At 38.0% G+C, this 72,089-nt stretch overlaps 5 protein-coding genes across 6 annotated transcripts in view; 2 read left to right on the top strand and 3 right to left on the bottom strand.

Annotated features, from left to right (window-relative positions):
- Nucleotides 1-17,261, bottom strand: part of LOC136832183 (matrix metalloproteinase-25-like) — a 584,911-nt gene extending 567,650 nt beyond the window's left edge. Inside the window, 1 exon segment of the mRNA XM_067092945.1 lies at nucleotides 16,301-17,261. Coding sequence (XP_066949046.1) covers nucleotides 16,301-16,669 — 369 coding nt within the window. The 5' untranslated portion in view covers nucleotides 16,670-17,261.
- A 9,955-nt stretch (nucleotides 17,262-27,216) lies between these two features.
- Snapin (SNAP associated protein) lies at nucleotides 27,217-51,775 on the top strand. The gene is made up of 3 exons (XM_067092941.1): nucleotides 27,217-27,400; nucleotides 34,634-34,799; nucleotides 50,500-51,775. The coding sequence occupies exons 1-3, from the start codon at nucleotides 27,255-27,257 to the stop codon at nucleotides 50,611-50,613; spliced, it is 426 nt and encodes a 141-aa protein (XP_066949042.1). The 5' UTR covers nucleotides 27,217-27,254; the 3' UTR covers nucleotides 50,614-51,775.
- On the top strand, nucleotides 50,959-51,775 carry HemK2 (HemK methyltransferase 2). The gene has a single exon (XM_067092939.1). The coding sequence runs from the start codon at nucleotides 50,959-50,961 to the stop codon at nucleotides 51,622-51,624; it is 666 nt and encodes a 221-aa protein (XP_066949040.1). The 3' UTR covers nucleotides 51,625-51,775.
- A 7-nt stretch (nucleotides 51,776-51,782) lies between these two features.
- Nucleotides 51,783-69,925, bottom strand: Smug (Single-strand-selective monofunctional uracil-DNA glycosylase). Of its 2 annotated transcripts, none has more exons than XM_067092937.1 (6): nucleotides 69,821-69,925; nucleotides 65,317-65,658; nucleotides 63,396-63,515; nucleotides 58,179-58,322; nucleotides 57,666-57,818; nucleotides 51,783-52,851 (listed from the first exon to the last, which is right to left on the bottom strand). In XM_067092937.1, exons 2-6 carry the CDS (start codon nucleotides 65,620-65,622, stop codon nucleotides 52,732-52,734), a joined length of 843 nt encoding a protein of 280 aa, XP_066949038.1. In that variant the 5' UTR covers nucleotides 65,623-65,658; nucleotides 69,821-69,925; the 3' UTR covers nucleotides 51,783-52,731. The 2 variants fall into 2 exon arrangements, with proteins under 2 accessions (XP_066949038.1, XP_066949039.1); XM_067092938.1 differs by lacking the exon at nucleotides 69,821-69,925 and adding an exon at nucleotides 69,785-69,813.
- Nucleotides 51,945-52,457, bottom strand: LOC136832350 (tRNA-specific adenosine deaminase 2). Its single transcript, XM_067093260.1, has one exon. The coding sequence runs from the start codon at nucleotides 52,455-52,457 to the stop codon at nucleotides 51,945-51,947; it is 513 nt and encodes a 170-aa protein (XP_066949361.1).
- Nucleotides 69,926-72,089: the final 2,164 nt, after the last annotated feature.

Genomic DNA, 72,089 nt, shown 5'->3' with positions numbered 1-72,089 from the left:
ACTGCATGGGAGCACGCGATATACCCTACTCCGTGCGCTGCCGCCTCCGCCTCCTCCTCCTCCTCCGTCTCCTCCTCCTCCTCCTCCTCCTCAGCCATAACTCATCCCCATGCTCTCACGAGATTTAAGTAACTTGAAAATCAGGCAGTTAGTTAAGTACGGTGGGTCATAACCAGGATGAGAAAGGCAACTGCATCCTACAAAAACTGCTAAGGACCGGAAAACTAACTCCCTAAACTCATTGCATGCTCATGTAAAAGTCGTTAATAATAATAATAATATTATTATTATTATTAATAATAATAATGTTAATATAATAATAATAATAATAATAATAATTATTATTATTATTATTATTATTATTATTATTATTATTATTATTATTATTATTATTATTATTATTATTAGTTTAGCGAGACCAGGTGGTCACATGTCTTCTGGAGCTTACTTGAAGGATTTGTTCTTGAATATAAGGTGAAAATTAGGAGGGGAAAATTAAAGGCGTTGGACAGTCAACTGAAAGGAAAACAATGGATGTACTGGTGTAACAGTCTCATTCCAATGCTACAGTGAAAATCTTTAAAAAAGTTACTCTGCGTCTTTTTATTTTGTATTTCTAGATTCCTCTAACAGAACAAATCCACAAATACCTACATGCAGCACTACGGCTACTTTCGTTAATAACATTAATATAATAATAATAACCATAATAACAATAATAATAATAACTGCTGTCCCACTGTGCACGTTCGTATTAATAATAACCATCAATACGATATACGTCTCATCAACTGGAACAATGGAAGAATCTCATTAAGCTTTCAAGATAGCAAAACGGGGGCCTGGAAGAACAAGTCATATAACGCTCCACCAGTGTAACAAGAAAGGATAAATATATGCAGCGCCATAGAATCCCTATATAGTCTTTGCGCTGTGACACTAAATTTTTGTTTTCATGAAACCTTTGAGCTTAAGATTAGCTGAAAAGCGTCAACTTACACGACGCCAGTCGGTCAGAGGTATGGAAATGAAAAGAACCTCTGGCCTAGTAGAGCGACAACGTGGTGATGTAACAGTAAACTTAAAAACAGGAATTATTAATCTTTCTTGCATTAGCAGTTACACAAGACAGACGACAACAGTAGCCAAAATCAATCAACACTAGATCAATCATCTTCAAAAAACTAAAACGAACAAGCATTAATGAAAGGAAGTTTTTCGATTGGCCACTGGACCTTCAATTAGTATTCTTACTGAAACCAATCAGTCACCGCGTTAATTAACTTCTTGCCTATCATAACGACCGCACTGTCCCTGGTAATTGCTTCCTTATGACACCACTTCCTGCGGGACACCCTAATCCTGTCGTGATCCCACGCGAGTCCAAAGACCCATCTGAAATCGACCCATTTCCGGCACTTTATTAGGAAAAAACGCAATTTTTTTTTTTTTTTTTTTTTTAGCTCCCATTCCTCAATTCCGGTGGTTCTTTGCGAAGAACAGGGCTCCAAAGATTAGGTGCATTAGCGGAATGAATCTCTAATCACTGAGGTGGACACCGAATGTGAGGTCTGCAGGATACGTTATGTCCCGTAGGGAAAATAAACCTTGAAACCTTCAGGTGGCTACCTACTGAGCGACTATGATGGGTGCAGCAATCTACAAAATAAATCAGATTATCAAATGGGAAAAATTATCTGTAACATAGAGGCCTAAAAAAAGTGGAGTGCTACGACTGAATGTAACCTGCTAAACATTTTTTTCAGTAACAAGTTCTTCATGTGGGATAAATGTCAATTAGACATGTTTTTAAATGTCTACAAACATCCACAAAATTAGTATTGCCTGAAAAAAACTTATTTAAATAAGCCTTTTCACTGTGGAAAACTTTTCACAAATTCCTGTTGGGAAAAAATACTTTTATTGTAAATTTAGCACCTTAATATGATCAAGCAAAGCGCCATAAGACTTTATATTATATCGGTATCGCAGTTCCCTCTAAATGTGTGTTCATTTTTTTGTCATCAGTCCGGCGATAATTTTCTTATTAGTACCGTCAATGGAATCTTTCATAATTAACCAATTCGATCTCTTTCTTTATGTGGACACATACTATATTATATATGAACATATGTACATATTTGACTTTAAATCACGAAAAAGGTAAAAACGTGATGAATATACGAACAAAATTACAGCCTCGAAGGAAAAATGAAACAACGAGATGCCAAGTACTTTCGTCTTATTGGTAATAAGACGAAATTCCCTTTTCCTTCGTGGCTTCATATTAAGCTATTCTCTCTTCTCTGATTTGCTTATTGGTTAAACTAACAATCAATCGTGCATAACAATTTTCCAAAACAATAACATTTCCTTGGGCATGAATATAATAGCAACAATGCTGATACTATTCCTCCTACTGAAACAACTGATAGTTGAAGATGGCCATCCCTATAAGTAAAACGCAAATAAAAATAAAATCAACCAAAAATAAATCAGTGGAATTTAAGTGATATGTACAACTGAACTGATTGGTGCGAAGCCTTTAAGGACCATTATTAAGCACTGGTCATTCCTGTTTAAAACATTATTTAAATTTCATTTGGATATATTCCTGGGCAAAAGGCATCGCCCCATTTATAAATAACTCATCGCCTACTCAATAGTCATCTTGAGCGTTTTAGCAGCTTTATAGTCTGGCCAACTGTGAATCATACTCAGTAACGTTAGCTAAAATCATCACTACTATGTAGCCTATACCAAACGTATTATCATTATTAATACAACTATAAGTATTAGTGAATCTGTTACAATTCTTTTTATTTTTTGCTAATGTATTTTATCCTGTATTTTGTAAATGCATTCTTTTTTTTTTGCATTTGACCATGGACCATGAAACAAAGTACTAAATTATTATTATTATTATTATTATTATTATTAGTAGTAGTATTATTAGTAGTAGTAGTAGTAGTAGTAGTAGTAGTAGTAGTAGTAGTAGTAGTAGTGAGGCTAGAAAACGAAAAGAGTACAGTAATGGTAGGAGATAGTAGGGGCCAAACAATGTCAAATAGACTACAAATAAAAACCAAACAGGTAATTGGCGAGATCATATGGAGGTCGTGGGGTTTGGGGAGGGGGGGAGAGGGGGGAACAAGGAAGAGAAGAAAGAAAGAAAGTGAAGGTGAATAAGGCGAGCGCCCTGCTCTCGTGCTTAGCCTTCACCCAATGAAGTCACCCATCTTCCCTTTCTCTCGCCCTACCCCAAATAGAGGCAGTTCACCCACACAATTCACCCACACCCTTCCCTCACCTGAACCCATTGAACTTTTCTCTCTCTCTCTCTCTCTCTCTCTCTCTCTCTCTCTCATTTACAGGTTTCCTAATTTCGATAACATACATTCCATGACAATAGGACAGGGTCAATTAATCATGCATAAAACAAAACAACGTTCAGCAGTATAATATAATTGCTTATTTATACGGCTTCATTCAGTCTCAAATATAACTCAGGTATCTCCCATATATAATACAAATTATGGCTATATATATATATATATATATATATATATATATATATATATATATACATATTTATAAATGTATATACGTATAAATATTAAAAGATTATTGATGATCTTTCCATTTTTTCTTTCTTTAGAGCCGCCCTTGATACGGGAAACAACTTATCATAAATTACATTATATATATATATATATATATATATATATATATATATATATATATATATATATATATATATATATATATATAAAGCCACAAATATCGTTTAATATCGAATTTGCTATACCATGGAAATAATTTCCATCCAGTGTTTCTAAATCTAAGGCCTAGGTTCGCATCCCGGTCTGCTCAGAAGTACTCTTATAATTCTCTATGGGTGTAAGTTATTCCCAAGGTGAGTTGAATTCGATATTAAACGATATTTGTGGCTTAGTAACTGTAAATATAAAATAATCACTAGTGTACATAACAAAAACCATACACTCACATTTTCATGTATATATATATATATATATATATATATATATATATATATATATATATATATATACACAGGCATATACTATATATATATATATATATATATATATATATATATATATATATATATATATATATATATATATATATATATATATATATATATATATATATCACCTCCAATGCTCTGACACATGGGGTTTATGTGAAATTCGGCTGTTCATGTATAGCCTATATATCACACACACACACACACACACACACACATATATATATATATATATATATATATATATATATATATATATATATATTATATATTATATTATAGTTATTTTATTGCCTTTGTTTTCTCATTCAGGAGTGGGCTTTATGGAAGCTTATTTTACAAGTTAATGACATTTTTGGGCATGTTCCATATAGGCCTAAGTGTCTGTTACTACTGAATATACATAATAATTTGATCACACACATCCATAAGTAGACAAGAGTAGCAAAACAGCTAACCTGACATACTGGCAGACATTCGTAATTAATGCTGAGAGAGAGAGAGAGAGAGAGAGAGAGAGAGAGAGAGAGAGAGAGAGAGACAGAGACAGGTACCCTTCCTAACAATTTCTTTATTGTGTTTCCTTCCCCTCTGCATCGCTGGCTGCCAACAACCAAGAGGGAGGGAGAAACGTAAACCGTGCAAGAGAGGAAAGAGAGGAGTGTGTAGGGGAGAAATATTCTTGGCAGTGAACTAAAAGCAAGGATCTCATAATGAAAAAACGACAAGTAATAAGCGAAAGAGGATTCGAGGTATCATGACAAAGGACACACAGGCCTAAACGAATGAATGAGGAATGGTTCCTTCAAGCATTACTGCCCATTGCGTGCACGCAACTTGGTTGCCAGAGCAGGATCGAATTGCTGTTATTGGCTCCCTTCCAAATCAACGACTATCACACTGGGATCTTTGGAAACTGTAGTTGGCATGTACCCTCAAACAAACAAAAGGAGTTATTATTATTATTATTCAGAAGTACCCTATTCTTATGGAACAAGCACACTGGGCTCACTAACTTGAAATTCAAGCTTCCAAAGAGTATTATGGTGTTCATTTGAAAGGAGTACCAAAATGTAATAGGAAATAAAAAAAAAATCAGTTATTACACAAGAAAAAATAAATATACAAATTAATAAATAAATAGATAAAATTGTAAGTAAATTATTAAAATATAAGAAAAATGTTTTAGGGTATTAATGCGCTGCATCTTCGCTTGAACTTACGAAGTTCCAATTACACATCCTCAGGGAGACAGGTCCACAGTCCAACGGTGTGTGGAATAAAGGACCCCTGGACCTGAGAAGTTTAACAGCGAGACACATTTACTGCTGTAAACATCCGATTTATGATTGTTATTGCCTCCAAAGTATGCTGTGCAGCGATACTTACATAAGATAAGGAAGCGCATCCTATCATTTCAGAAGTCCTATAAGTAAAGCAATAACAGCTTTGAAACCTGGGCATTCCAAAACTCCGAAAACAGAAGAAAGAAGTCTTTATTCTCAAAGAATTGCAATGATCAATTATGTAGATTCCCTCTCTAAACTTTCAGAGGGCAAAACATAGCGTGCGTTAAGAAAAATAATGAGTTGCATGATACCTACACATAGGGATGATAAAGAACTTCTCTGGCTACAATGAAGCAGTAATACCGCACTTTTGTTAATAAATCTTTTATAATATTCTTCAGTAAACATAATGGCCGATATGAACCCTTTCATAAAAAAAATTCTTTTAAATGGAAAAAGGAGAGACAGGAAATTAACGCCTTTGAAAGTCGGCAGAGTGCAACTTTATGGAAGCTTATTTTACAAGTTAATGACATTTTTGGGCATGTTCCATATAAGTGTCTGTTAATACTAAACATACATAATAATTTGATCCTGCACATTCATAGACAGACAAGCAACAAAACAGCTAACCTGACAAACTGGCAGGCATTCGTAATTAATGCTGAGAGAGAGAGAGAGAGAGAGAGAATTTTCCCATCCCATCCTTGCAGCTGATAGCCACTGACATAACAGTAGTTTTTCCCAGCTTTACGACGAAAGGTCAGCGGTATCACCTCAGGGGGACGACCCTCGGGAGAACCATAACACCGTAACATACAAGATGATCTACAATACAAAGGAGCTTGTTCAAGACGCGAATGTATGGTCCAAACTACCTTGTTTTGATGACGGAAGGGAGATATTTCTCACAGTAGATCCCACACCCGCCAAGTAAATGGCCATATCTTGGAATTTATTATTCAGTCTTGTGGTGAAGAAGGCGAGGCAAGAATGAGGAAGATGCGTTAAAAGGCTGTGGATTTACATTTAAATCAAATGGACTGCTTTGATTTTTCTAATCCTAACCTGTGTGTGATTTAACTCATTTTGTTAAACTGCATAAAAAATATCTGAGAGAGAGAGAGAGAGAGAGAGAGAGAGAGAGAGAGAGAGAGAGAGAGAGAGAGAGAGAGACTACCATGCCAGAATTCGCAAAAACTTTGTAAAAATAATTTAACGTGCGGAATTAACATACTTGAATTGGCTAGTCTCCAGAAACCAATTCTAATACATTATTTTACAGACCGTTAATACACGTCACTACTCATCTCCTCTAGGCTAAGTCGATTTCTGGAGTGACTAACATTGGCAGCCATGAAATTCGAGTATGAAACACAACGTAGGATTTTGTACTATACAGAAACCCCAAGTGAGGCATGAATCATTACTTGTACTTCTAAATTTCAGGTTAATTTCATCTTCGACGACAATTTAGATTTAGACACTTGGACAACCAGAAATGTAAGGGAAGGAATCTACTTGTCACTTCCATCAGTGCAGTAATTTTTAATTGCCACTTCGCTATTTTCTAACAAACTAGATACGCTTCCCCTTAAGGAAATGAATGTTGAGTCTTCTCATATGAGATTGAAATCCATGGTCGGGAAGAAAACTGAAGGTCGAGGCTTTCAGCGATTTCGATGTTACAAAATTGCGAGGTTAGAGATTGTGGCCATTATATTATCCTGTATGTTTTTACTTGTTTTTAATGCTCAGTAAAAGATGCAATCATCACACAAAAGCACAAAATAATGCTTGAAAATGACAATAATAATTCTGGGAATGCCAATTATGACAAATGGGCCTATATAAATAATCATGGCGTTACAAAGTAAAAACAAAATAATAAAAAACTAGGTTGTTTCTCGCCATTTCTCCTATGATCTTTATCAATTCGGCCCCCACTCCACATTCAGCTGACAAACCTCACTCACTTTTACAAACTTACACCTACGTCATTTTGCTCTTCCTCTAAAATTAGTCTCCATCACGTCTACGTAATTATTAAACAGCCAAAGGAACTAGTTTCACATCACACCTATGTAATTATTAAGCAGCCACAGGAACTAGTCTCACATCACATCTATGTAGTTATTAAACAGCCAAACGAACTAGTCTCACATCACATCTATGTAATTATTAAACAGCCAAAGGAACTAGTCCCACATCACATCTACGTAAATATTAAACAACCAAAGGAACTATTCTCACATCACATCCCTGTAGTTATTAAACAGCCAAGCCCTTTGTTGGCCGAGTCGGTTGAGCTTCAGACTGTCACTCGATGGGCCGGAGTTCAATTCCCGCGGCCGGCTGATGAAGAGTTAGAGGAATTTATTTCTGGTGATAGAAATTCACTTCTCGCTATAATGTGGTTCGGATTCCACAATAAGCTGTAGGTTCCGTTGCTAAGTAACCAATTGGTTCTTAGCCACGTAAAATAAGTCTAATCCTTCGGGCCAGCCCTAGGAGAGCTGTTAATCAGCTCAGTGGTCTGGTAAAACTAAGGTATACTTTATTAAACAGCCAAAGGAACTATATTCACAGCACATCTATGTAATTACTAAACAGCCAAAGAAACTAGGTTTACATCATATCTATGTAATTATAAAACAGCCAAAGGAACTGGTCTCACATCACATTTATGTAATTATTAAACAGCCAAAGGAACTAGTTTCACATCACATCTATGTAGCCTAATTATTAAACAGCCTCCTTTAAAGGAACTAGTTTCTCATCACATCTATCTATGTAACTATTAAACAGCCAAAGGACAAGAACACAACCTTAACGATCCCTACTTTTACTCTAAGATTCTCTCTCACCTGCATATTTCACACTGATTCCAATCTCAGCATAAAACATTGAATCTCCCCTAAGAAACCCATTCAATTCTAAACCTTTTACTTCAAGAACCTTCACATCACACCTCCGTCAGTTAACCACAGCTCCGTATTCCATACAAAGTCCTCTGATTATATATATTAGACGATACTAGCACGGAAAAGAGGTCTGGCAAACGGGAGAGTGAGAGATCTAAATAAACAAGGAACTCCCGAAAGATAAATGTAAACAAACTGCAAACCCACTTCCGGCATTCTGAGAAAACATCAGCTCTGGGTTTATCACTACATTTAACTCAGAGGAAACTAAAAAAAAAAAAAAAAAAAAAAATACCAAACATCATTTTAAAAGTTCTAAAATCGAACTTTCCTTGAGCCTTGCTTTTTCTAATCTTAGGAACATTTCACAAGAACTCGGCAAATAATATCCTGTTCACATATTACCAAGTAAGTATAAATATTACGCAGTATCATTTACCATATATATTTTATATATATATATATATATATATATATATATATATATATATATATATATATATATATATATATACTTGATTTGATAGGATATATTTTGTCAATGGGTTAATTATTCTAGCCTTACACTTTTCCACTTCCTCAGCTACGACCCACTATGGTTGACTGAAAACCAGTACATGACCAGCCTAATTTGCTCCTCATATCAACAGAGAAGCAAGGGCAACTAATGAAACTCGCGCCAATATCGTGCCAGCGAGAGAAAGAGATTATATCAATACTGGGTTTAAAATGTAACAGCATTACCTCCACCGAGAAAGAATGACTCATCTGTTGTGTTGTTTACGTCTGGAAGACCATGGGGTCATCAACTCTTACTCCACCCCCTTCTCCTTCCTGACCCCCCAAACCTTCATTACGTCTGGAATAATGACACAACTCCCCTCTCCCAACTCCCACCCTCTCTCAAGCCCTAACCCCGTTCACCTGGTACTTCCTACACCCCCTAGGTACCCAGGGACCTCAACACAAAGACATCCACACTTCTTGTCTCTCCTCCTCTTATTTTCAAACTCAAGTGATCAGTTTAATGAGTTTAATCGCATACAAAGAACACGATGAAAATCGAGAAGTTGATAGTTTTTCTAATACCAGGTAAATTTTCATATCTGGATTTATATTTAAAGTGCAACTCCAAGCACACCGGAAGACACTCTTAAGAGTAATGGAAACTATAATTTAAAAATAACCGAGTCCTAAATTTAATTTAGCATTAATGATATAATCAACTCGAAAGAGAGGGAGATGGAACAAATTAATGTCTATTTCACGCACGCATGAACTTGCATCCTTTCCGGGACATTCGTCCCGGCAAAAAAAAGGAAAAAAAGGCAAGAATCTCAAGGCCACAAGTATCCTTCTGTTCCTCTAAAGAATCCAACACCTCATTCTGTCGTGACAACTTTTGAAGTCTCCTAACCTTCACCTTTCCAGTTACGGCAAACCACATTTCATTATAACAGTATCAATTACAACACCATCTACACAAATGACTACACCTCATCTCTGTTCTATAAAAGATCTTTACAATACCGGTAGTCTTGTGATCAGCAGAAATGAGTAACACACGGTTTGGTCATTATTTGAAAGGGTGACCAACAAGGCACTCCAGACGAATCAACCCACAATAAAGGGGAGTAACACCTTCGTGGGTCGCCCAATATATATATGTATGTATGTAGCCTATATATGTATGTATATATATACACATAAACATATATATATATAATAGATATATATTATATATATAATATATGTGTGTGTGTTAAGTCATAGAATACATAGGATGGAAAGTAAATAAAGTAATTGTAAAACATACTACTAAGGGAAGAATAGGCTAATTATACAAGAATGATAATGGCAGATGAAAAATATCAATCAGAAGAATAGAGCAACAAAAGGCAAAGTAATTTACTAACAATTAGCGGTATTATCATATAGAAAAATAACAGAGAAGAAAGTGGCAATGTTGATTAATATATACATTAGTATAGGGACCAGGCCTCTAAACAAATACACACACACGTAGACATATACGCATATGCATATATGTGTGTGTGCTTGAAATCTCCGTAACACAAGCTTTAAATATGCACGTGCACCACAGGGAAAAATGGGAAACTGGGTACAAATCCTGCCAGTTTTCGCTTGTAATTAAGACAACTCCACAGTGGTAGAAATTTACGCTGTGTGTGTTCGTTTGAAATGTCACCCTACCCACCGATTTGTACATTTTTACCATCATTTATCCACCCAGTCAAAGGCGAAACCAGTCCGGATTTAAAGATTGTGCCTTATTCTTCCTCGTTGCACATACATACATACATAGCCTACATAAATACATACATAGCCTATACAGTAGATATTAGTCTTCTGTTTCTTGGGGTGATCTTGCTGGCCCTACGCCTTTTTTTTCTAAGCCCAGCAGATGCTAGAACCGATTTACAGTAGGATGGGTTAGTCAGCAGTAGGTCGGCAGCGAACCACGAACCATGGAAACAAGAGCTTAGTACTGCTGTGTTTTCCAAAGATTGCATAGTGATCGCCACATCCATATTATTTCTTTGCATTTAAATAAGCTAGGAAAATATAATTCAGTACTATAGGCTGCATGTAGGCTATAGCCATAAGTAAACGACCATAGCTGAGCAGGTTCTGTAAGAACTGGCATGAAAATTCGCGTAGTAGGAAAAAAAATTCAACTAAACGACTATTGAACAGTATCTACAAAAAAAAAAGATAAGCAGTTAAATTCTTAATGACAAAATCAAATTAAAGACCACTGGATAATGTCTGCAAACGGCTGACAAGAGTACATATAAATTTATAAACTCAAGTCAACAATCTCAGATGAAAGTCCTCAGCTGAACATTCGTTAAAACCTGTCACAGATCTTCACTGACCTTTCGGAAAGGGTTGGTCAAGGGCCAAGCGCATTTTATATTTTGGCAGTGTTGTAAACTTTAACAGATTATAGTCTTTGGCCAAATGGTGACGTCCCTAAAAAGCATCATAAAACTCCCTGGCGATGTTTTTGCGGATCTCTTTGAAACAAGAAACACAGCAGGCGAAAACAACCCCATACTCCAAAGTCATAACATTCTCGATGTTTCTGTCTACAAAAATAGCGTAACGATAGCATCACCTGGCTCTCATTATCAGAGGAAACCCCCACAATGAACACAACAGTTCCCAGACCGAGAAATCAGCTTAACTCCATATCACAAATAGTAACAGACGCATGAAAAAAATCATTCGGGCGAAATATGAAGTCTAATTTGATCAGTCAATATAGAAACGCCGCGGTACTTTTCGTGGCGTGGCGAGAGATTTCTTTGCTCAAAATAAACAAATTACTTAGGATGGAAAATCTTACATCATTTTCTCAATTAGACATACGTAGTAAAGAGGAAAAGATGAAAATATAAAGGAAAGAAAAAAAGGGCCATGAATAATATTGCATATATTAAAGAATTACGACCTATCTAAGAAATAACGTCATACGGAGTAACGCCGTCAAAAATACTGAATAATGAATGCAAGCTGATTGGACTTCACATTAAAAGGCGAGTTGCAAAAGCCTTTTAATATGACTCAACCTTTCCCACTAAACATATTCACATTCACAATATCTTCGTGAGCTTTTTCAAGCAGGAAAGACGGTAGGGGAACAGGAAAAGTAATGTAGGCCATATCACTTCACCAAATGCCTGTCAATACCGAAACATAATTCACTTATAAGTTTAATCCACCTAAGACCAACTTTGACATCTTATAGGAGGCCAGCCTTATTCAAATTGATTTTAAGTACTAAAACTTTATCAGAAAAGCATTATCTATAAACATCCAGACTTTTTCTTACGAACATCCAGACTTTTTCTTACGAACTCGAAGCTAACATATCTGTTGTTCCACAGTTTAGAATCCTCGAGCCAATGGTTATTTTTTCTCTTTTGGTTTTTGCTACTGACTGAGTCTTGACCATAAAAATAAAACAGAACAATATGCTACACACATAACGTAACTTCTGTTGCTCTTATTAGTTCTCCCTAGATGCAAAATGAGTTAGCTGCAAACCTCAAGGGTGATCTGATTACATTCAATAAATCCCGAAGCTTTGGTCTTCATTCTGTGCGCAAATAGAAACCTTTTTGCATAAAACTAAGGACCAATCTTCTAGAGATATAGGATCGTTGACACTCGTGGATTATAAGAGAGGCTGCAATTATACTACCGTTTTTTCATTTCTTTTGGCTAAAAGACTGCAGAAATGACGCAGAGTATTTAGCTAGTAATGATAATTGGTTCCATAAATTTGTGAAAGAATTGTAAATGAAGAGTATTCGTAACTATGCCTATGCCAGCTACCTGGCAGTGTCTTACAATATCTGACTTCTTACTTTATATATATATATTATATATATATATATATATATATATATATATATATATATATATATATATATATATATATATATATATATATACAGTATATACATATATATATATATGGTATATATTTGCATGCTAAGAATATTTACAATGTGATGATGATAACTTACAACATCCCAGCAAGGTTAGAGGATCTGAAAATGCCGATTACTCTTCCCAAATAACCCACTTGCCAATATCCAAAATGAACTTCCGAATTACAAAGAACACATTCTGTCTGAGATTCCTTTTCAGCTTTCCCATAAAATTTCGTTATGGCACAACGAGTATCCCTGGTAGAATATGCAGAAGGTAAATTCCTGGTCCCCATCCACACCACCCCCCCACCAAAAAAAAAAGACGTAAACGCTGCTGGAATAGGCCCTCTTATGTGAGACATGAAGATGTTTTAAGAACTGCACAAGGACTGGGTGAATGCTACTTCATGGAATGTGATCACGTTTTCATCCAAACTGTGTATGATCAAATAGCCTACATAGCCTATGTATGAAGTCGCTAAAAAAAAAAAAGTTGCAACGACACCTACATGAACCAATCAGTCAAACAATAAATTTTCCCAGTAAAATATCAAATACTGATTAATTACTCCTTACATTATTGCAATGGCAAATTTCGAAAAGATTTTTTATCTTCACCAAGTCACTGGAATAACAGATTACAAATCATTCAAGGAAATTCTTTATCATTTAAAGTACTAAAATAGTCTGATCATTTCTGAACTATCTAAGTCCAGCAACGCTCAGGCCATTAAAATGCTTTAAATGATCCAAAAAAGTTCCTTGCATAACTGCTAATCTGTTATTCCAGCTAACTGATGAAAATAGAAAATCTTTTCGACAAAGATACATTTAAGAAAAAACTAATAACGGCTACGGTGCTATAAACTTATAGATATATATACAGACATTCGTACATATATACATAGCCTATATATAACATACATATAGCCTATATAGGTTAAGTAAGAAGCCTGGTACTGTAAAACCCTTTGGGTTTTAGTTATTCCCAAGGTATGATGAATTCGACATTAAAAAATATTTGTGGCTTAGTATTTGTGAATATAAAAAAGTCACGCGTGTATAAGTGATAAAAATTCATAATTAGCTAAGTGTTACAAACTTGCCAGTCAGCTATCATGGTGGAGATAGGTTGATATCGATTCTAAATGCATAGCCTGAATTCAACAAGAATATGTACAGCAGAGTTGATATCAACTTAGCCTATACCTCTCTTGATAGCCGAGTGGTTAAAATTCCTGTTTATCGTAATTTCTAAACCTGGCCATGATTCGAATCCTGGTCGACGCAAAAGCCCTTATCAAGGCACGATTTCCTTTGGGGGTAAGCTATCCCCAAGATATATCGAATCCGGTATTAATCCATAGTTTTTGCTTAATATTTGATACACACACACACACACACACACACACACACACATGTATATATATGTATATATATATATATATATATATATATATATATATATAATATATATATATATATATATATATATATTATATGTACGCATGTATGTAAATAGTGGATAGTAGCTCAGTGGTAAAGAACTGGGCTCGCATTTGCAAGAACCTTGGTTCGATCCCAAGCGACTCAGTTGTGAATGGGACAATGTCAGCTGGGATCAAGAAATAATCACAGGTCTAGTCAGCAACATCATACCTAAAGAATCGAAAGGATCTGATTCTTTTCCTCTTCTGACGTCTAACAGTCTAGAATAATTTTAACGAAATACAGTAAATTTAAGAAAAACCCAAAACATGCAGAAAACGACAGACGCCCAAACGTAACCAAAGAAACGGGGTGAGTGGGGCATGGTCTGTCTCCCCCTACCCTTCACTATGCTACAGCCAAGAGATTGAATGGGGGAACTGTGAGCTGAATCGCTGAGGGGGGTGGAAGGGAATCACCACCCTCTATCGGGTCAAGGACCTGAATGAAAAGCCAAGGGGAAGACCGTCCTAAGAAACCTAGGATACTAATTCAGAGTTTGGCGTCATGAGTAAAATAAATGTATTCCTTCCTCGTTCGTATTGCTTGGCTACATTGAGTACCAATGCTCATTATGTGACCACAACTTAGTTTTCTCATCAGGTTCGGTTGGCATTTATGGCATCAAAAACAACGACCAACACACAGGATCTAGACTAGATGATAATAATAATAATAAAAATAATAATAATAATAATTAACAGAAACCAAACTGCAACGCTAGCTGGGAAAGTTTGATACTACAAGCACAAGGATTGCAATTGGGATAGCAGCCAAATATGAATGGGAAAGAAAAAAAATAAACCATGAAAGAGAAATAACAAAGAAAAACAAATGACAAAATAAGTCATTAATTACACGATTTTACTGTATTTATTTTCTTGTTTTGCATATACGCTATAAACCCATATTACAAGTGTTTACATACAAGGAATTACCTAACGCCACACAATGCTCTGAATGTGCTCTGTATAATAACAAGGCAATAAGAGGAAGCCGAAGTAAAATCACAAGAATAATAATTAATTAACTTGGAGCACTGAACAGCCACGGTGCTCCCTGGAGCCACACAGACCTAGCTGCACTCGCATTGTATATAATTTATGATTGAGAATTTACCAACAAATTCTTCTATAAAACTTTGAACCCTTACAGTGACACCACCCTTGGAGGTATGGTTTAAAAAAACTGTCATCTATTCTACATGAAGATGACTGCATAATAATTTGACAAACTGCAGCCCTATTGTTCTTGAGAAGAAAGTTTTTAAGAATTTTTTTCTTTATATATCTACCTAAAACCAAGGACCACCATTGTGGCCCCACCGGCCATGGTTTGACCAAACATGCATATCGAATTTTCACGTGAAGTCTTGTCATTTCTAGTCCAGTAGTTCTTGATATTATAAAATGACCCACCTAACTTTCACCATTTCTAACTTATCTCCTCTTAGGAGACGTGACCGCCCTTAGAACAAACTGAATTCCCTTAACATAAGGATCCAGTTGTTCTCGGGAATTCGAAAACGTAAAAAGTTTATTCCAGACACACATACTTATGACACTACGACGGACAAACTTCCATCGAAAAAGCTTACCAGGTCTGAGAGTAGTCGAGAAATTAGGTCTATGCAAACGTGCTAAAACAAGTTAAGGAATATATATATATATAATATATATATATATATATATATATATATATATATATATATATATATATATATATATATATATATATATATATATATATATATATATATATACATATACATATATATACATATATATATATATATACATATATATATATATATATATATATATATATATATATATATATATATATATATATATATATATATATATGCGCCTAGGCTGCAATGGTACTTATTCATATAATTTTGGGACAAGTGTACTTATCGCAAGATTAATTAAAAACATACAAACACATACACGCATACACACTCACAGACATGGGTACATTATTGATATTCATAAACAACCAAATCTGGCTGAGTTGGTGCTGACGAGAGGAGAGGGGCAAGGTCACTGGCAATAAGGAGACGGACACATGAAGACATACCGTTTCATCGTTGATGAGTTCTCTGCGTTGTCTGGGTACCCATCTCTTCCAAATCTCATCACGACTTATGGTGGGATGGCACCACGCCCCCGGGACCATCACAACCAGCGTCAACGCCACCAGCAGGAGTGACTTCAGAGTAGGTCCCTGCCTACATGCTACGAGGAGCGGCAGCTGTCGACACGTGTTGGCTACGCCCTTGCAGTAGGAGGAGGAGGGGAGGAAGCAGGGGTTGTGGGGTTTGTTTTGGTTGTGTGGTGGTGGGTGGTGGTGGCACTGGATGTCTGGTCTTGGCACTCTCAGGGTGCCTCCCGTGGCCGTAGGGCCCCATGCCAAAGACCCCAACTCCCCATGTACTGTCTGGCACATCACGCCGTTTCTTATCCGTACAACACTGACAACACAACTAATCAATGAATTCTTCCCCTGACGTAGGCGGTGTTGCTGTCATGAGGCTGGGCTGGGATGAACGCCCTGCTACTTTTCACTTTTACAATTCTTCTAATAATGTGATCGTACTTTCGCTATCGTCTGCTACTGCTAAGGCGAGCCACTTACAATTTGCATGCAGCCTCTAAACGCTCATTACGTATTGTACTAACAAGAGGAAATTGTCGTCACGATGTGATATCATCATCATCTCACCATTAATTTTCCTTGCATTCGTATGCCTTTCACTATTCGTCTACACCATCTTCCCCTTTTGTATTCAGCATAAGCAAAAATGCAACACAGAAGTATCTGTAGCCTTGGCTAGCATAACATATAAACGTGATCGAAAGAAATATTTAACTTATAATCGTCTTTGGGAATCAGAGGTCACAGCTGCACATTATATCAACACACTTTCACTTTCATCACACGTAGTTTCAGCGTCATCAAATCAAAACACTACGACACCAGTGTTAGTGTTCCCAGAACAGTTGTGGTGCGTACCCTTTACAACCGACCGTAGGACACTGGCCTGCCGCGAGTCGGCGACCCGTCTAACTAGACTCACAGCTAACAGAGTTACAGGCTGCGAGATAGTTGCCAGTTGTGTCACAGTCTGAGTCGCCGAACTTAACATTATTAAACATATTTATACGTGTTTGTGTTTGCTGAAAGATTTGCCCGTAGATCATTCACTTGAATGAGTTGACCTGTCATACAAACTAGAAGGTGGTAGTCAACTGTCATTATTTTAAACACAGGAAAAAGGGATTGATGTTGTCATACGATCAACGAATGTGCGCGGCAAAACTGATGAGTTGCCTGACGCATCGATGCACGTTACGATCCTTATAACAAGTAAACGTTTTATACAACCAATACACCTTCTTCATGCGTTGTCAGTGCAAACGTTTACGGTAGTGAAATTACGATTACATTACACATTTCCAATGGTATAATCGCTTTGACCTTCTCTTGCACACACACCCTCACCCCTTCCCTCTCTCTCTCTCTCTCTCTCTCTCTCTCTCTCTCTCTCTCTCTCTCTCTCTCTCGTAATATATATATATATATATATATATATATATATATATATATATATATATATATATATATATATATATGTGTGTGTGTGTGTGTGTGTGTGTGTGTGTGTGTGTGTGTGTGTGTGTGTGTGTTCGTTAATTGTCATAACCGCATGCCCCTAACTTCTCGAATTCTTCACACTTTTTTATATGCTTGTCATTACAGAGCCTGAGATCCAAATGCATGAATGTGAAGAAATTCGTGAAGTTAAGTGGACATTGTGGTTATTACAATTACAGACGTATCTGGTGAATAGTAACCAGGTGTATATATAAATCTATATACATCTGTATACATATATGTATAAATATATATATATATATATATATATATATATATATATATATATATATATATATATATATATATATGTGTGTGTGTGTGTGTGTGTGTGTGTGTGCAATCTCTCTCTCTCTCTCTCTCTCTCTCTCTCTCTCTCTCTCTCTCTATATATATATATATATATATATATATATATATATATATTAATGTTTCTGAGTTTTTATTTTAAGTCCATAGCTTTCATTATAATGAAAATACAACCCGCGTTGCCACAGCCGAGGATGGACACGTGTAAGGGACAAACAAGGCAAGACGCACCTTTGCTGATCGGCTCAGAGGTTCAATTTTTACGTTAAGTCATAATGGTGACCCTTTCTCCTTATTATTATCGGAAGTCAAGCCCCTTTCGACAGAAAACTGAAGCACTTTAAGTTCAGTCATTCTGTGGGACCAAATGTGATTTTGATTCCGTTATTGTCTGAGCGTGAGTGTAATGAGGTTTAATTTCTAGAATTCATGACTTTTGCCTTTGTGGTTAATTACAGAAACATCGTGTGGAACTTTCGTTTCATTGTGAGTTAATGTTTTTGTTGCGATAGTCTCAATTCCTTTTCATTCGTTCTTTTTACTTTATTTATTTATTTATTTATTCATTTATTTATTTATTTGTTTATTTATTTATTTATTTATTTATTTATTTATTTTTGCACATTTCTTATTGTTATTTCTTGTTATTTTTGTAAGATGTATTCCTGTTTGTGTGAAAACTATAGCAGTATCATTAAAAGCCACTGACTGATACAGGAATACTAAGTAGCTCTGCGGATATTCTTAATAGGAACCCCGTCGACTTGGGACCACCTTAACGTGGTGAGGGGGTTCTTGAACCCCTGGAATTCGTTCCCGTGTTCGAGTCCAGAAGTCCTATCTATTATTAATTATGAATTTGGGTTAAGTCTTGTGGAATTTACAATTCTGATAAAAACTTATATGACCTGATCAATAGGAAAAGGTAACATAGCTGGGACTGGGGTTTATAACTGAAGCCAGTAGTAGGAACTGTGGTAGGTTTATCAACTACCCAATAATGTCTGGGTCTTGAGATATCAATGTTATCGCATTGATAGCTCAAGGGAGGAACTATTCTGCAGAGGTGAGCCAAGGATTCCAGGGGCGATATGGTTCTGTGGATAGGACTCTCGGCATTCTGTCCGGTGTGCCAATAATATGATCAGGGTGGGGATGATTGTATTCTTGTAACACTCTCATTCCCAACAAGCGGGTCTGACTTACATTTGAGCCGCCCTAGCTATGTTGTGCCATCCCCCGTTGGGTAGGGTAGAGAATGGACATGGGCTGTTATTGGTGCCACTGATAGAAGGAAAAACTCCTTGATAGGCTAATGATATCTTTTTAAGATTTTCAGGTTTATTTACTCATTTTTCATCTCTAACTTCGATTTTTATGAATAGCAATATAGAATCGAGTACCCCTGGACCCTTTGATGATACCCTTTTGGCACGACGACGACCTCTGCAGCCCCCTCTGACAACCAGTGTTTGGACGTGGCTACGAAACCTCCTGGAGTAATTACACTGGAATCCTATGCTCCAGCACAGAGCAAAGGGAAATTGACCAGAAATGTGTGTGAAATAGGAACAGGGATATTTGAAACCTCTTGTGGTAAGTATTTGACCTTCAGTCTGGAATATTCTAACTGTGACATTTTTAATGTGTATAGAGAAATTGTGGATGCTGTGACCGAGAGAGCCTAAGATATCATCTGAAGGTTGAGGAAAAATGACGGTAGAATCGGCCTCAGCAAAGGAAGTGAGCAATTAAAAGCACTATCGCATCTTGGAAGAATTAAAGTAGACTGTTCGGTACACGCTTTTCGTAATCACTCCAAGGGAATGATATCTGCAGACCAACTAATGAAGTATTCAGAAGAGAAACTTGCAGAAGAACTAAAAGGTGTGATTAGAACTGAATTAATGAAGACCAATGGGGCCTTCGTTCTAGAGCCTCGGTGGCTCAGTCGGTTACAGCAGCAGCTTCGGACTTCGTAGAGGTCTGTGGCGCGGGTTCAAAACCCGCAGCCGACTGGTCAGAGAGGCAGACACTTTGCTATTCGTGTAGACATCCCGGGATTATATATGTAATCAACGGATAGGGTTGCTTAAAAAGCAAATGGATGTTACAGACTAAATACACAAACAAAACAAAGCCACTACACCTTCTAAAAACATAACAAACATCTCACACGTCTCGAACTCTCGCCATACCCGCGCAATAACTTCTCGCTGCTGGGAAGAAAGGGCGTTGGGTCGGGTATGATACATGAAACATACGTACCGGGGTCTAAGCGATGTCAGGTAGGGCAGCCGATCGAGACCACAGGTCTACCCCAAAGCCAAATCAAAAAGTCCTTCAAAAGAAGGCATCGTGCTTACCCCATACAAAAATGGGAATAAAAGCACGTTAAAAGAAGAAGAAGAAGAAGAAGAAGTATGGAGCCTTCGTTCTACTCGCAAATGTAATTATTACACTTAATAATTCTACTCGCTTACCTAATGTAATGAAAAGCAGCATGGTGACGTTTTAAGGTCAAGCAATACATGCCAAGAACGAGATGTTTTTATTGTCAAGAATATGGTCATTTGTTAGGATCATGCAGGCGGAAGATACAAGGCAAGCCTGCCACTTGTGCTAAGTGTATAGTGAACCAGAGCAAGGTGTATGTTACAAAGAAGCAAAATGTATACATTGTGGAGAGAATCATCCATCCTTTTCACAAAATTGTGATGTGGACATCTTGAAAAAAGAAATATAGACCTTGAGGTTAACTAAACGCATCACATTTACAGAGGCTGAACAGAAAGTGTGAGCCAGTAGGTTAGCCCAGGAAGATCCTTCTCTAGTATTGCTGCTAACCGAAGAAGAATAAACGCTATGAGAAGAGCTTCCTTTTCATAATGGAAAGGGAACATCATTGGCGACCTGTACTCCTATGTCTTTGGAGGCTGCACCAGTAATTTCTGGAACTCCTGCCTCTTCGGAGGCTGCACCAGTGATTTCTGGCGCTCCTGCCTCTTCAGAGGCTGCACTAGTGATGTCTGGCGGTCCTACTTAGCCGACCTTGTAACAGTACGGGACCTTATATCAGTACGGTCAGCTCTGACGTCGAAAATTATCCCCTGCCTGGTTCAACCACAATTTACGTGCGTGTGAGTAGAACCTCTAAACTCTGTCCAACCAACAAACACGGTGCGTATGCCTCCGTATAAACTTCGTCTTGTATGCTTCTTATTGTTATTGAAGAGCTTTAGACGATATTAACGTAGAGCTGCACACTTTCATCACCTTCATTGTAAACTAGCGTTCCTCGCCTTTCACGTTTCCAGATTTTAATTGATCAAGCTCTTAATGGCAAATGGAAGACAAGAGTGTCGGAAGGCTCTTCTCCTTCAGTGAACGGCGTGTTTCCCATGACGGTATCGGTCATGAACATCCACTTTGATGTACAGTACTCCTGCCATCTGTTTCAGTTCTGTCACTCTTCTTATCTCATCCTTCTACAACTCTCTCTCTCTCTCTCTCTCTCTCTCTCTCTCTCTCTCTCCTTCCCTCAATTTTTCCTGGAAAACATGAATTCTCCAAACCTTTCCTTCTTAAAATGAACACCCTCCCCTCCCATCTTATCACACCTCCACGATATTGAAGTTGCCACCTAATTGCGGGAAAGATTTTCCTTTTCTGTGTCACTCTTTTAGAAAATCTCCCATTTGTTACTCCCTTCATCTATGGCATAAAAAATTCTCAACATCCACAGTTCTGCTTTGCCCGCTCAGCTGAAGGACCGACGACAGAAAATCATTAAAGAAACCATAATCTAACTTTATCCTCACGGGAGATGAAGATGCTAACTGATCTTAAGCAGATGCTGATACTGCAATGGTGCCACTTGGAGTTTCACAACGTGCTTCTTGTAATGATAATGAGAATCGATAACCGATTTCGTCTGATCGTTACCAGGATCATCTTCGGAGGGTATCACTTGCAACTTATTTTAGCCTGCCGTTTCCTTCTTCAGGGTTCATTTGGTACAGAAATGTCTGCTTTTGGCAATTACAAATATTTTACATAGGCGGACTTCAAACGAAAATAAATCCTCATGTACTGAACTAAAATGGCTTTCTGTTTAGCCTTATTTGTGCGCAATGGCTAAATTCGAGCAATGCGTTAGCCCCTTAATTTTCCAGAATGTTAACGCTATACTTACATTACATTACATTATTGCTTGTTGCTGATGATTGCCTTTTTCATAACACATAACACAGAGATTACATTACAGAGATAGATTTATTGATTTTGCAAAGGGGAAAAGACTTAGGTCTGTTACTGCATTTAATCGAATTCCGTCAGTGAAGATATGCAGATCATGAAAAATAAAGAAGGCCTCTCTTAAAATCGTAACACATGCTATATAATCCTACAGGAAGCTGAATTTTTATCGATCACTAGAAAAACAAAGTTACTGTGGCATCGATATTAAATAAAAATAACCATTCAATTCGTCAATATATTAAAGACTTAGACAGACACGAGTGCCCTCTAATGCGTCGTTTATATCTCAGTAATATCACTACTGAAACTGTGCAAGAAGAAGTAGAAAATATCGCCACTAGAAAATACGAACTGAATTATTTAAAATACTTGTGACAGATACGCGCGTTTCTCTTGTAGCTTAGAATGTTCTTTTGACCACTTCAGAGTCATACTTTATACTATATTCTTTTAATATTTCTCATTCTTAGAGAATTTATATGCAATTCATCCCAACTAATCCTTTTTCTTTCATTCTTTCTGAAACAGCAATCTATTTAATATTCTAAGGCTGGAAAGTTAGTGAATAGTGGAACAGTATAATGTATTTCGTTCGGTAGTTTCAAGATGCAGCTAAAATCTCGAAATATATAGCTTTAGTAAGAGCGTGTGGGTGATAATTTACTGAATTGTTTCATCAGTAAGAAAAAGGTCGGATGTTTGACACTGAACGTTCAAAATACACTTCGTAAATGCAGATTCTTGTAATGAATTAAGTACTTATTCTCACCACCAACTCAAACATCGATAGCCGATGAGACATTTCACGTCCTAACTCTTAGTTCTCATGCACAGTAAGATGGTCAACTAGACACAGTGCCTGATCAACCCATTGTGATATCATGTAACATATCTTACTCTGCTGAAAATAGCAACCAAGATTTCAGTTGTATTCGTTATTCACCTTTAGTCGAAGGTGCATTTCTATCTAGTATTTTTCTTTAGTAAATAACTAAAAAAAAAGTCCCAACCAGAATCCTTTCATGCCAGAATGGAGTCTTTATTTTTACATTCCTTTTAGAATCGTGGCTAAGCCTCCCTCACAGAGCCCCCGGCGATTATTTACACTGGCGGGAAAGAAGTGGAAAGGTTAAAAGAAGGGACAGGAAAAAAGATTGCCTCGGAGATTAACATTTTGGAAACGTATTATGGCTGATCCCTAAACCAAGCTTTTCTTTGGACCTTGCCCTAAACCTCTCTCTCTCTCTCTCTCTCTCTCTCTCTCTCTCTCTCTCTCTCTCTCTCTCTCTCACCTTTATTTTTATTTTCATATGCTTGATTTTTTTGTCTTAAATTCTATATTGTTAAGTCAGTCTGACTAGAGTTCTTTGGTCGAAAGAAATCTGTAAATTAAATCGTGAATGCAAAAATCGGATTTTAGAATAATTAGACGTAATAACCCTAAGATCTCTTGAAGAATGCAGAATAAGAAATTAATTGATTAATAACAGGGCAGATCTCCTAAAACCTAATCCAGTACAGGTAAAACAGGTTCCAATAGTTAACGGATGGACACAGGCCAATATGCTAAATGACCTAACTAAATTAGGCCTCACTCAAACTTGGTTATCCTACACCTTTACACCTACATCTGATTTCCTTTCTCAGACAACTTGCACCTCTCCATCCATGGGCATATCAAGTATTACATTGTCATGGAGACATAACACACTTTTGTCTCAGATCCACTTTTATACCAAACCAGACACTCCCATAGACTTATCCTAACATACGCTGCACCTTCATCATAAAAAGTTTTAGCCTCAAAAAAAAATTTCTTTCAATATCATGCATGTCAGTAACCCTCTGCATTTCATCTCAGGAAGATTTTCTCATGAGTTTTTCAAGGCCCAGGTATGTAATATATAGCTTTATCCCTTTACTTTTACACTTATCACAACTGTTTTATGATGAATGCTTGATCCGCATTCAAACTTCGTTTGCTTTATGCTTCGAAACCAATTTTATAGCTATCTGTTTGTCTTCCACACCTTTTACCTCTATAATTATGTTTATACATATTAAGCCTATCATATCTATCACAATTTTCGGCTTAGAAATAAACAGTATTTTGAAAACATTGCTGTCTTAGCTAAATATGCTTCTAGAAAACTCTGCGTGCATTTTAAGTGTGCTGCGTTTCTCTGCTCAAAGAAGTTCCTACAGATTTAGGTACTGGGTGTTATGCTCACATCTGAGGAGGATCTTCACACATACGCATTATCCCTCTTGGGACTCTTAACTCCATCGGTAGGTCTCCTCCTTCTTCTTGCTTTACAGGTATTGAATTTGACACTGCTCTCGTGAGCTTCCTCCACTCATTCATCGTCGTTGCACACATTAGGTTTCACAATCCTTCGGATACTGTCTGGAAAGAAAGTCACAAAATCAAGAGGCAACCACTTTGATTAATCTTGCATCCCATTTCCCATCAGAATAATAAACTTGATGCTTTTCTCGGTATTTCATGAATGACCTCAGGGGTTAAGTCCAAGGCCTTATTTCGGACATCCTTCCCAGCCTCGGTCTCCACCCCAGTAAACCTCAGTGGTAAAAACTCAATCGTCATCCGAAGATAAGTGAAACAAAAAAAAAAACAGCCTGGATTTATTAATAAGCAAAATATTCATCAGAATAATCTTGAAAAGGCGAATAATGCGTTGTCCAAAAAGTTATTCCTGTTTCACTTTAACAGGATGAACGCGAGGAGTGGATGGAGCCCCGCCCAGATGGCCGCCAAACCTCTGGCAATTTGATATACTGTATAAACGGCTTCTTCTATCCCCGTGGGCGGACCCGGAGCAGGTGGATATGGGTGGGGTGTACAAAAGAACAGCCCTTCTGACCCTTATTGTACACTTAATAAGGATGGGACTCGAAAAGGAAAATAATATATTGCATTGTTTGCTTCCAGCAGCATGGACGGGGGTCTCGCGCGGTTGTTCGGGTCTCGTAGAAGAGACGATCTATCTCGTGAAAGACTGGGGTTAGTCTCGTAAAAGAGGAAAATTAATCTCGTAAAGGAATAAGATCGTTGAGTAAACGACTAGAGGACGAAAGTCAGACACGAAAGAGAGAGAGAGAGAGAGGGTATGAACTAACAAAGGATGACTGAGCAGACAGCTGAATTTTGAGAATATAGTAAGGGAGTAGTGGAGAAGAATAAACGAATGAATAGATGTAACTAAAGCATGGCTGTCTTCAGTGAGTTTCCGTTAAATACTTTAAAAAAGCTATAAACAGCTTTTGTCTTTGACGTTTGTGTGGACGTGAAGTCATTAATCAAGTTGTACTTTATATCATAGCATAAGCTCGCGCACGCGCACCTACACGGACACACTAATTCCCCTTAAAATCAAAATGACCATTCGGAGTTTTGGTGGCATACTAATTTTCACTCAGATAATCATAGTCATAAAACTGCCTTACTTTGACACAGCTCAGTTAATTATATGGATTATGCTGAGATTTTTTTATTTCATGCACTTAATCCGTTCATGTTTGGAGTCTCTCCTCTTGGTCTGCTCGGTCCATCAGGCGACTCCTTTTTGTTTGTTAGTTATAACCTACAACCTCAGTTTGGTTTCTTTACCGTCTATCTCATAATATATTCAGCAACGCCTAGTTACACTTACTATGGTAGACATCCTTCGAGGAAGTCCCTTTAAGGTTTTTGTTTCATACTCTGTCGCAATATAGATCAAGACGTATAACATAGTATATATATTCTATTTTCGTCTTATTACATAACCAGTAAATTTCCATTAGCATAGATTTAGACCTGATGCCCTATCACGAGGGGATTTATTCATTATTAATTTAGTAGCTTTTTAAACAAGTTTCGTTTCGTCAGATCTAATTTGGTGCCCATTACAAATACATAGCTGTAGCGCTTCATCTTTGTAATAAGGTTGTGTACATGCATTTGAACGCATTTTTTTAAAATGACCATTCCTAATCTAGTAGTCTCGATTTCTGCTAGATTTAGTACCTGATCATCCTTGTTAAGGTGTTCATCAGTTAATACTCCTGAGGTTTCTGTTTTTTTTTTTTTTTTATGCGATATCTTCCTCTGTATAAAATTTTTTTACAGATCTGACTTTTCTTGGTTTCATACTGATCCTATTAACCCGCATTCAGTTTTGCCCTTGTGTAGTTCCGTCTTTATCTGTCCATCACTCTTCCTTATCCTTTCTTTTATTTTTGACATTTCCAGTTGTCTCTACAACCAGGTGTAATTACCGACACCTGGAAATGATCTACAATTTACTTCATGTTTTTGTATAATTAGTGATAGTGCGACAGCGTTTGTACTTAAAAAAAAAAAAGGTAGGTCCAAAATATTGACTTGTGGCAATCCTGTTTTTTTTTTTTTTTTTTTGCAGATTTACAATTTTCTAACTGCACTTTGAAAAAAATGCAAGTAAAATTACTCTTAGAGCAGCCTGTTATTTACTTATTTGTTTGTTTGTTTGTTTATTTATTTTTACAATAGCCCAGGTCAGTAGCAAATAAAGCTTACGCCCTCAACTACAGTGCCATATGCTCACATTTTTTGCTTACAGTTGTTTGATAATTTTTAATTCTCTTATTGTGGAAAAAGAGAGGTGCCTAATGTAGGAAAAGAGAGGTGCCTGAGAATGGCAATTTTTCATTTCGGTATCAAATCTTTTAATTATAAAAAGATTAAATTGTACTGAAGATAACGCGCCAAAGAAAAAGAATAATCTATAGAGAACGAAACCATGGTGCGCGAATGTAAACAAAGATGGCGGACACAGAGAGCACTTGTACTAGTGTTGACGATAGAACAGAGGATCTAGTTTCACCTACACGAGATGCATTAGTTGACGGAATCGTGGGATTGTTAAAGCCGTGTTTAGATCAATTAGATGAGAGAGTCCGTGCTACTAGGTAAGTCTCCTACGACCAAAATTTTATTGATGACCGTGAGGGGAGGCTTTGCACAGCCTAGACTACTCTAGATTCCTGCCGTTCCTTCGGCCTGTCAAGCTTAACTTAATGTAGAATAACTTAGGAAACCTCAGCGTATAAGTCTTATTAGGGACGCATATCTGTTGAGCATTTTTTTAGGATTTGGCCTGTATACTTAGCTTTTTACACTAATACAGGCATAGCTTAGATCTAGGCATATCCCGGACCATTGCCCTGTATCATGGCCTGTGTCATAGGCTAGGCTTAGTAGGATAGACTTTTTTGATGGTATGACAGGCTAGGGTCTCTTATCTTTAGCCAGCATTTCTGTTTTAGTCTTCTTGAATCTATTTTTTGGCTTAGGAATTTCATGTTACTGGTTGAATATATTTTGACAGCAAGGCTGCTCCTAGGTTTGGTAAATGTTAGCCTAAGGAGAAGGCTTTGCGGTTTTTCTAGTGTTTGACAACGAAAAACGGGGTTATTTTTCGTTAGACTCCAGCCACCTCCCGCTTTATAATTTATATTTTTCTTGGGTAAATCACATCAAAACAAAAAATTTCTTCTCAATACATAACCTTCGCAAATGCCTAATAGCAGAGAAAAATAAGGACTTGTAAGGTACGACAATACCAGCCCCCTCCATAACTAATACGGCAAAATTGTAACCAGTAAACACCCCTAGTTTACGTTAGGTTGGTATTTTTAGGTTCTTTTACTACCTTATCATTTCCTGGCCATTTTTGCATGAAAAATCCAAAATGGTTTTTCATGCAAAAATGGCTAGCTGGCACCTTTGGAAATGGCTGGCTGGAGTCTTCCGAAAAATTACCAAAAACGGCAAGAAGAGGACTGAATTATGCAGTAGCATGCATAAAAATGTGAGGAAACCCTTAAAATTTGACCTAGGCAAACACTCAGGCTGTGACACACTGCGTAATTCCTCCGTTGTTTGGACACTTCCCGAAGATGCATTTGAATGTGCCCCCATCAGTATCAGTGAGACTTTTGCCCCCTCTACACAACATGCCGAGAACTCTACGTTCCCATCAAAGTAACTGTTTTCTCCTTAGTTACAAAATAATGGCATATTTCCAATTAACCAGAGGTTCATTAAGATTTAGCCATGCACGGTGCTAACTTACTGGCCATGACGCTCTTGAAACTTTAACTCAAAGCACTGTAAAAGTGGACGAGTGGCGCCATCTCGATACTTGCCGAGTCACTTGTGTAAACAATCTGCCCATTCTTGCGTTAAATCTGCAGAATATTTGTATCCATAGACGTTGACACCGTTTCCTTGACACCAGTGGTAAACGCTGGCGCCTATGGGACTTGGATGGGGAACTCTAGCAAATTTTCGGGACACCAGAGCACTAGATAATATTTAAGTAACTAGGTAGCTAAACACCAGAATAAGGTTATAAATTAAGTAAATGTATTACATGTTCATTATAATTCATTTGAAGATATTTGTTGTCGGAGTAAGCCAGATTTCTGAGACAAATTTCAGCGCTTTTGCTGTGAACATTACAATGTAGCTATTTTTTGCGTTTTCGTATTGTTTTTTTATTTATTAATATATATTACATACAGTGTAATATACTGTATATATTACATACACAGTGTAAGTTTTGTGAAATATAATGGTGTTTTAAGTAATAATTTTGGATTTAAAACCTTTATTTCAGTCCTGTATTTGGACGTCATGGCATCTTGACTCTCGTACCAATTCTAGATAAATTGTCATACACAACTTTCTTGCATTTTTCCCAGTGGTAACATTCATATGTACACATTACATGCCTCAGAAGTATACATAGTAATATGGACTTAAATAAATGAAAAGTCCTAACAACAAAATACTAAATTTCTATCGTAAACAGTTCACTAATGCGTCGTCCGCTCTCAGATGTTTGTGGCAGCCAGATGTACAATAAGGCTGGAAAATTGTTCCTGCCACAGTTTTGCAACTTTGATGGAGTAAAGTACTGTAAACAAACATTCTCACATATTTGAAGTGGTATTGTAAGTGAATTAAGAACAAAATGTGTATAATTACAATCAAATAAGGACTGTGGAGCTTCAGTTGTGATGTCAGTAAGGATAAAACAACGGATTAAAGGTAAAAATGCATTTAATTTCAACCACATGACAAACGGGAATTCCATGTTTCATACTTTCACTAGTATGGGCAAAAAAATTTTGTTTTATCGTGCTGATTACAACTAAAATCGTGAGTAATATCGATAAACATTACATATATATGCAATTAGTGTTCAGTACACTGTTAAATGAGCGCTGGGAAGGAAGTGTCCAATCGCCATTCAGGTTGCATCAGCAATTGGGGGGTTGCCATATTGGATTCAAAATTGCCTTCAACACTTATTTTACGAAGACTTCATATGTTCATTTTAGTTTGTATGGCAGTTTCCTGTAGCTCATTATTTTAGTTCATATGGCAGTTTCCTATAGCTCATTTTGTTAATGAAGCTTCATCTTTTGAAAGGTTTTCATAAAGGTTTAATTTTTTTTTTATTTCTCCAATTAAATATTGAGTGAAAAGTGAAAATTCAGCCACCGATGTGTGTCATGCCCAATCTTTTACCCTATGGCTAGGCTACTTGATGTTACATGACTGTCTAAGTACTATAACCTCTCCTAAAACTTATTATTATTATTATGAGGGACCACACTGGGAAACTAGAGTTTTTGAGTGGCGAACACCGACTCAGTCTTGGAGGCCACTAGCTGACCTAAAGAATCCTGCCAAACTTGACCTATGGTGCTGTATCTATGCCTAACTCACCAACATTATAAAAGTCTGCCATTCTCAGATCAAACTTCCCTTAAATTGAAGGTTGGTAGAGGTGAGCTGCTGCTTGCAGGAAAGCAGGAAGAATGTGCAGGTTCCTTAAGATATATGTAATTTGAAATTATGTAATTTGAAATAGGAAAAGACCAAGCAACCAACGAAATGTGCCTTCTTTCTGCCTTATTCCAGCACTAACTTTTTTATATCATGCCTCTTCCTCTCCACATTATTAGTATGTGTATGTGTGTCAGGATCAAAGAAATTGACACTGTGGTTGACCGTCAAATGCTGGGATCCTTCCTGTCTCAGACAGTCGTATGCACGCTGTAAGTTGGAAATAGTTGTTGTGCCAGGCTCAATATTTTGTTTGGTAACAACCAAAAGTGTGCTGCGACCCTGGGTTTCCACAGGAATTGTGAAGAATTCCCTAGACTCCCGATAAGTGCCACCAGGTACCCATTGCTCTTCTATGACCTGGCCAACATTGTATTTCTGTTTGCCAAACTTGGATTCAGTGACTTCAACAACTTTTTTGTTGCCACCAATTTTCTTGTTGCAACGAAGAACCTGTGGTTGCGACAAAGAACCCAAGCAATGATAGCTTCCCAGCAAATGGAAGACCAATTGCTGATTGTCTGCTTGCATAATTTTAGTTCAGGAATTGTTAATTTATATTAGACCCAATCCTGAATCCGTAGCACCGTGAACTTTAAATTTGTTTCAATATGTAATTTCACCTTGGAAAACCATATACCCACAAAAATGGACACTTTAGATGAGCCGCAAAGTTTTGTCTGCGCCTATGTGTAGGGTACAGTTTGTTACACCTGAAAGCTAATTTCCTTATGTCTATTCGACACTTCACCACATGTAGGGCACATTCTCTCATTTAAAATTAAACTTTGTCTTTGGCACAAATCAGCTAGTTTTTCTGTGTTCCCAATATACACAATACAAAATTCACCATAACTTAGGAAAAAATTCTCACATGGCAGTGGAACATCAGCATCTAGATTGTCACCCTGCAATTGCTTGGAACAACTGGCCACAGCCATATCTACCAAGAACTTAAGGTCAGGACACATGAAATGTATACAGTAGTTCCATTGAAAATTTGCACCATTGGAAAAAAGTGGTATTGTCACAAAAATGGAACTGTGATTAGCCAAACATACATGACATTAGTGTTCTACTTTCTACTGCAGAATGGAGTTATGAGGCTCATTTGAGTAAAGATATTACACTGAACACAAACACTTGGGAAAAACTGTGAATGCTGTTATAGAAGTGATTTTTGAAAAAACTGTGAATGTTGTTAGAGAGGTGAGTTTTGATAGCTGATATTTCAAGTTTTATTTTATTTAACAAAATTATCTCACTTATATGCCATTGTTTACATACATTCCAATACTGTGTGTAAACAATGGCATTCACATATTATTGTATGTATATGTATATCATTAATATCTTTGTGCGGCTGTCTCCTGTACATTTATTATAGGCCTATTTGTGTTTGCTAGCAGCCACCCAATGCTGACAAGGAATGGATATGGGTGAGGATTGAAAGTGTATGACAGGGAGACATTAGGCTGTCCGGCAAGAGTGAGCTGTGGTTATGTTTGGCTTCAGTCAAACATTAGGCTAGATATTTCAAACCAGGCTTAGGCTACACTGGGAATTCTAAAATTAACCGAGATATTATTTTTCTGAGAGTTTTTATGTGGTTCTGACAAGTTTTTTTTTTATTATTTGTGAGCTGAAATGCATGGTTAGACTACACATTATACCAGTCCTTCCATAATTATTGGTACTCTAAAGAATAAAAACAAGTGAAAACAGGGATATAAAATGCTCTAAGGTATTATTTGATTTTACTGTTTTATTGTGTGCTCTTAATGTTTTGAAGTTCATTTCCTAAGCAGATGAGTAGTTGTTGAGATACAGGACCTCCATATATCTCACATTTCAAAGGTGGGGAAATAGGGGTATTGGGTTGGAAAACTCAGAACTAGTAAAGTATAAGGATGGGTTAAACCTAATCTAGTTGGGGGATCTTCATATGTTATATTAGGTTGCAACCCTATTATTTTAATTTACATTGTACTAAAGAAGTCAGGTAGGGAGTCAAGGGTGCCAAAAAACCCCCAGCTAGGTAGCCTAAGTGCCTGGTGCTCTAGGTTAGGTTAGGTTGCAACTATATTATTTTTTATTACCCTAAGCTAGGTTAGGTTGGGGTTCCAATGGGCAAAGTCCCCCCTTCCCAGGCTAAGTAAGGCCCCGGCATCCTAGGTTAGATTGGGGGCCGGTACAGGGAGGTTGAAACTCCCAACTAGGTGAGGGCCTAGGCTCCTTAGGTTAGGTTAGGTTGGGGCATCTAGGGGGCGCATCCTGATTAGGTAAGGACTGGTCCCCTAGGTTAGGTTAGGTCACATCCATCCTTGTATTTCACCCATTTTGTGGTTCCCTTCACCCAAAAACCCTACTTTCCCACTGTGGTTCACTGAATTGCATGGTACGAGGTGAAGGTCTAGCATCATTTGCTAGCTAAATGAAGCTCAGAAATGTTCAGAGCACGCATGAAAGGATAGGAAACACATTTTCAACTCTGGAATGCAGGTTTAAAGTATAATTACCCATACTTGACTTTCCTATCCTACATAAATTAGGATAACAGGCCATCCGTCCTAATCTTACTTGAAAGGTATAGGTTTTAACCAGGGGGATGGCTAACCAAGAATTTCCAATAAAATTGAATATCAGACTCATGAAAAGCACTAAAAAAACTATTTGACAAACCAGATTTCATGACCCATACAAATCTCAGTGATCTTGGAAAAAGTAACTCACTTCATGACATTGAGTATGTTGTTTCAGAGCTATAGGTACCAGAAGTTGATGAGAACTTTTTCAGACACCTGATTGAACTCATACAAAACAGTGGCTGAGCAGCAAAACTGGAAGAAATCTTCTGGAAGTCCTTTGACATCACTATTGCTTGGGCATAGTACTCTTGATAATGTGAAAGAATGAACAGTATTACTGTACTTAGTAATTCTATATATCATGATGTCAATTTGCCCGTTGCATCTGGATCCTGACAATAATTGCACCAGATCTTATTGATGGGAAGATCCATCAGTACAGACAAGATGGGAACTGATGAAGTATGGTGTCACAATCCAAACAAATTGAAGGTAATATTAAACTACCGTACTTGTAAAAAAAAATCTCAAATTTGATGGAAGATTCATTTAAATTTAAATGTTGGTTGAGTATCATAATACTCTATCATTTATTTCTTCGTTGTGTTTGTGGTTTTGGTGAAACTTGAGTTTAGGAGAGCATGGACACTTTTCATTTTAAAAACAGAAAAAATATGGAAAATGATGTTTGCATAATTCTTTTTATATATTTGAAGTTGAAGTTAAAATATTTCAGTGTATTCAGAACAAATTATCATACCATTTATATTCAGTAGAAGGCAGTGTCATGGGCACTTAGATAAATAAAATGGGTACATAACTTATTTACCATTGTTATTTCTTTTTCAACTGTTGGAATTCTGAGAGTATAATTGAATAGTTAAACATTCTGTAGAAAAGGTACATACAACAATTCATTCTAGTTATTTAATAATAGATAAGCAACACAAATACTTGATATTAATTTTAACATTTTCAAAATAGTTCCTGGGCAGTTCACCTTGATCTTTTATGTAGGTACAGTATACACAAAATTTCTTCTGTCAGTTTTACACAAAACCAGTCCTTGAATCGAAGCTGAAACACAGAATTCACAGTACAGAGCAGTATGGAACAAACACCTTCATACTCTTGGTTTGTGCACCATTTTAATATGAGGTTACGGTTGGGGGAAATATAACTTGTCTACAAATTTAAGTACTGTATTGTACTACAACACTATCTGTTCTTGCAGACGTGATACAAAAAGAATCCTGTCATGATGAACAGAAAGAAGTTATTTGTGCATAATATACAAAAATAATTCACAGAACTAATAGGAAAAATTTTTTAAATGTCTCATGTATACAAACTACTGTACTCCACTGTAAAGTGGGTTTTTACTAAAACTTAAGATTTTTGCATAAAAAAGATGTTACAAAGTTTCCATTGCAAAAGAAATCATTATCTTACTTAGTGAATTTTTATGGACACCTGGAAATTGCTTAATATCAGAATAAGCAATAATGTCAGATTTTGCATGCCGTAGAGGCAGTTTATTTGACAGTACTGTACAGTACCTGTACCATATTTAAGTCTTTATTTGTGTTTCACTATTGCAGAAATTAAATATTTATTTTCTCTTTTATTCAGCTATGTAGTCACTACTGAATTTGAAATTTTTGCCTTAATTTTATATGAAAAATTTAATTTCAGGTTAAGTCAGAGTGAGTTACATCAGCAGTTAGAAGGACTTGCAGCTGAATTGGCACGGGTACAAGAACAGTGTCAGTGCCCTTTGCAACTTGATTCATACATCAAAAAGCTCCAGAATGCTAAGAGGAAGGTGGTTGTAGTTAACAATATTCTTCAGAATACGCAGGTAGTTCTCGAGATTGTCACAGTTGTGAGTCATTAATCGATCCATGTTTAGTGGGTCCTCTTAGGACTTTTTGCTCATGTAAAAATCACACAGATTCAGATCTATTACAAAAGAGGGTTTAATACTGCACGATAGCTTGTTTTCATAATCATACTTAATACATCTTTCAAAACAGTCATCATCATTGCCTCCAATGCTGCGCGATGCAAAGGCCTTTGTCCTATGTGAAATTCTGCCACTCATGTCTTTAATATTCTTTAGTTTCCACAAATCCCCAGCCCCCATTCTCATAGTTCTGATCCAAGTAGATGTGGTTCTTCCTACCTCTTGTAGTGCCCACGGGACCCCCTGCTGACACTATCACGTGCTATTTCCCTTGGACATGTCGAAGTCATGTCCAATGACTTGATATTCTTATAATTTTTTCTCAAATCTACAAAACCATTTAGATACAGTTTCTTTTACATTCTCTTTAGGACTGCACGCATACTAGACTTAAGTATAATCTTATCTCTGTATGCAATGTGTTTGATTTGAGAATCTTACTCAGCCTGATTTGCCTTGTCAGATCTTTAACTATAACTAAATTCCAACTCTAGAGAATCTGTACTAGATAATATTATTCCTAAGTAACTGAAACATTCAGCCTTATTAATCCTTTCTCCATCTAAAGATATTTTGTCTTTATAACTTATGTTTTTCAACAGATTTATTTTGAGTCCCATTTCTTTAGATATATGAGTAGGATAATATGATTGATATAACAGAAGCTGATGAAGACCAGAATTGTTATTAATGAATTCACAGTTGTTCCTTCGGACATGCAGACCATCACCTTTTATATAAGAGTATCCTTCAGCTTCACTTGCTCTCTACCACATGTGATCGTTGAATGATTAGATGAGTAGCCTTCTACCGTTTCTTGTTCTGTATTTTTGTCGAGTTTGTGTTTATCTGTTCTTGTATTTTGCTAAGAAGAAAAATATTATTGCTGTTCTGAGGGGGTGGGCATCCTTGTGGGTGCTTCATGTCTCCTGCAATGATAGCCCTTCATAAGTATTGTACTTGTAATCGTTGGTCTCCTCGGCAGTAGGAGAGATTTGGCAGGTGGTGGAAGGACAAGAAGCAATTGTTGGCTTTTTTGGGGTGGAATCCTTCTAGCTCTTTTTTCCCCTCTAGATCCTACTGCCTAGTAGTGCAACCCCTTTTAGTAGTGCTACCCCTTCTCATGTTGATGAGAAGTCTGTCCATGCTGTCTCCTCAGAGGAAATAGTAGCGCCTGGCAGAGTTACTCCTTCAGCAGCTGCTTTGCCCTCATACTCCTTAGACTGTGATGTTACAAGTATCAGAAAGATATCAGCGTAAGAGTACCTGCCAAAGATATGGCCTATGCTGAACATCCCAAATAGTCCATCTTTTGTGGCATTCTTTGATAACCTGGTGGAGCATTCTTTGATAACCTGGTTGAGGGGGAGTTGACACCAGAGTCTTCTTCACTTGTTGTGTCTACAGCTATCCCAGCTTCTTTGTCTGCTGCAAAGAAGGGGAATCCTTCTGTTAAAGTAGTTCTCCCAGCCAAGAGTACCTGCCAAAGATATGGCCTTTGCTGAACATCCAAGGTAGTCCATCTTTTGTGACATCCTTTGGTAACCTGGTGGAGGAGTTGCCATCTGAGCCTTCTTCACCTATTGTGTCTGCAGCTACCACATTCTGCTGCACAGAAGGGGACTCCCATTGCAGTAGTTCTCCCAGCAGCAGAGCCTTAACTGGGTGTTTCATTGTCTTCAGTTCTGACTGACCATCCCTTCAGTGTAGAAGGCAAGAAGAAAGGGAAGAAATATTCTGGGCATTTTCCTCCTCTTATTGTCTCTTCCGCCTCTTGTGTGTGGTTCGCTGCGCAGGCATGAGGCATATTGGTTAAGTGGTGAATATGCTCGTTCTTTCCCTTCTGTCCACAAGCTTGGTAGCTATGAAGTATAGGAACTTGGTCAAAGTCCGAATCCCAATCTGACAGCAGCTATGCTGGATCTAACATGCTTTTTCCAGCAAGAGGCTCCTCAGACATCAATTTCTCTGGAGTTTAGATGCAGTTCTAAATTTCATCTGCAAAACCTTTTGAGCCTCTGGAATGAGTTCCATTAAAGTATTTATTGAAGTATTTATTATGAAACTTTTAGGTAGTACTATCAGCAGTTAAAAGAGCAAATTTATTGCAAGCACTCTTACTTAAGGCTGTTGCACAAGGGAATGCTATTTTATCTTTTTGCCTTGAGCGGAGAATAACGTTAAGGCTAAGTTCTTCCGAGAATTGTAAAATTCCAGTTTACCCTTTTTGGGGAAGAAGAGGGAATACTTCTCTGTCCTGTTAGGGCAGTTAAAACTTTCTTAGATAGGTTAAGCCTGGAAGAGGCAAAGTTAACCTTTTGTTTTGTGATTTTAGAAAACCTAGAACATCTTTGTCAAAGGTGAAGCCTCAATAGGCAAAGTTAACGTTTTGTTTGCAGTTTTAGAAAACCTAGTGTGCCATTGTCAAAGATTAAGCCTGGAAGAGTCAAAGTTAACCTTTCATTTTGTGGTTTTAGACACCTAACACATCTTTGTCATAGGTTAAGCCTGGAGTAGGCAGAGTTAACCTTTTGTTTTGTAGTTTTAGAAAACCTAAAATGTCTTAGTCAAAGGTTAAGTCTGGGAGATGCAAAGTTAACGTTTTGTTTTGTGGTTTTAGAAACCCAGAATCTCATTGTTAAATAACACAAGGTGTTCTATGGCGTATTTGATTAGGCTAGCACATGAGAACTAGCTCCATACCTTTTACCTTTACTGAAGGTAAATATTGATAATGAGACAGCAGTTGCAGCTTCATTTAGTTATATGACATTTGTTGCTTGAGGATGGGATTAATGCAGCACAGTGCAAGCGCAATTTGGTTTGCTGCTCACTACCTTAAGTATGCAGAATCATGTCTGAAAACAGTAAACTCCGTAGGCTGCTACTTGTAGGAGGTAAAGTCTTTTCCTGAACCGAAGAAAGGGCAATCTTTGAGGCTCTTTACTTTAAATCCCAGCTTTTGATATTTTGGGGAGCATGCAGGTATATGTGTTGTATAAGAGCATACCTGTATATCATAAAGGTATTTATTTTTAGTCGACTCGTTTTATAGGGCTTTTGGACCCAGGCACAGGGGCCCCCTCATGCCACTTTTGTTTAATTTTGGCTGCATTGAAGCAGTTTTCTCTGCAAGGCTGCTCCTTGCTGCACACGTTTGAGAGCCTTGCTCCCTGAATGGAATCCAACTTCTGGCAGCAGTAAGATCCAGAAAGGATTCTAGATCAGGTAAGAATGTTGTGGGTTTCATGCAAGAAACCTTTAGCTCGATTGACTGAGCGAATTTTGTTTAGCTGCACTACCCAGCATCCTCTTCTATATGTGGGAATCTGCCCCATCCTCTTCCCAATGTGGGAATCAGCCACCATCCTCTTCTCAATGTGGGAATCAGCTATCTTTAACAGTAGGTAAGATGCATCCCATATAATATAAACTTTCATAATAAAATTTATTATTGGATACTTGCCTACTGTTAAAGTAGACCCCACCCAGCCTCCCCACACTTACTGGGCTGCCAAGGAGAAATCTGACAAGAGCTAAAACATTCAAAACACACCTGTTGGAGAACAGGTGTACTAGACAGTCATTTGGGCAACCATTCGATCCTTTTTTTGAATGCCGACTTGCTTATCGGCACAGATATATAAGCTGTCTGTAACAGCAGGTAAGTATCCAAATAAATTTTATTATGAAAATTTGTTTTGTTCATGAAACTTACCTGTCAGATATATATATAGCTGTATTCTCTGTTAGTCCGACAGAATTTCAAAACTTACGACACACGCAGTGGGAGATCAGGTGGTTAGTACCCATTCCCGCCGCTGGGAGGCGGGTATCAGGAACCATTCCCATTTTCTATTCAGATTTTCTCTGTCGCCGGTACTGTCAACACTTGTTTTCAGTACCTCCGTCTTGGATTTCGGATAAAACTTGAATGTCACTTGAGTATTGGTTTGATTTTTGGTTTTTGACTTGGACTTGTGGCTAGGCATACGCTATTGTGGATTGTTTTGGATTTGGCTTTGTTTTTTTCCTGGGAGTAAGATGTCTGAATCTAGTTCTTCTAGTTATCGAGTTTGCCGTGTGCAAGACTGTAAGGTGAGGCTACCGAAAATTTGGTAGATCCTCACACTGTATGCTCGGGTTGTAGAGGACATGTTTGTTTGTTGAATGACCGATGCAAGGAGTGTGAATCTTTGTCTGATGCTAGTTGGAGGACTTATGATTCTTATGTGAGAAAGCTAGAGCGAGATAGGCTCAGGAGGTCTTCCTCCAGAAGTGGTAGGAGTCAGGGGTAGTGTGCTTTCACCTGTTAACCCTCCTGTAGACGTAGCTCTTCCTAACCCTGTGGTGTTGCCCCTAACCCTGGGGTTGTGTCTGCGGATGGTGATGCCCTGGCCATTATTATGTCTTCCATTCGTACCTTGGAAGCTAATATGCTCGCTCTTCAAAGTGCTGTGAAGTGCAGTGATAGTGTCCGTCCCCCTAGTGTTGTGGGGGGCGCCAGATCGGCCGTATAACGCCTCTAGGTCAGACCTCTGTCGGACTCCCAGGACTCAGGGAGTGGGCAAGTCGAAAGCCGCAAGAGGGTTACGCGGACCCCCACCGATCTGGCGTCCCTTCGCATGTCCTGATGACGCTTCCCAGGCTGCCAAGGATCGTGCACGGGCACGAATCCTTAATGATTGCTTCTCTTCCCCGATTCCTCCTCCCGCCGGGAATGGAAATCTCGGGATTCTCGCCCTTTGAAGAGAAGCTTCAAAGAAGGGGACGCTTCACGTCCTTTTTTTCGGGGACGCCACGTCCCTTTTCTCGTGACGCTCCGCTCTTCTCCGGAGGATTTTGACGCCATCCCACCGCAGAAGAGGACCAGGACGTCATCGGACGATGACGCTTTGAGCGCCCGCCGCTCCAGAAAGAAGGCTGTTGCTTCCCTGTGAGAAGCAAGAAGGCGTCCCCTCGCCCCTCTTCTTCTCATAGGATCAGTCCTTCTCCTGAAGTAGAATCTTCTCCTACTCGTAAGCTGCTCCTTGGCATGCAGGAGCAATTGGCTTTAATGGCCCAGAAGGAGACCGATGCGTGTCGCCGTCGAAAGGATTCCCGCTGCCGATCAAGAGGCCTAAACCTTCCCCTTCTCCTTCTCCTCGTTCGTCGTCGTCTCATGCTTCGCCGCCCGCTAGAAGTCCTGTTGCTCAGCGTTTTACTGGTCTTGGCAGGGATCGCAATCTCCCGCTTTCTGATACGCTTCACGCTGCCAGGCTTGACGCCTCGCTCGACGACCCTCTTGTTTCTCGTCATGACGCTTCTCACGCTGCCAAGCGTGGCGCTTCTCATGCTGCTAAGCGTGGCGCTTCTCATGCTGCTAAGCGTGACGCTTCTCATGCTGCTCGGCAGGACGCCTCCCTTGCTGCTCGACATGACGCCCCCTTGCTGCTCGTCATGACGCCTCCTGGCTGCTCGTCAGGACGCCCCTTGCAGTTCGTCAAGACGCCTCCCTTGCTGCTCGGCACGACGCCTTTCTTGCTGCGAGGCATGACGCCTCCCTCGCTGCTCGCACTCACCAGGACTCTCGTCGGATCGATCGTCAAGAATCTCGTCAGGAAGGGGAGACCTCCGCTCGTCGTGACTCTCATTTTGATTCTTCTGCTCGTGACTTTCGTGACTCCTCTCGGACTTCTTCCAAGCAGAAGTCCCTTTTGCATGTTGGTCTGCAAGGACTTCGTCCTTCCGGTTCTTCTCCTGCCCCTTCCGTTGCTCCTGTGGAAGAAGGAGAGCTTTCTTGCGCTTCGGATCCTGCAGTTGAGGATCAGACATCTTCTTCTTCAGCTTCTGCAGACTACCAAGTCTTAACTAGGCTGCTGAAAGACTTGTTTGGGGACAAGTTTCAACCCTCTGCTCCTCGCCCTCCCCCCTCGCAGCTTACCTCGTCTAAGTCACAAAAGTCTTCTGGTTTTGTGAAGATGGCTACGTCTCTCTCTACGAAGAGGGCCTTTAGCAAGGTTCAAGAGTGGATGGACTCCAGGAAGGCTCAGTGCAAGACTTCTTTCGCCCTACCTCCATCAAGATTGAGTGGAAAAGCAGGAATTTGGTACGAGACAGGAGAGGAGGTTGGTTGAGAGTTCCTTCCTCTTCCCAAGGGGATTTTGCCAGCCTTGTGGACGCTCCCAGAAGGTCTCTCCTTTCTTCAGCTAAGGTGTCCTGGTCTTTATCTGAGATTGATCACCATCTGAAAGGCCTTTTCAGGTCCTTAGAAGTTTTTAACTTTTTGGACTGGTGCCTGGGAGTCTTGGATTTGCAGGCTCGTAGCCCTGACTCCATTAGCCTGGGAGACTTGTTTAGTGTCCTATCCTGTATGGACAAGGCGGTTAGGGATGGCTCAAGAACTGGCTGCCCATTTCTGTGCGGGCCTTTTAAAGAAGAGAGCCATTTACTGCAACTTCACGGTAAGTCGGTCTCTCCTACTCAGAAGGCAGAATTGTTGTTCGCTCCGCTTTCTAGCCATCTTTTCCCCAACCCTTAGTCAAGGATATGGCCTCCACATTGCAAGAGAAGGCTACTCAGGACCTCCTGGCCCAGTCTTCTAGACGTCCTGCAGCCCCTTCGACTTCTTCCCTTGGACAGACTTCCAAGATTCAGAAGCCCTTTCGTGGAAGATCTTCCTCTAGATCGTCCTTTCGAGGCAGAGGTCCCTCAAGAGGTAGAGAGCCCTTCTAAGACCAGGGCAAGAAATGACTCCTTAAACCTTCAGACACCGGTAGGAGCCAGGCTCCTTTCTTTTGCAAAAGCCTGAGAGAGGAGGGACGGACAGCTGGTCCCTCCAAGTCATCGAAAAGGGATACAAGATCCCATTCCTCGTATTGCCTCCATTGACTACGATTCCCATAGATCTGTCGCCATCCTATCATCAGGAGAAACAGCAAATTCTCTTCAACCTGCTCGATCAAATGCTCGAGAAGAGAGCTGTGGAGCAAGTCTCGGATTTACAATCCCGGGCTTTTACAACAGGCTGTTTCTGGTTCCGAAGCAGTCAGGGGTTGAGACCAGTTCTGACGTCAGCAAGTTGAACCATTTCGTTCTGAAGGAAAAGTTAGTAATGGAGACGTCCCAGTCGGTCATGGGAGCCCTAAGACCAGGCGACTGGATGGTTTCTCTCGATCTCCAGGACGCCTATTTTCACGTTCCTATACATCCTCTATCGAGGAAATACCTGAGATTTGTCCTGCGGGGACAGGTATTCCAGTTCAGGGCCCTTTGCTTCGGGCTCAGCACAGCTCCTATGGTTTTCACGATCTTGATGAGGAATGTTGCAAGATGGCTTCGCCTTGGAGGAATAAGAATCTCCCTTTATTTGGACGATTGGCTCATTCGAGCCCCGTCAATGACAAGGTGTCTGGAGGATCTTCACACGACTTTGACCTTGACGAAGTCCCTGGGACTTCTGGTGAATTTCGAAAAGTCCCATCTGACCCCGACTCAGTCCATCGTTTATCTGGGGATTCAGATGGATTCAGTGGCTTTTCGAGCATTTCCGTCTCAAGAAAGACAACTTCAGTGTTTAGAAAAAGTTTCAGCCTTCCTGAGGAAAGAAACATGCTCGGTGAGGGAATGGATGAGTCTGCTGGGGACCATTTCATCACTGGAGAAGTTTGTTTCCCTGGGAGACTGCACCTCAGACCGCTTCAATTCTTCCTTGCAGAGAACTGGCACGACAAGGAGAATCTGGAAGCTTCTCTGAGTATCTCGCCAAAGGTAAAGAATCACCTTCGGTGGTGGCTCGATCCTTCGAAGTTGGCAGAAGGCTTTTCTCTTCAACTTCAGAACCCCGACCTAGTGTTGTTTTCCGGACGCGTCCATTTCGGGGGTGGGGAGCAACACTGGGGAGGGAAGAAGTGTCGGGCACCTGGAGAGGGGAACAGGTGTCCTGGCACATAAACCTCAAAGAATTGGGGGCGATTCAGTTGGCCCTTCTTTTCTTCGAGGAGCGAGTCTCGAACCGAGTTGTCCAGATCAACTCGGACAACACCACGGCCCTTTCATACCTCAAGAAACAGGGGGGAACTCACTCTCGGTCCCTGTTCGCCTTAGCAAAGGACATTCTTCTGTGGGCACAGGCCCGACAGATTACGATCCTCACGAGGTTTGTTGCAGGCGTGAGACGCGTCCGATGCGGATCTTCTAAGTCGGCAGCGACAACTGCTCCCGACCGAATGGATCCTACACCAAGAGGTGTGTCAAGGACTGTGGAAGCTTTGGGGACGCCCCTTGGTAGATCTCTTCGCAACCTCCAAGACGAAGAGACTTCCTCTTTACTGCTCCCCTGTTCTCGACCCAGGAGCTCTCTCAGTGGACGCTCTTCTTTGGGATTGGTCGGGATGGACGTGTATGCCTTTCCTCCGCACAAAATCATCGGAGAAGTCATCAGAAAGTTTTGCGTCGTCGGAAGGGACGAGGATGACGTTGATCGCCCCATTTTGGCCTTCGAGGGAATGGTTCACAGAGGTCATGTCCTTCCTAGTAGACTTTCCGAGATCTCTGCCCATGAGAGTCGATCTACTCAGACAACCCCACTTCGAGAGGTACCACAAAAACCTCCCGCTCTGTGTCTGACTGCATTCAGACTATCGAGAAGCTGGCCAGAGCGAGAGGTTTTTCTAGACCAGTGGCGAAAGCTATTGCCAGGGCGAGAAGACTCTCTTCCAGCAATTTGTACCAATCGAAGTGGACCGTTTTTAGGAGATGGTGTAGAAAGAAGGGCATTTCCTCCACCACGACCTCTGTGAGCCAGATAGCAGACTTCCTCTTATTTCTGAGGAGTGATGTGAAACTTGCAGTCTCGACTATAAAGGGGTATAGAAGCATGCTTTCATCTGTTTTTAGGCATAGAGACTTGGATCTGTCTAACAACAGAGACCTTCACGATCTCTTCAGATCCTTTGAAACCTCGAGAAGGTGCCTCGGCTAAGGACTCCTTCTTGGAATTTGGATGTTGTGCTTCGGTTCCTCATGTCCAGTTCGTTTGAGCCTCTTTGTTTCTCGTCGCCATTGAGGAACATTACTAGAAGACTATTTTTCTAACCGCTCTAGCAACGGCAAAGAGGGTTAGTGAACTGCAAGCCTTTAGTAGGCATATAGGCTTTAAAGGGCATAACGCGGTTTGTTCCTTAAGCCCTTCCTTTTTAGCGAAAAATGAAAGCCCGTCTAACCCTTGGCCCAAGAGTTTGAAATCAAGGGTATGGCTGAAATCCTTATTCAAGAGCCAGAGAGAGTCCTTTGCCCTGTTAGGGCTCTCAAAGTCTACTTAGACAAGACGAGAAGGAAAGTCGAGGTCCCTCAGATAGTTTATGGTGTTCCGTAAAGAGACCGGACTTACCTATGTCAAAGAATGCTCTGGCTTTCTTTCTGAGAGATACGATTAAAGAAGCCCATTCATCCTGTCAAGACTCTGATTTGAAACTTCTGAAAGTCAATGCTCACGAGGTGAGGGCGGTTTGCGACTTCAGTGGCTTTTCAGAAAAATATGTCACTCAGCAACATTCTGGGTGCCACATTTTGTGAGCAACTCTGTGTTCGCTTCACACTACCTGAGAGATGTGAAGGCGACATATGAGAACTGCTTCTCGCTAGGACCATACGTTTCGCAGATACTTTCCTGGGGCAGGGGATGACACTCATCCTATCCTATAGAAAATGGTTGGATAGTGTTTTTTTATGGTTGTTGGGTCGACTGCCTGTGGCGGACTTCCCAATCGTTAGCTTTAGTTGCGTTATCCTAACTTAGTTAGGCTTGGTCAGGTGGTTGGTTTTTGCCCGTTTGCCCTCATTGTATGGTCAATATGGTCTTGTCACACTGTGGTCACGTCCCCGTTGACAGATCATCTAGAACTCACCAGCTATACAGGTCACACCCTTGCTGGAGACTCTAGTTAAGCAGAAGCGGACTTGGGTGACAGTAATCACGAAGTCAGCTATGCTAACAGGTAAGGAACCAAAATATCTTTCACCTACTTGTAGTGTGTTTTTTTCCAAATCCTATTCTGTCTGTACCCACACTCCAATGGTGGTATTCAGCTATATATATATCTGACAGGTAAGTTTCATGAACAAAATGATATTTTAATGATAAAATAAAGTTTGTTCATACTTACCTGGCAGATATATATATTCATAGTGCCCGCCCACCTCCCCTCAGGAGACAGTGGCACTAGAAAATCTGAATAGAAAATGGGAATGGTTCCTGATACCGCCTCCCAGCGGCGGGAATGGGTACTAACCACCTGATCTCCCACTGCGTGTGTCGTAAGTTTTGAAATTCTGTCGGACTAACAGAGAATACAGCTATATATATATCTGCCAGGTAAGTATGAACAAACTTTATTTTATCATTAAAATATCATTTTTCTTAGGTATACAAAAACCAGAGCCTTTTTTAAGTTGAACCCACCTCAGCTAACCCCACTTTGCCCCTCTGGCCAGAGGAAAAAGTGATTAGTGATATAACAAATGAGGGGTGCTCCCTCACTCACCCCAGTCTTCCCTAGTCAGCTACCTTGTTATCAAGTTCAGCGACTGCCTCAGCTCACACTGAAAGATACTCCTATATTAAATGCTCTGGTTTGTGTACCTATGAAAAATACAATTTACTTGAAGAATTTGTAAATTTGTGAAGATCAATATACAGAAACACGGTTGGGAATGAGAGGTCATAGATAATGAACCGAAGACAAGTGACCTGGCAATGTGGTAACTATAGAGACCCTGCACTTATGTTCTTTGTAATGAAAATATTCTTTAGTCCTATTTTTAACAGGCAGGAGAAAAAATTTTTTGAGACTTAAAGTTAAACAAACTGGTTTAGAAAAGTAGGAATTTTACAGATCAAAATGCTCCTGTTAAGACATATTGTGCATCAGTGTATGAAATTTAAAAATCTTCTGATGGTTTTCATTGATTATAAGAAGGGCTTTGATTGCATCCACAAACCAATTTGTGGCATTTCCATGAGATATGTAAAGCTTAATTGAAGTATTCATGAGCAAAGATGCAAAGTTCAAGTTCACAGTATCTTGTCAAGTAAATTTGCAGTAAATAGTGGGGTGTTACAAGGTAAGGTTGTTTCACCTTTGGTCACCTTTACCATTTACCATTCTAATAGATTTTATAATGAAAACAGTGGTCATAGATGGAAAAGGTTCAGATTGGAACAATGATAGAAAATTGACAGAGAATGTGTGGATGAGGCCACTAGCAGATCCAGAAAAATTTCATGAGGGTGGCACCAATTTTCATTATACATACATATATATGTATTTTTCTCAAAATTTTATTATTTCCACAATAGAATTTTTTTTTCCATTTTTATATTTTTCATTTGTTATCTAGATCTTCAATATTTTTTTGTCATTATTTTTCATTGGGGCCACGTGCCCAGGTGCCTCCCCCCTGGGTCTGCTAGTGGATGAGGCTGTTGTAATCAGCAAAACATCACAAGCCTGACAACTAAAAATATGCACTACAGCTGTTTTTTATAATATTTAAAGTGACAAAAATCTGTCCACACTGAGTTTACCCCCTACTTTTGAGCAACAACAGCAATAACCCGACATTTTCTTTCACTCATGATGTACAAATTGCTTTCATTTACATGCGTTAGTGCCTGAAAGAGATAATTAAATATAAAACATTAAAATATTCAATTCATTCTCTCTCTCTCTCTAAAGTTTAATTGTACCATGTATGGCATCTTCTTGTATATAATTGATTTTAAACATTTTTGTTGTTGCTCTCTTTCTAGGGATTTAATGGCTTAATATTAAATACAGGTTGACCATCACTAATCCGGCAATCAGTAGTCCGGAACAATCAGTAATCCAGCACAAATTTCGGCTAGGGTAATTTCCAATGTTTCGCATTAATTTTCAAATTTCCTGGTCGCTGCGCTAACTCGCCGCCTGCCTCTTTCGATTTCGTGGGCGCAATGTGCTGCATCAACAAACTGGTAGCCTAGCCTACATTATACTGAACTCTATTCACATATTAACAGTATTATACAAACATCAACATAACAAATGTGCATCTTTTCATGGATCTTTTAAAAGTTATGCTTTACTACAGTGTTTCCAATTGTATTATAAATTGCGATCAATGTTTTGTTTTGGGAATCGTATCGCGGTGTTTAAAACCGCATGTAACTAAGTTCAAAGCGCTTTTCTTGCTTCTAGTTAGCATAAATTAATATGGATACTTTATTTATTTGGGGCGAGGATATTTTTCGTTATACTAAGTGTTTTTAAGTCTAAATATAACTTAAATGTCTCGTTGTGAAACTAATTTAGCTATTTTTTTCGTTAATATATGACGTTCTTGGGAATCGCGGCTGGCCGTTTTGGGGGAATGTTTGTTTTGTGTGAAATAAATCAAGATTCCATTCGCTATTTTCTCTTGATTTCATCATAATACGAGCTTTACGTATTTATCTTTTACCAGCGTGAAAACAGTAGTAATTTGTATTCTTTCATGCCCAGTAGTTTTGATTAAAATACATTCTGTCCAGTTTTATTTACGGTCGAGTTTCATCCATGTTGCCGATGCACGATAATTTATAGTCATTGGCAGCTTTAACATTGTTTTCTCAGCTTCAGCTACAACTTGCAGCTTAAAGTTACTGTAGCAGTATATTTCCCTGCCGATCTTTTCTCCAAATAAGGGTATAGTGTAAAAATATATCAGTCCTATTGTATAGTACTTAATGTCATTTGTAACATAACTACAGTAATTGTGTATTACCGTACGATGGTTGAAATACAAGCACAACAGTTGTTATCCGATACGATTATTAGCAAAACAACAGTTTCCCGTTCGGTTGTTTATGGCTGTACGCATTTACACAAGAGTATTACGTTACTAACAATACTTTTATCATTCTCTTTTACTTTTTTAACTAGCAGATGGAATAAAGAGATGGAGCAAAAGAAGTTGGTCTCTCTCGCTGTCTGCGCCTGCGTGAAATCTAAAAATATTTTTTCTTAAATATTTTCTTATCGGTATTAATTATTGCTAACCCCATTGTAAACTTGAAATATCATAAGTCGAATTATCGTAACTCAAGCACTACCTGTATTTGATAATTGTCTTTTCTTTATTAACCAACTTGTACTGATTTATGGGATACTTTAATTCTAAGGTGAGGTGTTTAGCTACTGGGTTTCGTGTATTCTAGCCTAACAAATGGCTAATCCGGCAAAATGGCTAATACGGCACCCTCCAGGTCCCAATGATGCCAGATTAGCGATGGTCAACCTGTATAACGAAATAAATATGGCAATTACTTGTGCAGTATGTTATAATGATTCTATAGACTTATTCATTCTCTCTCTCTCTCTCTCTCTTTTGGTAGAGTTTCCATTACATAAGGAAATGTTGTATTACAGGTTTGAGGTTGTTATTGGGGTAATAGCTTACAAGTCAGTAGTAGTACCACAATCCAAATGCTTTTATTTATATAGCTAATGTGTATTTTCTTTTACCTCTTCTTTATGTTCCATGTATACACAGCAAATTTAAATATTGCGATTTAAAATATTGTTCAAGCATAATCTAAAATTCACTGAAGTCGAGGGCTAACTGTATTCTTTTGTATTGCATGAGATACAAAGATTGGAGCAAAAACAAGGTGCAGTTTTAAAATTTTTTAGATTTTCGGATAAGTGTACAGTATTACCTTGTTGCATCTGAAGAAAATATTGATTGTTCAGTGCTTTCAGTAAAGAAGAAATTATGCATGGTAATCTAGAACTTTCAACTTAATACAACACAGTAAACCCCCCGTATTCGTGTTCTCACGATTCGTGGACTCACACATTCGTGGGTTTCTCTGTGGAACATATCTAACCATTATTCGTGGAAAATTCGCCCGTTCACGGTATTTTTCACTGAGAAATATTCACAAATTACTATATTTTCATATCATTTTCATGAGAAATATTCACAAATTACTATATTTTCATATCATTTTCATGAGTAAATGCACTTTTTGTAATAAAACTATTAAAATACTCAGGTATAAGCATTTTTAGAGAGGTTTTTCTTGTGTTTAAACTATCAAAATACTAGGCATTTCTAAGTGTTTTTAGAGGGGTTTTAAGTATTCGCATCCCCTGCGAATATGGGCTTCACTGTAATTTCACATAATTCAAGACGTCATAAATAGATGCTTGACAACACATTGTTAATACTATAGATATATATTTATTTGCACACAGAAACAGCTCAGGATATTATGTGCCTTACATGTAACTAAAGATTAAACTAGTTTTGTAAAAGCTAAAATGACAGTTTATACAGACATTTTTTTAGGTATTGTGAAAATATTAATAATTACCCAATGGAACCTATTGCCACAACATTTCAAAGGGCAGACTTGAAAATTTTTGTGACCCCAGGTTGGCAAGAATTTTCCATCAAGTAGGATACACTCACATTTCTTATCCATGGCTAATTATTCTCAAGTGATAACATGCCATACTATACTCTGGGTATTCCAGAGTGAGAGGTGAAACTTGATTAGTACCATTTTTTGTGGTGTTAAACTTTTCTCATGGAAAACTTAACAAGGAAAAGGAAGCTGTTTGAGGAATAGATTGAATAAAATGACTCAAAGTGACCCATTTATGATTAATGTAGTTTCTATTAGTTACACTCTTGAATCACTCTCTTGTCATAATAAGAAAAGCTTAGTATATGTGTTGCCACATCCCCATTCACCTATGCCAGGTTAAGAATAGCTATTTTTAAAGCTGCTTCTGTCATTAAAGAGCTAAGAACCCTTTTTTTTTATTGCAGATGATCAAAGCCCTCCACTAATAGTCTATCATATTATAACACCCTAGGTTTTTCAGAATGTTCTGAAATTGTTGAAATCCCCCAGATTTTATTGTAAATGTTTTAATAGTTTCCTTTTTTATAAATACAGTAGCCACATGAGTGTTTTGCCTCACGAGTAAAAGTAACAAGAAATACATGACTCTCCTCTAAAGTGCACCAAAGAAAAAAAAAAAAACTTTAGCACACTTCATAATTGGAGAAACTCAGAAATCACTACAAAAGCCTAAAATGATCCTTATATTTTTTATGACTTGAAATATATATTTTTATATGGCTTATTTCAAACCAGGCCTAAAATAAAGGTGTGGCAGTGTAAGTTGTCAGCAGTGACCACACCTCAACCTGTATTGTAAAATAGATTAATTATAGAATAATTTTTAACAAATGCTTTTTATTCATTTTGTTTACTTTATTGCTAGTTGTTTTACTCAGGAATATTACACACTAGTGTATCCTTGGTATGTTATTTTTGTGTCTAATTTTACTACATAGTCCCCAGTCTATGATGGCACCAAGTGTATATGGATGAAATATAGGATTTGTATAAGTATTGGCTCTTTTAACAAGAATGAAAGCCATAACATTTTTATACTGTAGGATTATTTTTAATATTGTTTACAGTTATCACCTCTTTGTTGTAATTTACATTTCTTTGCTCAAAGGGAAATTTATTGCAAGTTTCTTTTACTGGATAATAGCTTTCTGTGTTTTGCAGGACCGTCTCAATAAGCTTCATTTACAAGTAAACAAAGAAACAGCACGTAGAAGAGCTTTGCTGGAGACTACATCACCATCTGCTACACCGTCTACTTCACTTCATGCACCTTAATCTTTTTCATTTCATTTTCATACATTGTAAGATTTAATTTATATTTTCAGACATCCCTTAATTCATTAAAAAAAGACAGATTAGTAATAAATTTTAAGTTGTATTTTGTTTTAAAAGTACATTCCATAGTAAGTCTTAATTTTGTGTCATAACAGAAGTGACAGTGTTATTAAGTAGAGCACAGTATTCTCATTGGTAATAATCTAGTCACCTTCAGCATATAGATCTGATGTGATATTATGCTGTAACTAATTTTCTCTTACTCGATTGTACTTCAGTACTCATCCCATATACTACTAGAATATACTATTTATCTTTTACATCTAGGGATATATTGTATTATAGATGGCTGTGACAGTGAGTGAGTTTGTTAAAATAAAAACCCCTGTTTTCTCTCATATAACATCAGAGGATCTTGAGCATATCTATGAACCTTCAGAAGATACATTCCTCTTAATAGATGCCTTGGAAAAGGATTTAGAGTTTATTCAAAAGATTCATCCTACGTTGTGTTTAGAGGTAGGTTCAGGATCAGGGGTGGTTATAACAGCCTTGGGAAGTGTTTTAGGTGGTGCTTGCCAGTATTTGAGTACCGACATAAATTTTCGTGCCTGTCAAATCACAGAAGAAACGGGTAAAATCAATGGGGTGACCATTAAATCTGTTTGCACTGATTTGGTAGACGACCTTATGGAGGATGTGAGAGGAAAGGTGGATGTGCTCCTGTTTAATCCACCATATGTAGTTACCTCATCTGAAGAAGTTGGTAGAGGGGATTTGGAATACACTTGGGCTGGCGGTGAAAGAGGACGAGAAGTGATTGACAGATTCTTACCAGCTGTGCAGTCACTCTTGTCTTCCAAGGGACTCTTTTATTTATTGGTTCTAAAAGAGAATGATCCTGTAGATATTGAGAACATCATGACACAACAAGGGTTTATTTGTAGATGTGTAATGACGCGCAAGACTGGTCCAGAACACCTTTCTGTGTTGAGATTTTCTCAAAGTTAATATAACTATCCAGTGTAGAATAATACTAGCTTTGGTATGTGGACTTCATTCTTTAATCTTTCCCAGATTGTCAATTGCAGTATTTTTTAAGATTGTGAAGATTAATATATGCAGTATAGAAACTGATCAAATAAATTGGGGATAAGTAAAATTCTGAGTATATTTATTCCTTCTCTTCTCATTTAATCTTTAGCTGAGTGGTCTGGTGAACTTACCAGTATATTAACCTTTTATCATTAACATTTAAGATAAAAATTGTATACAAATTGTTCACTCACAATGTGCCAAAAATAAAATCTGTTAAGACATTAAAATACCTATCACCTACTGTTTTTCCTCTTTGCTTTACCTGTTGGAGCATTAGGATTTTCTCCTTTATAAAAATCTTTCAAAAGCCCAATAGCCTCTTCTGCTCTGACGCCTCTAGTGATATTAAAGGAGTAGCCATATAACTTTGGTACATCAATGACAGAGCCACATCCTCCAAATCTATCATTTGAACAGCCAAAAACAACTTTTCTGATGCAGAGTTTTCCAAGAATGTCTGCACACATACCACAAGGTTCAACAGTCACGTATACATCAATGCATTTGAAAACGTCCCAGTAGTTTACATTATTGGACTGGCACCACTCCAGAATTTGATCTATGCAATTCATTTCTGCATGCCTCGTTGCATTACGAGTAGCATTTACAGTATTTCTCCCCCTAGCTCTAACTTCACCCTCATGAATAAAAACACAACCCACAGGTACCTCCCCCGCTATCAGAGCCTCTTTAGCTTGGTCAAAAGCTGCTGACATCCAGTCATTTTCTTGATCAGTCAAAGCCATTATCTTAAAATTAGTCACACACACACATTAATGTTACAATAATTTCTTATAAAAATGTGCTTTCACATCTCAATAGCAAAATCAACCAATTCAAGTAAGTGTGAGTTCTGACATAGCTGCCCTTGAAATACACATGCCAGTGTGAGTTCTGACACAGCTGCCCTTCAAATACACATGCGAAAGAAGTCACTTTGTTACTTTACTGTCACAATGTGAACCTACTCTTAGAGCTCTGGATGTACAGTAGTGCCTGACTTTTACTTCCAACTTTTGCTCATTCTTGTGCCTTGAGATACTGAATAACTCCACTTTCTGTTAGTTGCTTCATTGCAATTTCTCTCCAACCTTTATTTGCAGCAGGGTTGACAGGACTTGGATGCATTAAAGTACTGATCTGAAAAGGATATCTTGATTTTTATTTCAGATAATGACAATAACTTCATTAGTTACAACATGCAATTTGTAAGGACTTAACTGCTACTGTGATAAGTTTAATCCCAATGTCTGTAAAGGAAAAAGCAAGTTCCACAGAATATTATTATTCAATTTCTGCATTATTAAAGTTTACACACCAGAGATAAATTCTTAATTCAGGTGAAACTGGCTTGAAGGGTTGTTGTTATACATTATTTCAGTAAAATTTATGCAAAATACATTATTAAAGTGTAAAAGCACACAATTTCATAATCTGTTTTGGTAAATGTTTTACAGAAGGATGCCTTTCCTGATATCAACCCTCACTATCCAGGGCTGGCAAAGATAAAAAGTATAATCACTGGTGAGAATGGCAATGCAAAACTGTAAACCATATTTTTATTATTATTATTATTATTATTATTATTATTATTATTATTATTATTATTATTCAGATGAACCCCGTTCATATGGGACAAACCCACAGGGGTCACTAACTTGAAATTCAAGCTTCTAAAGAATGCAATGTTCATTTGAAAGAAGTAAAAGAAGGTAAAGGGAAATACAGAGAGACGAGATCAGCTATTAGAAAAACAGATAATTTAACAAAATAATAAATGTAAATGTAAGTAAATTACAAGGAGAATAGTATTAGGGTAGTAATGCATTGCATCTCCGCTTGAACTTCTGTAGTTCCAATTGTACAACATCCTCAGGGAGGTTGTTCCACAATCCAACGGTGTGAGGAACAAAGGAACTCTGGAACTGAGAAGTTTGACACCAAGGCACATTTACTACAAACTGGTGCCGCTGTTCAGCAAATCTGGTTGGTGTTAACAAGAAAAGGGATCAGGGATCAACTGAATTTGAAAAATCTGTTAAAAGTACAACTTGTGAAAAACTGACAAATGAGACCATCCGTTGATAATCCAAGTCATAACTGCTAATATTGGGAAACAAACCTTCCACCACGAACCACTTTAGACATCCACATTGAACAGTATTCTAGTAAAGGAAGGACAAATGACCTAAAAACAGGTTGCACTGATTTTATCACATATAAATATATGAGGCCTTACAAACAACACCTAACTTTCGTGCAGCATTTGCTGAAACTTTCGTTACGTTTCTCAAAATTAAGATGCGAGTCAAAAGTTACACCTAAAATTGTTAAAGCTCCAGACTCATTCAGCAGCATCTGATCTAACTGAAGGGAAGGATGAGGTGGAAAATCTGTGAATGATTTGCTAATCCAATGTCTTTTCATTTTACTGGAGTTCAGCTCCATGCCCCACCTACTACAACATTCACTGATCCAGCCCATGTCCAGACTGAGGGCAGCTTCATTTCTCATAAGTGGGGATTTTACTACACCCAAGTGTTGCATCATCGGCATACTGAACAATCTTGTTTTCCAGGCCAACAACCATATCACTTGTATACACTAAAAATAAGAGTGGTCCAAGAACACTACCCTGTGGAGCCCTAGAGCACAATAGGTTTTGGTTCACTAAAGATCCCATCCACAGCAACTCGCTGCTGCCTACCTGTAAGGAAATCTTGAAGTAATCCTAAAACATCCATCCACTCCAAGATTCTGAACTTTATAAATAAGTGCCTTGTAATTTATCAAATCGAAAGCAGCACTAAAATCTATTTGAATTACTCACACTCAAAACCTTTACTACGGTTCTCTTGCAAATGGCATGTCAAATCTAAAAGACCATCACAGGTACCTAACTGCTTCCTATATGCATACTGACTATTGGCTAACAATCTTTTTGAATCCACATACTTATGTAATGGCTTATAAATAAGTTTTTCTGCAACTTTGGAGAGCATAGGGAAAATAGAAATTGGCCTGTAGTGGGTGAGTCCATTCCCTGAGGCAAATTTCCCCTACACATATTACGCCCCATAACAGATACTATTCTGAGAGGCTTCACAGACCAAATTCTTTACAATCACCTGCATCCCACCTGTCCCCCAATCTCTCTGCCATCATTTTTTTTTTTACAGATGCCAAGGTACAGGAAATCCCTCGTATTTTAAGTGGTATTGTGAGTGAATTAAGAACAATATGTGCATAATTACAATCAAATAAGCACTGTGGAGCTTCAGTTGTGATGTCAGTAAGGATAAAACCATGGATTAAAGGTAAAAATGCATTTCAGCTCAACCACATGACAGGCAGGAAATCCATGTCTCATACTTTCACTATACAGTATAGGCAACAAAATTTTGTTTTATCGTGCTGATTAAACATTCTCATGTATTTTAAATGGTAGCGTGAGTGAATTACAATCAAATAAGTGCTGTGGAGCTTCAGTTGTGATGTCAGTAAGGATAAAAGCACGGATTAAAGGTAAAAATACATTTCAGCTCACCCACATGACAGGCGGGAATTCCATGTCTCATACTTTCACTATATAGTATAGGCAACAAAATGATGTTTTATCGTGCTGATTACAACTAAAATCTTGAGTAAAATCTATAAACATTACATATATACAAAATTAGTGTCAGTACACTGTTAAATGAGCACTGGGAAGGAAGTGTCCAATCGACCTCTCAATTTTGTCTCAGCATTTGGGAAGGCGCCATTTTGGATTCAAAATTGCCTTCAACACTTATTTTACGAAGACTTCACATGCTAATTTTAGTATGTATGGCAGTTTCCTATAGCTCATTTTGTTAATGAAGCTTCAATCTTTTGAAAGAGTTTCTTAAAGATTTCATTTTTTTGTTATTTCTCCAATTAAATATCGAGTGAAAAGTGAAAATTCTGCCATGCATGTGTCTAAACCCCGATCATTTACCCTAATAATAGAGAAGTGTAACTCACAGGAGCTAAGAAAAAAACTGCTGCAAGAGAAAAACCTAACCTTACAAAAAGTTTTAGAAAGAGCCAGAAATTTTTAAATGGCTAAATTTTCAATCAAGTGTAACAGCAGATAAGACTCATAAAGGCAGCAACAGCCAGGATATTCTGACCAAGAAAAGATATTACAATAAAACTCATCTTTTACAATTTCAGGTATACAGTGAACACCCCCGTATTCGCGTTGTCAACGTTCGCAGACTCACGCATTCCCGGGTTTCTCTGTGGAACATATCTAGCCATCATTCGCAGAAAATTCACCGATTCGCGGTATTTTTCACTGAGAAATATTCACTAATTACTGTATTTTCATATAATTTTCATGAATAAATACACTTTTTGTGATAAAACTATTAAAATATTCGCGGATTTGACCCATTCGCGGGGGGGGGTGTGTGTGTGTGTGGGACGCATCCCCCGCGAATACGGGGGTTCACTGTATATTGTTGTCATCAATACCATAAAAATATTTTCCCTGTTCCAATGCTGAAAGGATACAAATGAAATAAAAATAACGGTGCGGGTTGAGGTCAACAGAAAGCTGTCAGTGTCTTTGACAAAATGAAATAAAAATAATGGTGCAGGTTGAGGTCCACAGAAAGTTGTCAGTGTCTTTGACAAAAAAAACAGTCACATAGGATAAGACAATAGTTATCCAGTACTTTGAGTTGGAATCCTCACCAAAGAGAGCATGTTACTCACTCATCTAGCTGAAGCTACTTATTAGGAATGCTGTTTTCAGGGTAAGATCCTTAGGGAGAATCTATCAAGGGGTTGGCACCAAAATGAACAAGCATTTTAACAAAAGCAACAAATTCCAGGATGGGAACCATACAGTCCTGGGTGTAGCTTCCATTTCCAAAGGGTTTAGAACACATGATAAAGCTCACTGGAGGAGCTGAGGTCAATGCCCCTGCTCTTGAATATCTCCAAGCAGGTATAGCTGCAACCCTTCAGTCTAGTGCATAAAGCCTAGTCTGCCAAGGCACTGCTGGAGAACCTCCAGGCTCAAGCCCAAGACACAAATTTTATTCATTGGTGTAAAACCAATGAATTACAAACTGAGCCAGCAACAAACAACAAGGGAAAGTAACATGTCAAGTTCTGGGAAGCTAAGTCAACAGGTCTGTTTAGACTGACCAGCATACCTAACAAGAACATTATGTCGATAGGCGGGCTTTGGAACCCAGATGTGCAGACAGCAAGCAGGATTTTTTTTAGTGTATCAAAAGGGAGTTGATGCATCTGAAGGCACTAGTAAAGTGATGGGGTTTCAGTACTAAACATATGATATGTGAACTGCATAAGCTAAACAGCAGTTCTCCAACAATCACAACGTTTCCTTTCATGGCACCTAACCCATAATAATCTTATAAAATAATAAAATTGTAACCTTGAAGAACAGGCATATAACAAATCATAATGATCTGACTACAAAACACGATTATCTTGGTAAAGATAATCCTGTTTTTTTTGCTCAATCAAGCAAGGGATTGGATCCAAAGGTGTGATATATATTTATACAGTACAGTACTACCATTATATCTCTATATCCATAATTAATCATATAATGGTATTTGAATCCAAAGGTGTGGTATATAGCCTATATATACAGTACTACCATTATATCTCTATATCCATATTCAATCATACAATGGTATTTTCATTGTAAAAAAAAAATACAATGGTATTTTCATTGTAAAAAAAAAAAGACTAAATACCTGAATCTACGGGCCAAAAAAGAAATGTGAATTTTATGAGTTCAATATTTTGAGCTACTACCTCTACCAATTACAAAATGATAAAAAAATATATAAGCATGCTGCTGTTAATGATATTATTATGATGATGGAACAAGCAATTTCCTCAAGACATATCAAAAAAGCTAATTATTTTCTATAAAATTACAGTACCTTTATATTTTCCAACCCAGCACCTCCAAGGGCCAATTTTGACTTCTCTGCTACATAGTTTCCAACACAAACAAGGTGTTCAACTCCAAGAAGCTTTACAGTGTCAACTAGTGCTACATTACATATTTTTTCTAGATCTGAACGCTCTTTCACCTGCAATTGAAAATTAAAGAAAACTTATTTATCAGTACATCAACTAACAATCTACTGTAAACAAAAACAAAGGATGGGGAGGGCCACAAAATATAATTTCACTTTCTGTATTGATTAAATTTGGTTAGCAAAATTAAACTAATTAATTTATTAATACTGTATTGCACTTAAACAACTTGCCAAACTAATGAGAGTGTTTGCTTCACTTGACAGAGATGTGTCAGCTTCTGTTCCATAAACATTTGGGTACAAATCCTTAGAAGGCACTGTTGAGCAGAAAATGGCAATAATATTTCATTCACATTTACCCCTTCACTGTTTTAATACTCTGCATGCTAAGAATTGGCAAGGCTGACTTACCTTCAATTCTGGAGGAGTAACATTCTTTGCTGAATCTTTCAAAAAGAAAAGTGGGCAATAATTGTGAAGAAAAACGTTAGTAAACAATGTCTCAGGTTTCCCACTTAATTCTTTCAACAATGACCAAAGGCGATCACCACTCACCTGAAAATAAACGCTCTACATTAGCAACTGAATTATTCACAATTGTATTAGTTTGCAGAAATTGTAGTTTAGAAATACACATAATTTCAATACAGTGGTAACTTCAAATTAACAGACCTTAAATTATCAGATTTCATTACATATTGGATAAGTCCGGTATAAATAAAATTTCGTACCTTTGCGTTTTTGATGTTGCAAGTTTGTGTTGAAAGTTTTAACTACAGTATAGAATAGTTACATATTGTAATATACTTGTAGTACATTGTCAAATTTATGCTTAAAAAATAATTTTTCAATTGAAAGTGTCACTCTTTGTTCATATGGTAATCATGTACTCAGAATTCAGAGATGTTTGATTAAATAAACAGTAATTGCAAGCATTTTTGTACTGTAACCATATTTTAGAACAGGTAATCACACTACTGCAAATCATTCTTAATCAAACACATAAAACAATTCCTTAACTGAATGAAGTACAATAGCATATGGCATTAAACAAATGTTGACAAAATTACTATACCAGAAAGAGAAGAGGGTACAGCAAGTGTGTAGTGTTTTGTAACTTATGTTAAAAAAGAAATGTAAAGATATTTATGTTCTTTCTTTTTCTTATACATTTGAGTCTGTGTATTTTACATATGTTGTAAACATACATAGGTAGAACTGCAATCAGGTAAGTTTTTGTTAGTATGTACTCTGCAATACTGTACTATATATATCTTTAGAAGCAATTCATTTTGCAGATGTATCTCTAAAATTGAATGATAAATAAAATAAATTTTTAAAAGTATTTGATATTTTTCCAAGGCATACAAACCAAAACCTTTTATATGGGAGAACTTCTTCAGTACAAGTATTCAAACACCCAACTTCATGCACTCTTGCAAGAATAAGGAGACCAACATCCCTCTCCAAGGAGCCATAAGCTGGTTTGATCACCACAAAAAGCCAGCAAGGGTGTTCCTGTACACCTCTTTCTTGTGCTTGCCTGTACTAACAAAAAAGGTGACTGTTCTATGACCTCAGAGATAGTGTTTTTCAACAGTACTTAAAGGGGGAACCTGGCAACAAAAGTCTGATTCACCACAAACAAAGTTTTGAAGGGGTACAGTCTAGAAGCTCTCATATTTCTCATCAGAGTTTACAGTTTCTGTTTTCATCACGAACTCAGGCACGAAAGAGAACAAGAGAGATCTCCACCCCTCCGAGCACTGAAAAAGATGTGACAGGCCAAAGCTAAGAGAAAAACAGTCTTGAGAGTGAAATCTCTGTCCAAAGCTTGAGGTAGGGCTTGAGGGGAGTCCTGGTGATATTACAAATGTGTTGCTGATGCAAGAGAGTGGGCTATGGGAGAATCTCCCTAAGAAACCTCAACCAGAAGAGCCAGTGGCTCTGAATGCTGCTCAGCTTGCAGCCAATGAGGAGCCACCAGAGTCATCCCTAGACCAAGGGTGATGAACATTGTTGGTCAACCTGCAAAAAAGACTGAAAGGAGGAAAGGTGTAAATGTCCAGATTGTCCAAGGTTTGTTGGAAGGCATCTTCCATTACCACCTACAAAATAGAAGACAGAGAGTTTTCTGTTCGGTGTGGTGTGAACAGATTGGTAAGTCATTGAGCTCTAATAGCCTTTCTGCTACTTGTGGATGTAAAGACCACTCTACCACCTGACCCTGACAACTGACGTCCTTCGTGCCAGGAATATACCTAGCTAACAACTTATGGTTTTATGAACCACCCACTTGTGGCTCTGCAATACCAAATGACGCTGGGTCCAAGACATTTCCCCGTTTGTTGACAGAAGCCATTAGTAGTGATACTCATCAGCTCTACTAAGAGGCCTATTAACTGCTCTTGAAATTCTTGCAATGTTAGCCACACTGCTGGCATCTCTACAATGTTGATGTGTAGACGAGGTGTGCCCTTCAACCACACACCTGAAAAACTTGCCTTCCAAATGTGCGCCCTAAACCTCCTTCGATGCATCTCAAAACAGAAGCCTTTCTGCAGGAGGAGAGTTCAAGGGGACCCCTGACAAGAGGTTTCTATTGTCCATCCATCACTCTAGATCCTCCCTGATGTCTCAACTCAAAAGCACAAGTTCAGAAGAGAACTCTTGAGGAGCTGACCAATGGAGCTTTGGGTGCAGCTGAAGCAAGCGTAGGTGGCTTTGCCCATTAAGCATGAGCTGCTCCAACCAAGCTGGCTGTTCCTGCTTGGCCAAGAGCTGTACCTTAACCTCTGAGTTTGCTCAGTCGAGATGCCTGATGGGAAGGCTCTTGAGAATGAGACCAGACTTCTAATTTACCATGCTTCCCAACTTCAGGTAAAAAGAGTGATGGCGGTGCCTTTCATGGAGCAACCATGTCTAGGAAGACACCAGGTCTAACCAGTCTTCCAGGTACTGCAGTAAGCGTATACCCCTCAAACGGGCCCAAGCCAAAACCAAGAAGAAAACCAGAGTGAACACCTGTGGGCTGTCACCAATCTGAAGCACAGAATTTTGAACTCATATATCTGCAGAAAAATCAGCAAAACCTCTGAAAGTTCTAATGGATGCACACTTGAAAACACACGTACCTCAGGTCAATAAAAAGCATGAAGTCGCCCTCCCTTCTGGACTCCAGCATTGAACGTGCTATGTCCATCTTGGAATGAGCCAACAGAACAAACTCATTCAATGGGAAGAGATCAATCACCAGTCTCCAACACCCAGTTGCTTTCTGCACTAGGAAGAGATGACTAAAAAACCCAGAGAGTGGTGTTCAATGACTCCTATGACACCTTTCTCTTTTACTGCTCCCACCTCTGCCAACAGGCTCTGAGACTGGCAAATCTAGAGGATATGGTCAAAACAGAATTAGTGCTTGCAAGAGGGGAAGGAACAGGATCCTGCAAAGGAATCCTGTACCTGTCCCGAAGGACTGATACTACCCAGGGTTCTGCCCCCTAACTCGGCCATACTGTCCAAAGGCAAGACAGCCAAATAGTTACTCAGGAAGTGGAGGAAGGGAATTGCCACCCTCGGTGACCCCCTCCCTTCCCCTTTCCTCCCTTCCTAGTCACTGTGGGGTAGGGGAGAGGATGGACACAAAGGGGTGGGAGGATTCCCTTCATTTATTCAAGGAAAATATAAAGATTTTTTTTACATCTCTACCAGACAGACATGACTAATCTATGCAATGTAACCTATTACTTGACGATGTCCTCCCTTTCAAAGAACTGTTATCTAACTCATTTGTCTCCCCAGTTAAGGATATATTCAACTCTACAAGGTAGTGGTTTATTTCATATGAACACATGAAAACTGTTTTAAACACATTTTAGATTTCATGCATAAAAGCTACTGTGTAATACCTACTGGACAACTGACACTGGTCACAAAGTTCTTTTGTAGCAAAGATTTCATTATGAAGGTGGTTCTCTCTTGCCACTTAACAAAACTGGATTATCCAACTCTAGATTAAATTAAGACTATCTACAGCAATGGTCTGGTCTATGATAAGAACTCTAAACAATTAAAGGCTATGCAATCCCCTACCCATTAATTTATGGAATCTAATGTGATTTTAACACCGTATTCCAACTTCTCATCCACTTTAGACCTCCAATCCTTAAATAAATTTTTCAAGCAAATTGTAGTTTTCCTGGGTATACAAACTGGAACCTTTCATATACGGAGTATCCCTCACCAAAAGCTAGAATGGCCACTAGATCTTGGTGACAGGGTAGTTAACTGGTGGAGATCACGAGAGGAGGGGCATCCCCCTCTCTTGCCTCATATTCACTACTTCATTCTTTCCTTTGGCAGCAAGGATGAAGTGGGTTAGTTAAGGTGGGTACAACCTATAAGAAAAGTTCTGGCTTTTATACCTTGGAAAAATACAAACTGCTTTAAAAACTTGTTTCTCGTTCCTGTGAGGGTATACAGCCATCGCCTTTCTAATGTGGAGACTTACCTGGTACCTGCTCGAAAAAAGGGAATTGGATTCAACCTAGAGATGCCATGCTCCTGAGTGCCTAAGCAAGCAAGGGATGCAAGAACTGTTGTCCTTCCTCCCCCATGTTAAAATAGAAAGAACATATGTTGACGATTTTTAAGCTACTTAGATCAGGTGCTTATTGTACACTACCTTCATCTCATTCAATTCCAGTGTGTACTTCAGCCCAGACACCTTCATGAAGGGACAAGGAAGTACAGCAAGTACAAAATATGTGTGGGTTTAAAGTAATCATAAGGGAGACATGCAGCAAACACAAGATTACCCACAACCACCACACCTGCGATGGTCACATTCTTTCTCCATTTCTAAGAAAAACAGAACCAGAAGACACAGCAAAAATACAAAAGTACTCAATTAGGGCAGAGCAAAGGACAAGTTAAAAGGAATGATAGTAGCAAGCTACTCATCCAAATTTAACATGAACATATTGAAAAGGCAGCAGAAGTGTCCTGTCTCATTGTGGCTGTTGAAAGAATAAAGTGGCAAGTGTGAGGTGAGTGAAGGATGCCCCAACCTCTCTCCCCATCTTGGCCAGTTAACTACTTTGTTCAACAACTACTCTAGATTGCGCTGAAGGATATGTGAGAGGCAATGGTCATATCCCTGTGGGAACAAACACAAAATTAAGAAACAGCTAACCTTGTATACTAGTACCATGAGAGTAATTTTAAGATCAAAAACAAATTAAACATAAGAGTTAAACAAAACAAGACTAACAGGTACAACTTCATTCTCAAAGGAACTAACTAGGTGCAATGACTTTTAAAGCCAAATCTTGAAAAGAATTCAAATGTTAACAAAGAAAAGTTGCAAGAGAGGGAAAATTTGAAAACAAGCATCAAACAAACAAAATACTGTGCTACCTTTTGTCTCCTGTTTTGTTTACACAGAAGAACAGCTGTGAATTACTAGAAGAAACTGTATAAATAATAAAACTCATAATCACCATCATCTTAAACATTTTCTATCAACTTTTCCCATCATATTGATCTGAAACTAATTACATAAAAAACTGAGTAAAGAAATCCCATCTGCTGTTGGGAAATGACTATACTATTTTAGATACTTACTTCACTTCGCGTGCATTCAAGACCTGTAATCAATCGCTTAGGGTGCTCCTTTTTAGGCTTGGTAACATTTCCTTTTAAACATAACCACTCTTTGGCATACTGAACATGTCCAAATGGTACCTGTAAAGTAAAATAAATCTTTAAAGCATAAAAATTTTTTTAAGTAATTTGTATTTTTCTTGGGTATACAAACCAAAGCCTTTAAGTGGGAGTATCCTTCACCACAAGCAGGAGCAGTTCTTTAACTTGATTAGCAGGGTTGCTGACTGGTGGAGATGGTAGGTTAGCAGGGAAATACCCCTCACTTTCATATGTCACCAACCACTTTTTCTCTAGACCAAAGGGACAGATCGGGACAGTTGAGGTTGGTTTAGATTACACAAGGCTCTGGTTTGTATAACTATGAAAATGAAAAACAAATATTATGTTTAAATTATTATTTGTTTGTACAGAAATACAAGCCACTGCCTTTTATATCAGAGACTTACTCTCACGTGGGAGGTCATCCCTGCAACTGACTGGAGTTGGATTCCACCTGGAGGTGCCAAATTCCCAGTTGTGCATGCAAGCAGGGAATGTCATGACTCCTGTAACCTCCTACTGGTCTGGTAAAAAGGCTCTTATAAATGAACCAGCATGGGACCTAATAGGAACATCATTATAACCTAAAAATTCTGAAGAAAGTTCTGTTCTCTGACAATAAGTGCATACTGATCTCCTTCATATTACTGTATTCAATTCTGCTATGGGTAAAATTTGAGAAACAATGTTTTGTCTAAGCTCGGGAATATTTTTTGGAAGACAAATAAATTTTGTTTCATAATACTGTATATACAAACTACTGCTTTACTCTACTCTCCCCTCCAAATATATTTAGAAGTATGTCATCTAGAGAAAGGAACATAAAATGACTTGTAGCTTTAAATTTACCTCACTTAGAGGCAACCCCCACCCTTTCAGGATCACAAGTCATTTCCTCTTAGTAAAATCTTAGTTGGCCTTCCATATGAAATGTCAAAGTAACAACCTACAGTAAAGCAATTTATATTTAATAAAATAAATATACTGTACCTATTTTCCAGTTTGATAATTCTACTAATTCAAAAAGAACAGTAAAATCATTTGTCTATAGCATGAAACCAGATCTTACCAACACACAAAAACATGCAAAAAATAATATACCTTACCAACACAATACAATGTGCACAGAAACAAACTTGGATAAAAATGCTGAATAATGTCATATGCAAAACAATTTTTAAAAAATACAGTACATTGCCAACTTTCACGACTGAAAAACTGGAGATAAAGGAATGATAGAAATGTTCCGTAATTCAGACAAAGAGGATGTACTACATCCAACAGAATGTAAACATACTGAATTAGGACATTTGAACTTCAAGCGGGTTAGATGGACAAAGATAGTCAATTTGCAATCTGCAAGAGTATCTCTAGTAGCCAGCAACCACCTCTCCATAAAAACCCCAAGCATTCATTTTCCTTTAAATACAAGAATGCAACTAAGTTCTCATATACATTAAGGTAGCTTAATTATGGCTATTTAAGGTAGGTTATTTATGCTCAAGGGAAGTTTTAACCCCCTCAAGCATATATAACCTACCTTAAATAACCATAAATAACCTATCTTAGTGTATAAGAGAACTTAGTTTTATTCTTGTAATGCAAAGACCAATTCTAATAGTAAATGCATTCTGGATTTACATATCAACTTGAAAATACTGTATAAGTACATTTTCAAAAACTATGCAGTTCAAAAGCCAAAAATTCAGCACCTTACTTTTCTTAATCAGCGATCTACAATATTGTAGACAATTCACAGTACTCACTAGTACTAACATTACTGCATGCAAAAATATATGAATAACTTGTCCTTTGTAAAGGAATGCAAAAGAAAACTAACCCCAGTCTGTCCCATACCCCAGGGGCCTGGGTTCATACCCAGCAGTAACACCTTCTTTGGTCCTTTACAAAATTTTGCAAGGAAGTCCTTATGAATTTCACGAGCATAGTCCAATGGGTTGTAAACATAACAAATATTCTGGCCATAATCTAGTTGAAGGAGAGCATCACACTGTTTATCTTCAATTTCCAAAAGTGATTTTGCTAGTGCATCCAAATCAGATGATCCTGAATTATCTTGTGAGGCATTAACATTTTGGTCCTCATTTCTGTCACTAATTTTCAGCTTTTTCCTTGCACTCTCCATTTTGATTGGCACCCATGCACTGTCTCTATGCACAGTCTGCAAAATTAAAGGCTCTGTTAGGATATTCCAGTACTGTAATAAGTCTCTTTCATAAACTATGCAATTACAGTATGAATTTTGAAAACTTGTCAATAGGAATAGGAATAAAACAGAATATACAATTTAGGCCGAAGGCCAAGCGCCGGGACATGTGATGTCATTCAGCGCTAAAAGGAAAATTGAGAGTAAAAGGTTACAAAGGTGTAACAAGAGGAAAACCTCACAGTTGCACTATGAAAAAATTGTTAGAGGAGGGTGGAAAGTAAGATGGAATAAAGAGTATGAAAGGAGGTACAGTAAAAGGAATGAAAGGGTTGCAGCTAGGGGCCGAACGGACATTGCAAAGAACCTTAAGTAATGCCTACAGTGCGCCGCATGTGAGGTGCACTGACGGCACTGACCCCCTAAGGAGATATCATCAGGTAGGATTCTATCCCATGTATTCTGTCTACAAGAAATTACTAAAGACAGAAAAAAGAAAAAGAAGGTGCATTATGGTCTCCAAAATATAGCAGGTGCTGAAGGAGGGAAATGAGACAAAAAATTATAGTACTATTCCATACCACAAGATCTACAGTGGCCTTGAACCACTTTATAGTTTTACATAATGGGGGGCATAAAGGCCTTTCTGACTACAATGAGCATCAAATTTATCAAAATCACATTAAAAACTATACTAATATACAGTATATTTCACATTTACTATAATACAGGTTTGGGGCACAGTACCATTTACTATTTTCAGCAAATAAAGACTTAAAAATTTTTCTTAATTAATTTTCAAACTTCACCCACTTTTCACAACCTGACAATTCAATTCCCCATGTTCTATGTGTTCAGGTATAGCAGAAACCATACAATTTCCAAATGATTATAGGAGTACATTTTCAACATCAGAATGGCTGGCCCGCTGAAAGTGGCATTTTTAGATTTCAAGTGAATCAGCAGAGATGTAATTCTTCGGTTCAATTTTTAATAAGCTAAATTTCATGCATGTGGTTTTCCTGTGACCACATTTAATGCAATTTTTTTGGGAGAATAGCTATGTTGAGGCATGGAAAACATTCCATTTTGTGAATTGCTTTTACTATGATAATTCCGCTAATCCTATATCCAATAATGACTCACAACACAGCCTATCTTCATCCCTCCTGGAAATGCAATAGTCACTCCCTTTGACTAACAATTAAGGGGTACCACATTGAGAAACAAGGATTTTTGGACAGGGAAAATGAAAAAAAAAGGAAATATTAGGATGACACTTCCTACCAGACCAAAGGGGGGTTTTGACCCACCAAACTTCACTAACACAACTTGACCAGAACTTGGATGCATCCTGACCTGACCTAAATAAGGGCCCATGTCCTGCCCAACCTTAGAAGCAAAAGAACCCAAAAATAAGGGCCCATGTCCTGCCCGACCTTAGAAGCAAAAGAACCCACCCCAACATGAACTTGTTGGTCATGAACCAGGAACAAGGTTTTGCTTACATACCTTGATTATTTTTTGTCTACTTTACCAGTATCCCAGAAAGGAATGGACAGCCTCTAGCCCCTAACCTAACCTGACTCTAAAGTCTAAGGGTGGTTGTCACGAGTTAACCAAACACTTCCAATGTAAATAAATGTTATAGCAGTAAGGCTTATATTTTTTTAACTTTATTTTTTTAATTTTTAATATTTGTAAATTATTTTTTTGAAAATTATATCTAGGTCACTTCCCTCTTAAATATATCTCTTTTACAGAGGCTGACGTCTGATGTTATCATAAGAGTGGCTGCTGTCTACCTTTGTCTACTTGTTGAATAACACCATAAAAGAAAGATTACCAAGGATGTTCTGCATAGCCCATATCTTTACATGCACTCTAATGACAACATCTTTTGGGTACCTGGACTGTCACAGTTCTGATGAAAATGAGAGGGAAGCAGCTGCTGATGGAGTAACTCTGCCCGCAGGAACTTTGCCCTCTGAGGAAAGAATATGGACAGAGTTCTTTTCAACAAGAGTGCTATCCCTCCTAGAAGGTGTAACACTACTAGGCAGCAGGATCAGGATGGAAAAAAGCAAAAGAAAGGAGCTTGAAGAATTCAGTTATGACTTGGACCATCATCGCAAGGTCTCTTGTTCGTCACTTTTTAATAAGTTGTATTGCAACAGATCTTTCACATTCACAATTGATCCCTGATCTCCTTTATCTGCCAAGAGCAACCAGATTCGCTGACAGCAGCACCAATATGCAGTAAATGTGCCTCGCTGTCAAACTTCTCAGTTCTAGAGGTCCTTTATTCCTCCTCACACCACTGGACTGTGGAACAGCCTCCCAGAGGATGTTGTGCAATTGGAACTTTGGAAGTTCAAGCAAAAATGCAATGCATTACTACCCTAATACTGTTCTTCTTGCATTTTAATACTTATTTTATCTATTTATCTATTTATTTTATTACAATTTTTCTCTGTTTTGATAAGTGGGATCCCTTCTTTTTGTATTTCATTTTACTTCCTCTTAATTCTTCCTAATGAACACTGTATTCTTTGGAAGTTTGAATTTCAAGTCAGTGGCCCCTGTGGGCTTGTTCCATATGAATAGGTTTCATCTACTGAATAATAATTAATCTGTCATATTTATTTTCATCAATTACGGCTTTTGAATTTATTACTGACTTTACTATTTGCACCTCTACAGAATTTATTTTTAGTGTCTCAACTTAACACTTTTTAGGTTTCTTTTTGAACAATTACTGTCTTTTTTCTGTATCCGTATCAATACTATACTACCAGCATATCATGCATAATTATTACAGGTAATGTATGGGTCTAAGGAGTATGTAGGCAAAGGCAACCATGGTCAGTCAGGTTCATGTAAATCATGGTGGCTTGGGCTAAGTCAGGGTTAGCCTATATTTATGGAATGTTTTCAAATTAATATCATACACTAAGATAAAGAATGCGTAGCTTAGGTTAGGTTAAGTTACATGTGGTTGGTTAGGCCATTTGTTAATGAAACAAATGTCAGAAATGTACAGAGCACACATTAAAACGTAGGAAAACAATGTTTTCAAGCCCAAATTGTGGTAAAAGTTTAAAGAAAAATTTTGTCCATCTTAATATGATTTTTGTATTAAAATATTAAGGAGATTTCAGAGCACTGCATAAAATCTCCAGTATCAAATTGTGGAGTATTTCTAAGTAAGAGCTCTGCAAGGATTATTACCTTGGAAATTGATTTTTCCTATGCTTTTGGTGTTGCTGATAAAGGAGGTGGTTGTTTATTGTCAGTCAATTATTATTAACCTCATATCCACCCAACATGGTTGGGGACCCTCTGGGAACGTGGGGTTTTGGAAATGTTGGGAGATAGACCAGACCGCCATGTCGTTGTTGTGGAATGGTCCCTCGCATGCACAAGTCATCAGGGAGCCATATGTTTAAGAACGTATTGGATAAGGAAACCTATTATAAAAGGAACTATACTAACATAACATACCCGAACCTAACTGAGCAGGTCGTGTTACTTTGTCAGGGGACTCAGCCTCCCGGGCCGGCCCCCGGTGAAAGAAACCCCACTTTTTACCAAAAGCTCCCCTATAACACTGCATATGTGCGACAGCATTCCAGGATGGCCAGCATACAACTTCTCAGGTTAATAACAGGTTAGACTAATTCAGCTACAGTCGACCAACAAAACTTAACAGTAAATTCTCGATAAGCAACCAAAATAATATAGGAAAAATCAATTTCCAAAGTAATACCCAATGCGGAGCTATTGCTAACAGCCTAGACTAGCTAGCTTATTTTATGTCCACATTAATATCTAGTTAATTGTACGTTGCCTTCTTTTATCGGACACTGATTCCACTTGTGTAAGATTTCTTCCTCTTCTAAAATACTGTTTTCTGGGGCTACCATAATGTCACTTTAAATAGTCTATTGCGTCCCTAATCTGGAATTTCTATCAAGCCTATGCCATTTTAAGACGACTGCACTTTCCTGTATACTAGGCAATATCACTCAGGGAGGATATTCTTTATAATAAATAAACTAACACTGCACCCTACTTTAAGCTTCCAACTACGGTATAGTGTTACTACTTTAATTCATATTATCGTGCTGTTACACGTTACCTAATCTTTGGGTGACCTGACCTACCATCAACCTACCGCTTTTGAGGTAGTGCTATGACAACAAATTCAATAAAGCCAAACAAAGTTCTTCTTCTTCTTGTGTTTACGGCAGGGGTCTATAATTCAGTGAAATAAATAAACTGGGTTTCTTACGTTTCGAATTCTTTTTTCTGTTTTGTTTTACATCTTCATTGAAGTTAAGCTTTTGGTAACCTTCTAAATGTTTGCTTCCTATCCATGGTCCTACATCCAAATGTTCCTTCGTCTTCCATTAGATACAACTGACAAAATTGTAGTGTAATAATTTCGTGAACAGTGTCCTGTATCTCAGATTATCAGTAAGGCAAATTATTCCCCAATGTTTTTCTTATTTTCTAAAATGCTTTCCAGTTTTACAAAGTCGTTTTGCGATATTTTGATATAAATAGAGCCAAATAATTATCCTTTGTAAGAAATGAAAATATCGTAATTTTAAAACTTTTGTAATTATGAAAGTATTATAATTCTGTGGTCAGTAAATCTATCTATCTATCTATCTATCTATCTATCTATCTATCTATCTATCAGTGTTATCACCAACCCACAATTATAGCGCCCTGATTATACTCACAAGAATATCTGTACACATAAATTGGGATATAATGAAAAGTTAGTTTACAAAAAATACCAGTATATTTGCGGTATTTACAGGAATAGCTAAATGCATTTATAAAATGAAAGAGTGGTAAGTTTGTCCTCAATTAAAACCCCTTCGACTAACATGGCATAAGCTACTCACGGGACACTCCAAACACAAATCAAGATGTAATGAAGATATTTGTCTAAAAATCATTGATTTACTCACATAATTCACAAGATTATCTACAGGTACTTAAGTGACCAGCCCATACATCTAGCCGTCAATGAAGACAGGTAGATGGTAGGAAATATACGAAGATGTACTAATTTGAATAAATTAACTTAGATTGAAACTAGACCGAATGTTGAAACAATGACTTGTATTTGCTCATCAGGAATTCAGTTGACCAACAGAAAACTACCTTCGTGAGTTACTAGAAATTTCACGCACCAACTGATTGTCTCAATGTCAATTGTAAAAAAAATCACCAAATCAACAAAACTTGAAACCTCCGAGATATCATGTTATATCCATCACACAGTGGTTTGAACTTACCATAAGAATATTACAAGGAAGAGTATCTCAGACATTCTACTTATGGGTGAAAAACATAAGACATTTTGGGTACAAGTCACATTAACAACAAAACTTACATTGGGATAATCAAACAAGTAAATTGATTACTTAAGTTTCCAAATCTACAACAAATGAACACGAAGGTAGATCCATTTTAAGCAAGAGAAAAATCATTCTATAACACAAACAGTAGAGATGAGGCAGCGACCCAGATACAAAAATTGGTACTGGGTGCTGAAACAAAGACTAGGAACCAAAACTCAAAATAATGATTTGTAATGTTTTTGAGGCCATCATCTTAATACTATTGCATTTGTTGAAAAATATCTTAATGAGTGTTCTGTAAAAATAACTTGCGAGTGCTTGTGTCATAAATAGATTGCAACTTTGTCTTTCATAATCTGCCTAAGATGCAACTTAGAAAGCTGCAAAATAAGTTAGACAGAGCGGCAAGATTAATAAAACGTGTTGCACCAGGCCCGCACGACAAGATTAACTAGATATTGTTTGAGTTTCACTGGCTCCCTATGAAAGCTAGAGTAATGTTTAGAATATGTGTAATGACTAACCAAGCTATAAAAGTTGGGTGTCTAAAATATGTGAATGACTCGCTGCACACAACACGGCCAACGGATGGTCTCAAGTTATTTGAGCCATGATATAGTGAGAATGTTGGTTTTAGAGCTTTAAAATTGGCCCTCCAAACTGTACGAGTAGCCCCCACTTGATATCAATCAAGACTTCTGAAAATATCAAGCCCTTCAAGAAAAAATGAAAGACCTATTTTCCTGGTGGTATGGCAATGTGGATTCAGTAATTAATATGGGGTACGCCGCATAAAACCTTGAGTTGTCTGTACATTATTATGTATTTGACGAATGAGTTCGCAGGTATCTCAAAGAGCCTCCGGCGGAGTGGAACCCTAGAAACAAAGGAAGTAACAGTTACAGTTAATTGTCTTGGACCCTCTGGATGTTTACCCTGCACCACCAGGGAAGAGAACCAAAAAATTTGAACCAAAACATTATTTTCCATAATTTCTCGACATAATTATTAGCATGTTTATCAGTCTGTCTGTATGTCAGCTACTCTTTGAATGCTTTTAGATGA

This window comes from Macrobrachium rosenbergii, chromosome 49 (genome assembly GCF_040412425.1).
Source record: "Macrobrachium rosenbergii isolate ZJJX-2024 chromosome 49, ASM4041242v1, whole genome shotgun sequence".
NCBI lineage: Eukaryota > Metazoa > Arthropoda > Malacostraca > Decapoda > Palaemonidae > Macrobrachium > Macrobrachium rosenbergii.
This window is presented reverse-complemented; position numbering and strand designations above follow the sequence as displayed.

What these genes read in the sequence shown, in the direction of transcription:
- Snapin (XM_067092941.1), top strand. Translation starts at nt 27,255, where the DNA reads ATGGCGGACACAGAGAGCACTTGTACTAGTGTTGACGATAGAACAGAG. An exon ending in GAGAGAGTCCGTGCTACTAG is followed by an intron (nt 27,401 to 34,633) that starts GTAAGTCTCCTA and finishes ATTTAATTTCAG; the next exon opens with GTTAAGTCAGAGTGAGTTAC. An exon ending in ATATTCTTCAGAATACGCAG is followed by an intron (nt 34,800 to 50,499) that starts GTAGTTCTCGAG and finishes TGTGTTTTGCAG; the next exon opens with GACCGTCTCAATAAGCTTCA.
- HemK2 (XM_067092939.1), top strand. Translation starts at nt 50,959, where the DNA reads ATGGCTGTGACAGTGAGTGAGTTTGTTAAAATAAAAACCCCTGTTTTC.
- LOC136832350 (XM_067093260.1), bottom strand. Translation starts at nt 52,457, where the DNA reads ATGGCTTTGACTGATCAAGAAAATGACTGGATGTCAGCAGCTTTTGAC.
- Smug (XM_067092937.1), bottom strand. Translation starts at nt 65,622, where the DNA reads ATGGAGAGTGCAAGGAAAAAGCTGAAAATTAGTGACAGAAATGAGGAC. An exon ending in TTGAATGCACGCGAAGTGAA is followed by an intron (nt 58,323 to 63,395) that starts GTAAGTATCTAA and finishes GTTTATTTTCAG; the next exon opens with GTGAGTGGTGATCGCCTTTG. An exon ending in CTGGGTTGGAAAATATAAAG is followed by an intron (nt 52,852 to 57,665) that starts GTACTGTAATTT and finishes TATCCTTTTCAG; the next exon opens with ATCAGTACTTTAATGCATCC.